This window comes from Gobio gobio, assembly GCF_949357685.1.
Source record: "Gobio gobio genome assembly, chromosome: 9".
Taxonomy (NCBI): domain Eukaryota; kingdom Metazoa; phylum Chordata; class Actinopteri; order Cypriniformes; family Gobionidae; genus Gobio; species Gobio gobio.
Window position 1 is genome coordinate 28,878,708 of NC_137115.1, and position 72,089 is coordinate 28,950,796.

General features: G+C 42.3%; 1 protein-coding gene across 2 annotated transcripts; it reads right to left on the reverse strand.

The window, feature by feature from the left end:
- Positions 1 to 6,994: 6,994 nt before the first annotated feature.
- Positions 6,995 to 27,332, reverse strand: LOC307131360 (uncharacterized protein). Of its 2 annotated transcripts, none has more exons than XM_079824965.1 (3): positions 26,933 to 27,278; positions 25,974 to 26,129; positions 6,995 to 10,065 (listed from the first exon to the last, which is right to left on the reverse strand). In XM_079824965.1, the coding sequence occupies exons 2-3, from the start codon at positions 26,056 to 26,058 to the stop codon at positions 8,912 to 8,914; spliced, it is 1,239 nt and encodes a 412-aa protein (XP_079681091.1). In that variant the 5' UTR covers positions 26,059 to 26,129; positions 26,933 to 27,278; the 3' UTR covers positions 6,995 to 8,911. The 2 variants fall into 2 exon arrangements, with proteins under 2 accessions (XP_079681091.1, XP_079681092.1); XM_079824966.1 differs by having other exon boundaries at positions 7,008 to 10,065; positions 27,253 to 27,332.
- Between the last annotated feature and the right edge of the window lie 44,757 nt (positions 27,333 to 72,089).

Genomic DNA, 72,089 nt, shown 5'->3' on the forward strand with positions numbered 1-72,089 from the left:
AGAGAAGACTTCAGAATTCAGGCTTGAAGGAGTGAAGAGATACTCTTGGCTCCAAAGTAGAAACATAATGCGATGTTGCCAGCGTACTTCCTTATATACCCACGAGGTGGGGCGGAGTTACGCATGCAAATTCCGCATGCCCATGGCATTGGCACTGCCATTGGGCGCTGTTGAATACTCGAAGATGATTGGCTTCTAAGCGAAACCCCCATTCGTTAGTCACTAACGTACGTCGTAGTGACTGAACGAAAGGGAACAGCAGGCTTACTGCTTCCTGCTTAGCTACTGTTCGGACGTTCCTGCTTACTGCTCCGCTGCTTACTTTGCTCTATCGCTTTTTATATTTGATCTCCTAATTTTAACTACAGCAAATCAGCACAGTGTTCAAACAATAAAGCTTGACATCAACGCTAAAACTAGAAACTCTTGGTGGCTGGAAAACAACAAAAAAGGGGATTTTTTATCCAACCAACCTCCCATCGACAGCAGCCATCAGCTTACATTCCGGAGAAGGGAAAACACAGCTGCCTACATTCAAAAGGATAAGAAAGAAAATGCCTCCTCTGTCTGAAGAATCTATAAGCTGCACAAACTGCCACAGACTTCTACAAAGGATTGCAGTTCTTGAAACAAAGTTACTTGCGGGACTACCAAACCAGACTGAACACACAACGGAGCCTCGTCATGGACGCCCTCAGCATACAGCCGGTGAGTCCAATTAATCTAGTGCTCCTAAACAGGCAAAAATGAGTGTAGAGAAAAAAAACTGTAACTGATCAACACACTAATTGATGGCACAGACAGGGAGCGAGACCCAAAGGCACTCGAGACAACAGATTGTCGCGAGTATCAACAATTGCCGCAGTAGCATCCTCTACCCCCCTACCACCGCCTATACATCTTGAGAACAGATTTGAAGTATTAATGAATATGGGTGAGGAATCCCCAAACGTGTTTAATGTGGGTGAGAAATTAGCCCGCCAGTAACACTGATGCTAACTGCCGCTCAAGGTCGTGCAGACAGCGGCACTCAGCTCAGAGTGCAGCCGAGCCCAGGACTCTGATAGTGGGTGACTCCATTATCAGAAACATTAGCATCAAGGATACAACTACGTGCTGCCTCCCACAAGCAACAGTTTCTGATGTAAACAGGGAACTTAAGAACATTCTGATGAAACATAAGACTGCAAATCGACTTATCATTCATGTGGGGAAGAATGATATTCAGAGAGAGCAGTCAGAACTCCTTAAGAGGGATTTCAATGAACTTTTTGAACAACTTAGAAGACTGAAAATGCAGTCGTTCATCAGTGGACACTTCCAGCAAGAGGAACAAATAGGTTCTCACGGTTGCTTGGACTTAATACATGGCTGCAAAAAAGCTGCAACATGAAGGGACTGAATTTCATCGACAACTTCAATCTTTTCTGGAGTCAGAGACAGCTGTTTAAACAGGATGGTCTCCACCCAAACAAACTCGGTGCAAGAGTGCTAAAGGACAATATCTACTTCTCCCTCCATCATCCTTCATCAGTGTGTGCCAATCCACGCAACCTGAATGGCACACACACACCTTTACAGAGTATGAATGACCACAGGACTTCATTCAGCATCTGAATCGACATGCAGCTGACACATCCCACAAGGGCAATGATAACACCACGCAGCCACAACAACCACTGCTCACGGACACACTCCCAGCTGAGCCCCGCCCTCAGAGCTCACCACAGACAGACTGTGATGGATTAGAACTGCTCCAAGATTCAGCACCCAAGGAAGACAGCCAGGACAACATATTACTGCCTCCAGTAACACCAGAAACAGCCCCCTTCACCAGACATGTTATTCCTCTCTCCAGCTTGTTACGACCCGCTCGTTTCGAGTTGCAACATAAAAGGGGGAATCGACAACAAGGTCTAATCAAAGAAAAGTTTTTTATTAAACTGTGCATAAAGACACCACAAACAGAGAACAACAACAAACAAAAGTCTAGGGGTGAACAATGAATGAATGAACTTATACAAAATATACATATATGCTACATGACTTAAGAAATACAAACAAATGAGAAAATCTGAAAGTGCTTACATCCAGCATGGAGACGCCTCTGGGAATGTCTTTCCCACAGAGAGCGTAACATCTAATGAGACACACACACACTTATATACACACACTCAAGTTAATTGTCAATTAGCAGGAGACCCAATCGGAAGCTCTCCCATTCTGCCCAATAGGAAGACTCAGGGTCGTCACAAGCTTCCCCGCTTCTGAGCTTCTGGTTTTGGGCTCAGACCTGAGTTTCAGTGGTCATGTCAAAGCAATAACTAAATCAGCTTACTATCATCTCAAAAATACATCAAGAATTAGATGCTTTGTTTCCGGACAAGACCTAGAGAAACTCGTTCATGCTTTTATCACCAGTAGGGTGGACTATTGAAATGGTCTTCTCACCGGCCTTCCCAAAAAGACCATTAGACAGCTGCAGCTCATACAGAACGCTGCTGCCAGGATTCTGAGCAGAACCAGAAAATATGACCATATCACACGAGTCCTCAGGTCTTTACACTGGCTTCCAGTTACATTTAGAATAGATTTTAAAGTATTATCACTGGTATAAAAATCCCTTAATGGCCTAGGACCTCAATATATCGCAGATATGCTGTTAGAATACAAACCCAACAGTTTACTCAGATCATCAGGATCATGTCAGTTAGAAATACCAAGGGTTCACTCAAAGCAAGGAGAGTCTGCTTTTAGCTATTATGCCAGCCGTAGCTGGAACCAGCTTCCTGAACAGATCAGATGTCCAACAGTATAGCCACTTTCAAATCCAGACTCAAAACACATTTGTTTAGCTGTGCGTTTACTGAATGAGCACTGTGCTTTGTCCGAACTGCTTGCACTTTATTTTATGTTTCAATTAAACCCTGTTTCATCTTTGCATCGTTTTACTCTTTTCATTATTTTACAACTGAATCGTTTTTATTTTAATTTTATTCTTATTATAACTGTTTTAATTATACTTTTTATTTTTTATTATTTTGTTATGGCTGTCTGGGTGGAAGAGGTTGAGAGACGGGAGAGCAATAAATCGAAATCCCTCTGGCGTGAGGACGATCCGTTTAGATCTGCTCTGACGGATAGATCTGTATAGCCTTGGTGGTGAGAGGAAGGACTGTGTAGATCCACTCTGACGGTCAAACAAAGTTTTGATGGGAATATTCAGTTTTGACAATTAATATTTGACAAAATTTGATAAAGAGACCCCTGTGATGTTAAATTCTTATAGCTAGGGGCTGTTACCGGGATATTCCCAAGAAACACGGGACTGAGAAGTCATCCTCCGTCACAGGTAAGTTGTCTTTGTATGATTTCCTGTGGTGGTAGGATTGATCCTATATAAGGTAGAGATAGCCCTGGTGGTCCAGTCCAGGAAGATTTGTCTGTAAGGGTAATGTTTAAATGCACAGTTACCTGACAAATATTTTTTGAGTACTCCCTCCAGTGTGAGGAAGACCCGTTTAGATCTGCTCTGACGGGTAAAACATTTTGAGATAGCCCTCCAGTTAGGCCAGGAAGATTTGTCTGCAAGGGTACTGTTTAAACGCACAGTTACCTGACAAATATTTTTAATGTAAACCTGACTCTCCATTGTCTTCCACTCCAGATAGGGGTTATACTATACATATTTTTTATTTTATTCACTTACGAATATTTTAATTCCATTTCTGTGTAAAGCATTTTGAATTGCCACTGTGTATGAAATGTGCTATACAAATAAACTTGCCTTGCCTTGCCTTGTTACATTTTAAAGAATACCTAAATCGGGGAAAAATACTCCTATGCTTCCTTCAGAGCTTTCGCTCAAATGCCCTGGAGATCAGCTGAATCAGTTGCGAAACCAAGACATACGCCGCACAATAATATTTTTTTTGTGTAGAATAATGTCTCCTGGAAACACTTTAAAGGGTTAGTTCACCCAAAAATGAAAAATCTGTCATTAATTACTCACCCTCATGTCGTTCAACACCCGTAAGACCTCCGTTCATATTCGGAACACAAATTAAGATATTTTTGTTGAAAGCTGATGGCTGAGAAAGGCTTCAGATAGGCCTCCATTGGCATTCAGTACATTAATACTCCCAAGACCCATAAAAGGCACTTAAAACGTCGTTACAAAGTCCATCTCACCACAGTGGCTCTACAATAATTTTACGATGCAACGACAATAGTGTTTGTGCGCAAAAAAAAATCTAAATAACACCTTTATCCAACTTGTTATTGTGTTCCGTGTGTGCCTCCACGACGCATGCGCGAGAATATGACGTAGCGCCAGCGTTCGGGAATCCATGAAATGCACACTTAAGCCCCATTTTGAGAACTACGCTGAGACCTAAAGCACGATCAATGTAGAATCCAACAGCTTAGACACGCGCGTCTTCCTCTGCTTGTAAACAAATCCCTTCTGGGTCATGTGTCCGAGCGCCGGATCTGCGTCATATTCTCGCGCATGCGTCGTGGAGGCACACACGGAAGGCAATAACAAGTTGGATAAAGGTGTTATTTTGATTTTTTTTTGCGCACAAAAACTATTGTCGTCGCATCGTAAAATTATTGTAGAGCCACTGTGGTGAGATGGACTTTGTAACGAAGTTTTAAGTGCCTTTTATGGGTCTTGGGAGTATTAATGTACTGAATGCCAATGGAGGCCTATCTGAAGCCTTTATCAGCCATCAGCTTTCAACAAAAATATCTTCATTTGTGTTCCGAATATGAACGGAGGTCTTACGGGTGTCGAACGACATGAGGGTAAGTAATTAATGACAGAATTTTCATTTTTGGGTGAACTAACCCTTTAATCATTGGCGTTTTCTATGGCCAGCATTACATTTACTATCAGGATTGGGGACTTTTCAAAACCTGTGACACAAAGTATTAATCTATGATGTGTCCATCTGAAATTATTTCTATCTGCCAGATGAAAAAAGAAAAGGAAAAAAGCAATGGCTTAGCAAACACCACTGAAGAAATATAAAAGACGTAGTTTACATTGAGCTAAAGTGATTCCCTTTTGTTTGGTTTTTTTTTTTAGGTGTGGATGAACGGTGGCTAGCTGTTGTTGGTATGGTGATTGGGTATTGAATGTGTTTTGCATTAATTTCTTGCTTGATGACAGCAGTTTGGAGCATGTCTGTGACTGGCAAGGCATACAAGATGACGGTGAATTTTAAGAGTTAAAATTAAAGCTGTTTGTTTATATTTGTTAATTTTGTTTATTCAACAAATAAATATAAGACGGCTCTGATAATATTATGCCATGCTATATAAATATTTCAGATTAACCAGCTACAATCCTCCAAAAAGCTGTTCCAAAAGCTGCCCAGAATGTTGCACCAACGTACCTATGCCTGGTACAAGTGGAAGTGGGATAAGGAGAACATCCTTGACATGCTGCCAATACGGCTCAGAAAGGTTTCTAAATAATTAATAAATATGAATTTTGTAATTAGCAAAAATAAGTTTTGCTGCTGTTCAAGCAGGTTTACTCAAACTCAAGGTTGGCTCAAACAGAGTATTTTATATATACTATATATATATAAATAATTTTTAACAGTGATATGTTTTCTGTTTCAAAGTATATTATGGCAGAAATATGTTCCAACCTGATGAACAAAGACTCAATGTTTATGACGGTTAACAGAGAATTCATCAAAGCCATCTTCGCAAACAGTCCAGGCCATTGCGCAAAGTATGGCTCATACCCCATGATGGATCTCAGCACAAACAAAATTGTTGATATCCAGCTCGTACAGGTAAATGGATTATAAAACACCACGTAGGCAGTATTTGCCAGGGAAACTCTTGTGATATTTTGAGAAATGCATTATATTTCAGACTTTAGAAGTCTGTATTTAAAGAAATGTTATGTCTTTTTATGATCCACAGAGCAATTAAGGGGGAAGCAGTCTGGAATTTCTCTAAATATCTGGTGTCAAAGTAGCTTCCCTGGTGACAGACCGACACACTCAGGTTCAAAAGTTTGTCCGGGAACAGAAACCAGGCATTGACCACTTTTATGATGTATGGCATTTATGCAAAGGTGGGATAATTTAGAAAATGCAGTTTGATTATTTGTAGCACAGCTAATCCTGTGCAACATTAACACCCACTGTAGAACAAATGTATTACATCTTTTTAAACTGTTCTCAGCGCTCAAGAAGGTGGATGCCATGTCAAAGGAGAAAGACTGCAACATGGTCAAAATGTGGCAAAAGAGCATCAATAATCACCTCTACTGGTCAGCATCCGGTTCATCCAATGGAGAGGAAACTGTGGCAAACTGGACATCTCTTCTTAACCACGTCCAGAATGTGCATGTCCATGAAAATCCACTCTTCCCCAAGTGCCTCCACCCTCCTTCCACTAACAAAAACAAGTGGCTGAAGCCTGGTACGCCACTATTCAATAGCAATTATGCTAATCCTGTAGTATACTCTCAGCTGCTAAGCACTCATATTTTATTGGTTATTCTCTGTCCTCCACTTGCAACAAATGCCATCTGCAAGCTAGAGAAGGTGCTAATGAACAAGCGTGTTCTTTGTGATGTGAAAAAGCTGAGCCCTCTCTACCAAACATCTGCCTTGGAGGGATTCCACAGTGTGATTCTGCGGTTCGCACCAAAAAACGTGGTCTTCCCATACTTAGGGATGCTCTGCAGGTAAATTGTATAATAATAATGTTGTAGCAACAGCCTTTTACTAACGATCAAGCCACACTGTCTACATGAGCAGCGTGTGCGTAGCGGAAGCTTTTCATTTCAAGTGCAGTGCATACTCCATGTTAACCGATTAGTTATTTGGGTAATATATATACAGTACATGAGGTCTGTCACAAATACATTATCGACTTGTTGCACAATATATATGGACATGATGGTCCAGATTTTACAGTAAGTTGTGACACATACAAACATGTCATTACTCAAAAACTGGTTGACAGCTGTCCAAAATGTCTATGAAATTTATTGAAAGTGTATTGAATAATTCTGTACACATTACCGAACAAGTACAATATATAAAGACTTTTTACATTTTAAATGGGAAGTTTAAAGCCTGTGTACTACCCATATTCATCCGGGTACTCCTGGTGAATACAGAGCACAACACAAAGAAGGTATGACAACCCTGTTGTGCTTTCCCAAGTATCCCCAGCACCAGGAAAAAACATCTGTAGAACATCTGTAGCGAGCACGACTGTAATGACAAAATTTTAAAAAGGCACATGATAATGGTCGTCTTCTGTCTGATAATTGCAAAAAAAAAAAAAAACTGAGTGGGTGCGTCACTGAGTGGGGAGAACCTGTTTGATGTTCTAATCGGAACGGGAGCGTTTTTTTGATCCGTGGCTATGCTGTCTCACAGTTACCCAGTTGCCCTGCTGACCCCAATTTTTTACAGATGCTGCTGCATGTACATGGAAGGGACAAACAAACAGGGAAGGCTGTAAAATAGGAGGAAGTGTCTGTATTCAGAAGCTTTCCAATATTTAAGCAACAGAAAATAAACGGGGTGGTCTTGTTATACTTGCAGGTGGTTGAATGGCAAGTAACCTTCTTTCAACTTGCTCGATTTCTCTACCAATGTACCAAGGCTCTGTATGGTATTTGGAGTCAAACCATATGGTAGTCAGTTGGCGACAAAACACCAAGTAATATGCCATGCATGTAGTCATATGCAAATCCAGAAACCATATTAAAATACATCAGGAGCATTAGAGGAGATGGACATTTTACACCATTTAAGCACATTCCAGAATCAACAGCTTGCTGGGCATCTTTAGTGTGTTTTTTTGTGTGATCTCAGCTCTGATTCCGTTGACTGCAAAGGATACACCCTTGCAAACCCATTACCCTTTTCTACAACTTCACCCTTTTGATAACCCCAGTTACAACCACGCACTCCCAGTCTTGCAAGGCCTGTGAGAGAAAGAGAAGTCTCTAGAGAGTAGCAGGGGTTGCTGAGTCTTCTGGACTGATCCAGGTCTCAGTCAAGGCCAGGATATTGAGAGTGGATTGAGTGGCAAAGGCTGGAATGAAGTCAGCTTTGTTGACAGCTGACTGACAATTCCATAGACCCACAGAAAAAAAGGAAGGAGCATTAGTGGAGGAGGGAATAGGACACAGATTAGAAGTGTTGTAATGCCTTCTGCTGTCCTTGCTTGGTGGAGTCGCAGGTCTTTACCTGAGTCCGTCTTCACATGAGGGCTGAATGCTTCTGCGCCAGCGCTATCAGACTTAATAAAATAATGCCTTTCACTACTTGAGTGAAAACAGCTGTGTACGCTCTTATAATTAGCATCACAAAGCCAAAAGGCTGTAAATGGCTCAAATCGAAACTATGGGTGAATAGGGCAGCTTAAGTGCAAAAAGCCAGCAATAACAATTGAGTGCAGCACAACGCAGCTGTTCTTTTAAACAGGGTTATTCAAATACAATTTAATATGACAGTAAAACTAAATTTTCATTTGTGAGCTCCCTTTGTTTTTCTGGCTGAAATGATAACACAATACTTGGACTGGAGGGAGCACTCAAAGCTCCTCGATGGTTGAAAAATTACAGAAATTATCATTCTTTCTAAGGAAATGTGAAGTAAACATATGATAATGTTTTAATGTGCATGCATTTGGACTAAAGCCCCAGAGTTTTGTGCTGTCCTGTGACTACAAATAAACAGAAACAGACGTCACTGAATAAGTATGTGTCCTCCATCTATTGTGAAATATTGGTAAAAAAACACTTTATTTCTGTATGCAACTGTGCAATCCTAATTCGAATTAATTATCATCAAGGTATCATTTTTATGTAAAATAAAATATGTACATTCCACACTGATGACATATAAAATCAGTTCTCTCAAACGTGAATACTCATGTGGTACTCCAGCACTTTTTTATACCTAAAACTTTTCCTACAGTGCACACATGTAAACGGCTTCTCTCCAGTGTGAACTCTCATGTGCCTGTTAAGGGTTCCTTTACGGTTGAAACGGTTTCCACACTGTTGGCAGGTGAAAGGTTTCTCTCCCGTGTGAATCCTCATGTGGTCTTCAAAATGTTGTTTTTTAGTGCAACTCTTTCCACACTGAGGGCATGTGTAGAGTTGCTCCCCAGAGTGAAGTCTCATGTGTCTGTTAAGGTTTCTTTTTTGAGTGAAACTCTTTCCACACTGAGAGCATGCGTAGGATTTCTCTCCAGTGTGACTTCTCATGTGTACTTGAAACTTTTCATGTTGATCAAAACTCTTTCCACACTGTTGGCAGGTGTAAGGCTTCTCTCCAGAGTGAACTCTCATGTGCCTGTCAAGGCTTCCTTTTCGGTTGAAACTTTTTCCACATTGTTGGCAGGTGAACGGCTTCTCTCCAGTGTGAATCCTTATGTGGTTTTCAAAGTGTTGTTTTTTAGTGAAACTCTTTCCACACTGAGGGCATGTGTAGGGTTGCTCTCCAGTGTGAATCCTCATGTGGTCTTCTTCCAAGGGTTGTTTTTTAGTGAAACTCTTTTCACTCTGAAGGCAGGTGTAAGGCTTCTCTTCAGTGTGAACTCTCATGTGCCTGTTAAGGCTTCCTTTTCGGTTGAAACTTTTTCCACATTGTTGGCAGGTGTAAGGCTTCTCTCCAGTGTGAATCCTTATGTGGTCAACAAAGTGTTGTTTTTGTGTGAAACTTATTCCACAGTGTTGGCAGGTGTAAGGTTTCTCTCCAGTGTGAATTCGCATGTGCCTGTCAAGGCTTCCTTTTTCAGCAAAAGTCTTTCCACACTGTTGGCATGTGTAAGGCTTCTCTCCAGTGTGAGTTCTGATGTGCCGGTCAAGGCTTGCTTTTAGAGCAAATCTCTTTCCACAGTGTTGGCAGACGAAAAGGCTCTCTCCAGTGTGCATTCTCATGTGGACTTTAAGGTTTCCTTTATAACTGAAACTCCTTCCACACGGAGTGCACATGTAAGGTTTCTCTCCAGAGTGAACTCTCATGTGTCTTTTAAGGCTTACACCTGGAGCAAAATTCTTCATGTCTAAGGCAAAAAGAGACAAATGCAAATTAACACCAGTTTAAGGGTACAAAGCAACAGACAACAAAACATTTAGACACCAACATACAACTAGATCCTATTCCCATGGGTATCGCACCGGGGGTGGGTGGTGGTGTGGAGTTGAGGGGCTAGCACACAAGTTTTCTGAAGCCAATTATGGAATTTACTGACATAATCTATATGTCAGTAAATATATTTTGTTGTAGTTTATTTGGAATAGGTAACAAAGGCACATTACAAAGGCCTTTTATATTTAAAAAAATATATATTTTATCAAAATATATATTTTATGTTTTTGAAAGAAGTATCATGTTAAAAAACAGTAATATTGTGACATTGAACATAATTCAGTATTCAATAAATACAAATAACTGAGTAAAATATTTGGGATTTTTAGAGTATAGGGTGAATTCGGGTTGATTGGGACACTTTTTTTCCCAGTCATTTTAATTGCAAAATTTTTCTGAATCATTTGAATTTGTAAACTATCCAATACACACAATACTCAAATATCATTTCGAGCTTCAGTTCATTTATGAGACGCGCCGTGCAATGCATGATCGCGCAAACGCTAAGGCTATTATCTGCTATATTTGTCTATTTATTAAATCCGCAATTGGCTGAGGAAACATTGATTAAAATTAAGATACAATTTATACCAGAAGAAATTCACTTTAAAGAAAGGCTTTCTACAAAACAACTTAATGAAGGGGTCCAAATCTTTCTGACAAACTCCATGTCTTCTGACTTGTCTAAACAGTCCTACGTCTATGTAAGTTAATCTACGTAATGTAAATTAAGTGGACAAAAAACTATAACAATTAATTGGATGATGCCACATGCATTAAAAACGAATTGATTACCGTAGATATCATAATAAGTGTGCAGACTATTTTCGTCGTGACTGGCGTGATGGGAGTAAATCACTCAGTGTCTTGTTTTTAATGTGCCGTGTCAAACATGTGATTTACGTCCTTGGCAGTTCAAACTTGCCAAGTTCCACTCAGGAGAACAAACTCCCGATGACGGGAGGACAAGTCCGGTACTCCGCTTATGGAACAGCAGCGTTCTTGATAGCGTCACTCAGCTCGCTCTCACTCCTGTAGGCCTATGTGTATTTTAGGCTACAACAAAATTAAATATGTCAAAATATGTCTCTGCCTATTTTTTCATTTAAAAAAAATCTTAAACATTAATAGCCCCACAAATGTGGTCCAGGCAAGGCATACCTTGATTATCTTCAATGTATATTAAGAACAAAACAAAATATAAAACACAACCCTGCCTCTTTTCGTTTACATAAAAAAATTAAACATAATATGTGGTTCAGGCAATAAGTGTGCATATGATTATCACTGACCGTAAAAAAATTTAATATGACATAAATCAGTCTCTTTTTGTTAAATATCAATAAATAAAGCAAACAATTCAGTCAAACATACAAAGTCAGCGCTAGTAGCCTACAACTCTGTGAACTTAAAAAGGGTTTTTCCTACATACTTATTTGATCAGTTATTGTGATTTATGAGTGATGTAGAACAGATGACTGCTGCACTTGCGTTAAAGCTGCAGTAGGGAGTTTTTAGAAAATGTTGACTTAGCCTGAAAATTTGAACAAGCACAACTCACAGGTCACTCCCCCTTGCTCTGTGCTGCGCTACAGCCCTCCCTCCACAGCTCCTCCCCCATCACAACGGAGCCTGCCGTGAACGCGCAGGCTAGTAACTAGGCTAGTAGAACGTAGCAGGGCCACCGATGACAGCGGATAAACAGTTATGGCACATTCACTGGACGAAACATCAACAATATGATTTACATTAACTATGGCCTGCCCATACTTTGACTACAGACTTGGTCCTCAAAACATTACGTATTTTGCAATACATGTAATGTAACTATATGACGTTGCACTATTTCTATAAGTAATAAATAGCTAGTAAGATAATATAACGGTAACTAACATTACAGTATGCAAGTAATTATTCTATCGATATGTAATGCTAAATAAGGTTTGCTAGTACATTATTTCAGCAACATGACAAGCCAGTGAATTAGTAGGTTTCAATAGTTGCTTTGCACAGTGCGTGACATTTTATCTGTATGTTATGCGGCTAGAGTTTGAGTCAATGGGCTCCGACGAGGAATTCACACCCACAGCGACTTCGAGGAGTCAACGGGCGGGGAGAAGAGGAAGCCGGGATACTTACTTGTCAAGCAGAAATGTGGCTAACTCTGCATCGGTTTTTAATCCTTTCAGGACACGTAGCCTAGCTCCCTCCACCTCGGAAAAGCCGCTCCGATATACCCTCGTTTTATTTCGGGCTCAATCTAATTCTTTCTTTTTGTCTTTTTTATCATCGTCATCTGTCTCTTTCTGTTTACCAGTCTTTATTTTATGAGCAGGTGCCACTCGAGGTATTGTTTGTCCGCCATAAGCAAAGCAAAGCAAAGGTAATCTTGGATTTGATTTTAAACGCCTGTACGCGCTCGCGCTGTGCATGAGAGGGGTATGATCAGCGCGCACACAAACTTGATTGACACTGCTAAGACACTCCTCCTGGCTCTGAATGGTTGTTTCTTACCGGGAGCGGTGTATTTCTGCAAATGGCAAAAGGACCACTGAGAGGAGCCAGAGGAGCTTGAATTTTTCAGATTATCTGTCTCATATTCTACTGTCAGGACATGACAGGTTTAACAAATATGTAAAAAATAAGTTTTTACAAAAGTTACCAACTGCAGCTTTAACTGAGTGACAGAGAGAACGATCAGAGAGCTCCTCCCCCGCTCGCACTCTCTCTGTCTTCAAAATAAGCATTCTTAGCTTTCTAATATTTCACATATTACGTTAATCAAAATCAAAAGGTTGGAAGACCGAATCCATGTTGCATGTGGCGCTATCAGACGATGTCTTCCTTTAATTACCGCTGGGTGTGAAATGCGCTCAAAAAACATTGACTGTTTCTCTGACCAGCTGACATAAAGCATACTTTCAATAAACAGGAAACAAATCCTATCCGGTTATGAAGTGTTTTCTGTGTGTTGACAAATCTTTTGCGATGTTGTAAAGACGGGATTCACACACAACGCGTCTGCTAATGTCATTTTAACGACTGGTTAGAACAACTGATCTATCCAACACTGAACTCACGAATCAGTTTAATCATTTACTCAGAACAACACCTGAAATGAGAACACAAGTGTGCTTACCCAATTTAGCAAGAGTGGATAGTAAGAATTAGCTTTAATCATCCACAGTCTTTCAGTCTATGTGGACAATGTGTAGTAAAATAAATAGCCTAAAATCATTTAGTTTAGACTGGAGTGAGGTGAACCCAGAACAAAGTTGTTGTTAGCTAGCTGATTGTATCTGGCAGAAAATTTAATATGGCAGAAAATTTGGCTATTTGTTCATTTTTTTAATACTATTTTTTAATATTGATATGATTATATACCAAAACAATTATCAGTAAATAGTGTAAAAATGAGGAACAAAAACAAACATCAAGGTATCAAAATAAGATAAGCAAAAGTTACAAACTTTCTTTGAATTTATTTCAAATTTATTGTCAGTATTGCGCTTGCAGATCACGTGGGTAGGGTATTTTTGGTTACCGTGTGTGTGTGTATGGATGACCATGTCTGTCAGCCACCACCGAAGACCATTTTTGACCCAGGAAAAACCGTGCTTAAATATCCTAAAAATATAAAGTTGTGAAACATCACTTTGCCCTCAGCCAAAATGATTTGCCAAGGAACAAATCATAGATTTGTGAGACCAAAGATCAGCCAATAGATCTACACAAGACAAATCATATCTCAGAGACATCGGAGCCAGCGGCAGACATCTGAAGGACTATCAGCGTTGAACACACGATGATCGCCTGAATTGCACAACTCGAAAACGCCAGAGAAATTTGCCAAATAGGCACTCTCTTTATAAATAAACCACAGATTTAATCTTTAAACAAGTACATTCTCGCCTGAAAAAGTCTAAAAACTACAATTTGTGACATTAACAGTAGTTAATGAGTAGTTAGGAGTGGGCGTGACGACGTTCTGAACAGACGCACTAGTTATGAGCTCCTGTTAATTCACAAAAAGTACTGCTGTTAATTGAGGTCAAAACTCAAAAACCTGTGTTTAACCGGTGTTTAACACTTATAGAAGTGTAAAACTACAGAAAAGACGCGAAATACGCAGGAAAAACTTCAGCCGCTTCATTGAAAGAGCCGCAACTGCGAGTTACAGTATCAGCAGCGGCCGTGAGAGAAAGAGAGAGAGAGAGCGCGCACCGCAGACACACAGCTGACCGCGATCACCAGCACGAACACAAGAACAAGAGAGAAATACATCAGCACAAGACAAATACAGTACGTTAAAGAGAAGATTAAGAAGATTTGTGTTATATTACTATTTGTTTTTATTAATAACAACGGACGCATTCAGCGGTTGCCATGGAGATCGTTTATCCTGCCGGTATTAAAGGAGATCAGAGAAAAGCGTTCAAACAGTCAATGTTATATGAACACCCTGAAGCACTATATGTTGATATGACTTCTCAAAATCAGAAGACAAATCTGATTTTCTATACAGAGAGGAGCCACATTTGGAAAAGTGCTATTAGTAACTATTTCCCTTACACTAAGATGAGGGGAATCTGTAAAGGTTGCCAGATCAATGTTTTTGACTCAGCTGAGCACTCCTCACAGATCCAAACCATCAATCTCTACAACAGTGGAATGGTCTTAATTCAAGGGAATGAAGCTAGTCTCCATGCATTCGAGAAATCATTTCCCCTTTTAATACAGACAGTCCGGGAGGAAAGTGCTTGCACCGAGGAGGAATCTGAAGAGGAGAACGAACTGATGCCCTACTCTCCAGTCAGCACATCTCCTGCTCCATTCGATGAACTGATGATCGAGCAGGACACACACACATCCTGTTATCTGCGCTGTCTTCCTGAGAAAATGGCTCTTCTAGAGATGGAGCTGTCAGAATTAAAACAGCTCATTCTTAGCCGTCCAGATGAGTCCACGATCAAAAATCTCAAGGCTGAAATTAAGGATTTGCACAACATCAACAAGAAAATGAAGACTGAAATGTCAAAAATGAAAGAGGACTCAGCGCAGAGAGAAAGAAAGTTAGAGCGAAACATCCAAGAGTTGAAAGAAAAGCTGGAAGAGCAGAATGCAGTGTGTTTTCAGCTTAAAAACAAGGAAAGTGAATCTGCCAACATCAGCACTGAGAGCGATCCCCAACTCCAGCATGAAGTGCCGTCACACAGCTCTACAGCTCCAGATCTCACTCACACACAGCCAGCCTCACACAGAACACCAGTAGTTGTTCTGATGGACTCCATTGGAAAACACAGAGCCATAGAAACTGTTCCCCAGACAGAGAGTCCTCGCTCTCCACTGCAGGAACACAGAACGTGCCCATCAGCTGCTCACTACAGAGGAACTCGGCAGCCCACAATGCATCATCATCCATTCAGGCACGAATGACCTCCACAGCCTAAAGGAAGGGACAGCCAAGGCTATGTATGAGATGGCAGAGAAAGCCTCACAGCGTTCCCCACTACACGTGTTTTGGTCTCCACTCTGCTCCCACGGCTCGACGTCCCTCCCTTGGTGATCAATCAGATCAATGAAGAGCTCCGTCACACCTGCTCCGGTCTGCCCAACGTCCACTTAGTCCTCCACAGCTCTATAAGACCATGGCACCTGCATGACGGTCTCCACCTGAACCAGGATGGAGTCAGGATTTTTGCTAAATCTATTAAGGATGTTGCCCTTGGACGCTTCCCAACAACTGGCTACAGAGGAACTAAAAGACAACAGATGAAACTGCAGCCGTTTGATCCATCTGGACCTTCTGGATCTCACTCCAGACCTCCACAAGACCTCCAGAGACGGCCCCTGACTTCAAGACCATCTCTCAGACAACAAGAGAGACAACTCTACGCCGAAGCCCCACCCCGGCACCGAGGCGGAGCTACGCCCAGGTAGTGTCTCAACAGCCCTCCTCATCAGCTCAGGAACTCTCCTCCAGTGATGTGGGGGAAATTAAACAACTGCTACATCTCCTCTGCAACAAAATGTTCAACTAACATGCACAAAATCAATTTATACCACAGCTGATGACATAATCTATATAATTGGTTAATTAACATTCACAACACATTGATTTTTACCATTGTGATTTATTTATCTATTTATTCATTCATTCTTTAATTCATTTTTGAATCCTTATTCATACTTAAGATTTATTTATAACTTAATGGGTTTTACTACTGTTATACTTGCCCTACTATTACCATTACCTGTTTTCCTTATTTTATTTTACTATCAATTTATTTTATTTTATTATTACTATTTTTATTTATTTATTGTAAGAGGTTTTTGGTTTTGCCTTCAGATAAACAGCGGTACTTTAATCTCTGATCATAAAAAATGTTAAATCTTAGCTTTTGGAATATCCAGGGTTTGTGCTCTAAAACATTTGGATTGAAAAGCACAAACACAGAATTATTGAATAGCATCACAAATGTTGACATATTGATCCTAATAGAAACCTGGTGTAGATCCGATGTGTCCACTCAAGTATCCTGCAGGTTACTCTGAGATCATACTGCCCTCCTGGAAACTCAACTCAGTACATCGTGGCAGAGATGTACTGATGGGCATCCTGCTTCGTCGATTTCAGGAAGGCTTTTGATTCCATTTGGCATAAAGGATTGTTTTATAAAATCATTCAAAGTGGTATTGGGGGAAAAAACATATTACTTAATTAAAAACATGTATAACAAAAATAGATGTGCACTAAAAATTGGTCAACGAAGAACAGAATATTTTTCCCAAAAGCGAGGGGTCATACAGGGCTGCTGCCTCAGCCCGACTCTATTTAACATTTATATTAAAGCTACACTGTGTGATATTTCCCCCCATCTAGCGGTTAAAAGGTATATGACCATCCAGTGAATATTAGTTTCTCTTCCTCTCAATTCCGATTTCGTTTTAACTCCTACGGTGGCCGATTTAGTCCAAGATTAATATGGCTTCCAGTTCGACCTAGTCCACATTCGACACGGTGCCATCGAGTGTTAAAACGCGAAAGGCGAAGCTTGAATTTACGGGTATGTCCCTCTTTGGCTAATGTACTTTCAAGATGGAGGGGCAACATGGCGACCCGCATTCGAACCCCTTACCCGTATGTATTTTCAATGGCATATTATAAACTTACGAGAATACTTTATTACTTGAAAGAAGTAAATATACATTAATGAGCACATATATTTTTGAAAGAACTAAGTGTTTTTAGCTAAGAATAAACTAAAAAGGTTACACAGTATAGCTTTAATGAACTGGCAGATCGACTGGACCAATCAGAGAGTCCAGGACTACAACTGTTCGACACAGAAGTCAAATATTTACTGTATGCAGACGACTTACTAATTCTGTCTAAAACACCAGAAGGTCTCCAGAACAACCTAAACATCTTAACTAAATACCGCCAGGACTGGTCCTTAGAAGTCAACTTCCAAAAGTCCAAGATCATGATATTCCAGAAGAAACCCAGAAATCTGGAACATAAACATTTATTTACAGTAAACAACACCACAATTCAACACACTTTACATTATAATTATCTTGGTCTGGTTTTAACACCCACTGGAAACTTTAAATTAGCAATTAAAACATTGCTTGCAAAAGCCCGCAGAGCCCTGCACGCCATACGTATGAAATTATTTAAAATAAACATCGCCATTAGAATCTGGACAAAGATCTTTGATAGTGCCATTCTGCCCATTGCACTGTATGGAAGTGAGGTCTGGGGTCCAGCGAGTAACTACAGCCACACAAACACAGAAAAGTCATCGTTGAGTAATGGTGTCAGAACTGATGAACAAAGTGTATACCCCTGCTCCTGTAAAATATGCAAAAATCAAAGAAATTATGAAAAATGAGAAGGAGACATATATGCAGCATTGGAAACTTCACACCAAAGAGCAAAGCCGTCTCCAATGTTATCTGGGTCTAAACAGAGAGTACAGTATGGCTAACTATCTTGTCTCAGTCAGAGCATTATTAACAAAGTACAGACTGAGTGACTACACACTGGCCATAGAGAGAGGGCGTTATAAGAAGACGTGGCTGCCTACAGAAGAGCGGATCTGTAGTGAGTGTAGATCAGGAGCAGTGGAGACGGAGGCACACTTCCTCCTCCACTGTGATAAATACACACCCCTACGAGACTCACTGTATAGACATATCCAACACATAATCCCTGACTTCCGGTCACTCCATGATCTTGAAAAACTGAAGATCTTACTCGGTGAAGGACCTGCTTCCCTTTACATAGCACAGCATATCTATAAATGCCACAAATTAAGATGTACTGAGTGAACACGTCCAGATTAATAATATTATTAATACATGTATATATAAATATAAATGTGAATGTGTTTTATGTATGTATTTGTTTTGCTTTGTGAAATGCTTTGGCAATATGTACCCATGTATGTCATGCCAATAAAGCACAATTTAATTGAATTGAATAGTATTTTTAAATTACGCAGGGTTTCTCGTCTGCTATATTGGTCAGTGCGAGATGCATTCTGGGATACCTGTCTCTCTGAAGTCCACACAAGGCCAATGTTTAGCAGTTTTTCCCATTAATTTGCGCTCTGTCTTACTTGCACTCTCTCTAGTGTGTGTGTGTGTGTGTGTTGTGCTGCCTCGCTAGTTCTAGCTTGAGTGCATATCATAATCGTGTAAAAAATCGATCTGTGTCACTTCAGAGTACTCGTCCATATGGTACTAATAGTTATAAATATTATATTTAACTAGCTACTGTCATGTTGTAATGCTTAATATTTGAAACAACCCAATACATTTTTTAAACATCTTACATTTAGGTATTTAAGATAAAGTTAGGATAACCTCCAACCAAAGAAGTTATTTGCAATGACTTTTAAGTACATTCTTTTCGTGAATATGAATACTTCTTCGATTTTATCTTAAGAAAAAGATAAGAACATTCTTAAGAAAAGTTTTTGGGAGTACAAAATATTCTTATCTTTTTCTTAAGTTAGAAAATAAGAAGAAATTGGCAGTTAAGAATAATTTTATTCTTAAGAATGTTTTGTGAATCCAGCCCCTGGTTTGGTTTCCCAGCATACTGACAAGTCTTGCAATAATGTACCACCTCACACCGTACCAAAACAAATGCTGTAAAACATGGTTGTACGCTTTCATCACCTCTAATGGTGCGTTCACACCGAACGTGATTCGGGCGAGTGATTTACATGTTAAGTCAATGCAGAGACGCGAAATGGCATTCTGCGGCGCGATTCGCGCAATTGACGCGAATTGAGCGCTTTGAATGCGTGAATTGCTCAAGTTGAAAAATCTGAACTTTGGCGGATATTTCGCGACGCGTTAACCAATCAGGAGCTTGCTCTAGTAGTGACAACAATGAGGAGAAAATCTGTATATTAATATCTGGTTCAGACAATATGATTATCACTGTGATAACATTAAATGACATGAAACACAACCCAGTCTCTTTTTGTTAAATGCAAGTTTATGTATGATCAATAATACAAAAGTATAAGTAATTTATAACAAGCTATACATGAAATAAAGCAAACAATGCAGTCAAACATTCAAAGTCAGTGCTAGTAGGCTAACGTTACAAATGCAACGTACTAGGGATGGGCAACAGTGGTCGAGTAATCGAGTACTCGAACGTGACAGCGATCATCGATCATGAGAACGATGATCGCCCTGAAAAAAAAATATATTTGTCTCTTTTTTTTATTGGTTATTGCGTCGTTTTGCGCGGTACCTGAGGTCTCATTGGCGTTATACAGCACGCCTCCAGACCGCGGCGAAATAAAGTGAAACTGAGGCGTGCACTGCAGTGATGTCTGGAATCACTGTGATCATTGAATGGTTAGTGCAAGATGTGCAGCGCCAATCTGTCACAGCCTACATAGCATTATAATGAGAACACGATGGAAATTAGAATGCTGTAAATTATCTGTGCTTAGTTCCCCGTGTATCAGCTGATCCACAGAGAAACTAGCGAGAACACTCAGACTAGCGCATGAAGTTCATGTGCGCATCCGCGTCCTTTTCTGCAGATGCACGATGTAAGATTACTTTTATGTTGTCTATCTGATTAATCTAATATAAGAAGCGTTTGGTTGAGCTTAATAAGCTAGCAAAGCGCTGCCGTTATACCGGCTGTTGTTCATTCTCTTCAGTTTCAGCTCAAACGCATATTTCATGCTCGACATGATGGTTTAGAGACGGTCGTATTCTTTTTAGATAGGCTATTTCTTTATCAGAATCATTGATATTAGTAATGCAGCACTGCTATACTGGTCTCATATTTTTTTTAACAGTAGACCTAGTTTATTTAAAGTTGTTTTTCGTTATGAGTTCAAAAACGCGCAGTGATGTCTGTAAACGCTTCGATCATGAATAATAAAATGAAGTGCATGATGTGCAGAGTCAATCTGTCAAAGCATTATAATGAGAACACGATTTTAATTAAATGTTGTTTCTGTGTGCTTTCGTTGTCCGTGTATCAGCGTTGTTAAGGGAAGAGCGCATTCAAAATGTTCAGTTTCAAACCTTCGCCTGTCAAATCTAGCACGCTGAAATTCACGTGCGCATTCACAACCTTTTGTGTTGATTTATGTCGTAATAGGTTCATAATAATCTTCAAATTAATATTGATATAGGGTGCGTTTGGTTGAGTTTATTAACCAGCTAGCTCTGCAGGGTGGTGTTATTTCACTGTTTCAGCTCAAAGGCAATGCTCGATATTACTGACTTGGTTATTTGAGACGGTCATTTTATAAATATGTTTCTTTTTCAAAGACATGTATGCATCATAATCTAGCAGTTATTTTTTGTTTTATATGTTCATGTTTTCATATACCTGTTTTCATGTCACTTGTATTTGTCAACAACCATTTTCATAACAGTTTTCATTATCTCAATGACGGACAAGCCCCGCCCCCTGCACATGCCCCGCCCCCGAGTACTCGTTTTTGAGACCTATCGATGATCGAAATGAGAAATTGACAAAAATGCCCATCCCTACAACGTACAGTTATAGCCTAAAAATATAAAGTAATGAAACTTATCTTTGCCCTCAGCCTAAACGATTTGCCAGGGAACAAATTATAGATCCATGAGACCAAAGATCGGCCGTTACAAGACGAATTATAGCTCGAGACACACCACAGAGACATCAGAGCCAGCGGCAGATGGCAGAAGGACTGGCCGAGGAAAGGTTGCCCTTGCCGGCTTTGACGAGCGCTGACCGCCGCTGTCGGCTGGAGCTCACAACTCCGAAAACGGCAGATAAAATGTTCAAATAGGCACTCTTTATATAAATAAACCACAGATTTGAGCTTTAAACAACTACATTATCAACTGAAAAAGAAATTAAAACTACGTTTTGTCACACATTAACAGTAGATTTTAACAAAAAAAAGACATGTAAACACAGCCCATGTCAGCCATTTCTCAACGAGACGAGCTGCTGGCGGAAGCCCCGCCCATGACGCGAATTCGCGTCTGTTGTGCAGTGAATGTCACGCGCGAGTAAACTCAAAATGTACACGCGTCCACCTTCGCGCGATTAGCGTCCGGTGTGAACGCCACATAAGTGTCCCGACAGCAAATGATCGTGCGCCAATGACAGTACCTGCTGATGAAAAATTGAAGGAACCACAAACTGATGAACAATATTCCACTCATCCTTAATAGTATTGATTTTTATGCCACTTCCGCATCAGTAGTCTATCTTTCACCAAAAATGAGACATTGTTAAGTGCAGGTTTGTCAGCCAATTTAAAGCATTTTACAAGTGAAACATCATTATTTTGTCCCTTAACACCTGCACATCTACCTGATCTTCCTCCTTACATACCCTTTAAAAACAAATGGTAGGTAGATACCGTCGACTTCATCTTTAGTCGGTTCAAAATACACACTGATTAACCACATTCACAAAAGCAATCTCTTTTGTTTGGGCCTGCTTCTTACTCTTCAGGGACAAACACTCTGCTATAACATGTCCTTTCTTACAGCAGTTCAAACATTCTCACATTTCTTTGGGCTGCTGAACCTTTTTCGGCACCCTCAAAGAACAATTTTCAACACTTGCTGAGTGAAAAACATTTCAGTGCGTGAGCCCAAATTCGTTCGCTAACACCGCTGTCTGAGGCAATGTCGTTACTTTTTGATCATTTAATTACTTTTAATACATTACCATCCTCTCTGGAAGACACTTTAAAATCGTACATCGCACATATGTATCTTCATCATGGCACTTGTTAGTGGGTGGGATATATATTAGGCAGCAAGTGAACATTTTGTCCTTAAAGTTGATGTGTTAGAACAGGAAAAATGGGTAAGCGTAAGGATTTGAGCAAGTTTGACAAGGGCCAAATTGTGATGGCTAGACGACTGGGTCAGAGCATCTCCAAAACTGCAGCTCTTGTGGGGTGTTCCCGGTCTGCGGTGGTCAGTATCTATCAAAAGTGCTCCAAGGAAGGAACAGTGGTGAACCGGCAACAGGGTCATGGGCGGCCAAGGCTCACTGATGCACGTGGGGACCGAAGGCTGGCCCGTGTGGTCCGATCAAACAAACGAGCTACTGTAGCTCAAAATTGCTTGAGAAGGTAATGCTGGTTCTGATAGAAAGGTTTCAGAATACACAGTGCATCACAGTTTGTTGCGTGTGGGGCTGCATAGCCGCAGACCAGTCAGGGTGCCCATGCTGACCCCTGTCCACCGCCGAAAGCGCCAACAGTGGGCACGTGAGCATCAGAACTGGACCACGGAGCAATGGAAGAAGGTGGCCTGGTCTGATAAATCACGTTTTCTTTTACATCACGTGGATGGCCGGGTGCGTGTGCGTTGCTTACCTGGGGAACACATGGCACCAGAATGCATTATGGGAAGAAGTGTGGAAGTATGAGGCAGTGTGATGCTTTGGCCAATGTTCTGCTGGGAAACCATGGGTCCATCCATGTGGATGTTACTTTGACACGTACCACCTATCTAGGGATGAAACGATTACCGGTTTCACGATAAACCACGATAAAATTTAGTGACGGTTAGTAATATCATATAAAATGTAATTATCATTAAAACCGCGTGTGATTATCACGATTGTGAAAACTTGCGGTAAATCTTGTCCAGTCAGTCTGATGCAGGCACAGCGCACCGCTGTTTTCTGAATGAGAAGAAATGGCAGAAGGCAGTGACAGCACTCGGGGGATTGTTCAGCATCTAAAAGGACCAAATCTGAGGTGTGGTCATATTTTGGCGTTTACAAAAGTCCTGAGGGAAACTTAATCGAAGATGGTCACCCTGTCTGCAGAACATGCCAGAAGAGAGTTGCTGTAAAGGCCCGGGTATACTTCACTTACCGTGCCCGGACGCGTCACGCGCGCAGCCCTGTCCGCGCGTCTTTCAAAGTATACTACACAACGGATGCACGCGGATGATCGCGTTCGACACATGCGCAGTAAAAAAGTGGCTATGCTCTACCAGACATCAGATGGCAGCATTGAGTCCTGTCATCAGCGGGACATTCGCTGGGCATGGTCGGAGAAGAACTGTAGTGCATCCACCATTGCAACATAGTTTGGAAGAAACACTGAAGAATAAAAAATTCTCAGTTTTTTTTCCAAGCGTGTTGTTTTTAAACCGGTCTTTGCACACTCTTATTCGACGGCTGAACACTGTGCTCAATACTGTGCGTATTGCCACCTAGTGGACTCTTCTGTACTGCTGGCGCATGCGCTGTTGCACGCGGACCGTCCGCGCGGTCTCAAAATTTGGGCTGCGCGCGGACGGGCTGTGCGGCCGGCCGTGAGCCCTCCGCATGACGAAAATTACGTCATGCGGGCGGTGCACGAACGCGGACGGCCGAAGTATACCCGGGCCTTAATAGTGGGAACATTTCAAAACTACGAACGCAAGGCAAGTGGACTTTGACCTCAATACCAAAACTACGTCTGGGAAATAATAACGTGAAGCGAACAAACAAATTCAGACAAGACTAAGGTGACATTAAGGGATAATCAGGGCTTGACATTAACAACCGCCATTTGCAGGTGTAACGTTATTTCGGCTGCACACTAGTCACTCTGGCAGTTGAACTTATTATGGTCTTCTCAAAAGCCATCTGTTATAATCGCGTTGCGCATTATAACCAATCACACGTGTTGCTATTGAGTTTATGAATGCAATGTCTCATAATCAGAGGCGTTCAGATTAGCCAGTTATGTTCAGAGCGCGCGCCGCTCTCACTCGCTGAAATATTCACTCAAAGCAGAGATAAACGTGCGATGTACACAAGAGATTCATTCATCATACAGTGTTTGACTGTTTTTGTTCTATTTCAGCAGCGAAAATAGTTTCAAACAAACACAGCAGAACCACAGCGCGTCTGATGTGACTGGCATAACGCTGGCGAATTTAGGGACTGTCTCTAAAGTTACATACAACATTGGTAACGTTATACACGTTTCTGACTTCAATAGCATTTGAAGAGAATGACAGTCATAAAACTGACTGTAAAGTGTTCATCTAGGTGTGAGGTATGATGCACACATTTTGATACTTAAAATAATCTGTCAAATCATATGGAAATATGGATATGCATTATTTCACTAGGAAACTGTTTGGCCTTTAAAGCTACACTATGTAACTTTTCCGTCCACTAGAGGTCTCCTGTTCAAAACAAAGGCGTAGTTTGATGACGCCACGTTTGAGCGCAGAATCTTGGGACATGTGGTCTTCACCTCACAGCCGGTGGAAAACAGTCAGGATAGGACTCGGGCAGAAATCATGTTCATGGATGCGATTATTAACATTACTGTAGTCTGAAGCAGAGCAGGACTGAGTGTTGTGGAGCTGAGCAAGGCCGCAGGAGCGATTGAAGATCGGGACTGTTATTATGGCATAGTCGCCGGCGGGACTTTTATTATGACACGGTTACCGGCGCCACTTCCTCTTTTCCAGTCATGAGTATGATGTAACGCAACTCTGTTTATCGTATTAGATATATCTGAGTGTGTTGAAAAGGAAGTTATGACGTTCGCTCGGCGGCTGCTATGACACTTGTTCACACTGCAGTGAGAGTAAAGTGTTTCACTGAATAAAACCGGAAACCGAGGGTGACGCAGATATGACGCAATCGACAGGCGACTCCCTTAAACGCACTTTAAAACTCCCTTAAAATCCCACAGAATCTAGCTTAAAAAAGTGCATAGAGCTGCTTTAGTTATTTGTTGTTTGTTGAATTTCAAATTTAAAACTTGTTGAAATGTTTTAAGTGTGTGCATCTGTTCTTTTTGAACACTTTCATCTCGTTTGAACAAAACCGTGATAATATTGATAACCGTGATAATTTGGGTCACTATAATCGTGATGTTAAATTTCCATACCGTTTCATCCCTACACCTATCTAAGCATTGTTGCAGACCATGTTCACCCTTTCATAGAAACAGTATTCCCTGGTGGCTGTGACTCTTTCAGCAGGATAATGCGCCCTCCCACAAAGCAAAAATGGTTCAGCAATGGTTTGAGGAGCATAACAGTTCGAGGTGTCGACTTGGCCTCCAAATTCCCCAGATCTCAATCCAATCAAGCATCTGCGGGATGTGCTGAACAAACAAGTCTGATCACAACATACAGGACTTAAAGGATCTGCTGCTAACATCTTTGTGCCAGATACCACAGCACACCTTCAGGGGTCTAGTGGAGTCCATGTCTCGACGGGACAGGGCTGTTTTGGCAGCAAAAGGGGGGCCAACACAATATTAGGTCATAATATTTGAGAATGAAACCAACCTGTTTGTTCTTCAGTTTCTTCATGTTTCACACTGAATGTTTCTTCAATCTCCATGTCTTCACTCTCCACTTTAATAAACATCATCTTTAAACTTTAGAATAATAGTGTGTCATGTGGATCTCAGTCGCTTCACCAGGAGTTTTTCTGTGTTTGTCCTGTTTAAGATGAGAATAATAAAAACATAAATTTAATAAATTGAAACATAACAATTGAAATAAAAGTTGAACTTAAAATAAAGGCGCATCACAAACATGTTAAATTAATTTCAGACTTTTTTGAAAATGAGCAAAATTAGGTTTTAAATTACTCCATTTAGTTTGATTAATATAACACTTTCCTAATAACAAAAACAAATCGATAATATATATTTTTCTTTTGGGAAAGTCATATTCATTTACATGTAGTAAAACAGATTAAAGAATAGGTTTCAGTTCATTTTAACACTTAGACATTGAGACATCTCATGTGTCTTTCTCAGGATATATTCTGTGAACAATGTTAAATGACGACTCTTTGGTTTTACTTGTTACACAATACCAACAAAGAAATCCCCCAAAATGTTCCCACTCAAATGAGGGAAACAAATGAACCCAAACTAATTTAGATGGAGGAGAAGAGATGTAAAGAGATCTAATCAATTGGTCACTGTGTCATTCATTAAATCAAGTTAGTCTAAAAACAAAAGAGGCTTTTAATTATAAGTCCTTTTGACACTGTTAACTTCTCTCACTTCTTTTTTAGAATAATACGTACATCACACACCCAAACAAAATATTCTATTAATAATATTAATAATTATTATTATAGTTGTTATATTAGAGTATTACTGAACTATGTCTTAAATTTAATGTATTGTCATGAATTCTATTTCAGCCCAAATTATATATCAGTCAGAGTAATGGACCTAAATGGGCCAAAAAACACAACAAATTAATAAAAGAATACAAATCATACATACCCATCATATATTAGTCAGTTAAGCTATTCGAAAATCGAGATAGAAATAGAAATGGAGCGCTTCGAATCACTGAATCATTTTCGGGAACAAATCGGTTCAATTGACTCGGAAGTCGAAAGCTCTGGTCACTCGCCAGAGACTGAATTCATGTTTGAGCTGATTCACGATAAAGAGCGAAATGAGACGCTCCTTCTGTTACTTATGAGTTTCATTATGTTACTTTTCTCACGCAGCTCTGTTAAATGTTAGATAAAGCAATGCAGTGTTACATTTAATACTGCATCATTCATTCTGCTTCGGTTTCCATCACCAACACAAACCTTTCTTCAGCCAAATCACAACAAATGCGGGAGCGCGGCGCAGCTTGATGATGTCACACATGGAGACCAAAATAAAAGTCCTGTTCACACACTGCTGTATACATGGATTTCTCGGTGACGTCATCACTGCTTGCGCACGCACCCGAGAGGCAGAAAGAAGAAACCTCTCGTGTCTGTAAGTCAAAATGCCAAGGAGTTGCTGCGTGGTTAATTGTACCAACAGAGCCAGTGCTGGGTGCCTGATGTTTAACATACCTAGGGGGAAGCATGCGTTTGCCAAAAAATTATTTTTGTTATTGCAGGTACATTTTGATAGGTAGACGTACCCTGCCATGCATTTGCAGTTAGCCGTGAGGATGTACCCAAGGGCCTTGTGGACATACAGCCAGGCATCATAAGGCTTGGCTTTGACTAGGGAGCACACCTGACCTCAACACGCAAAAATCCGGTGCAGCATCAAAGTATTTAACAAGCTGCACATGACCGCACATAGTTGTATGCATCGAGGGATTTGTACGCTCTAATACTTTCTCTAGTATACACACTTGGTGTCTGAATTAGATAATTGTATATATCAGGCGATTCAATTGCTGGCCATTTTTTGTCATCCACAATCCACAGATCGTCATGTATAGCGTAAGGATCTGGCAAGATCTCACCATTGCTGAGAGTAAGTTTTTTTAAATATATAATCGGCACGGTCGGAGGTACTAAGGCTTCCCACGTAATCCATTGTCAAATATTTTATTTACAGTTTAGTATTTTGTGTATATATGTGCAGTCATGAAATGTGGCACGTAAATAAAAACAAATTCGCGCTGTCCAGTAGATGCGGCTAGTACATTACTAGCCTAACATGATCATTCATACATGTATCACAGCAACACTGCAAAATTAAAGACAGACAAACAGATCCAACTAAAATCACGTTTTATTGAGTCAGCAGTTATATACAAACAATAAGGAAAGCTTCAATACTAGGTTGTTGCAGTAGCGGACCAGCTCAGCGATCTGTCTTTCTGCCTCCAGGATGCGCACGCACCCTGGAATGTTTGTAAACAGGAAACCCGTGTATAAAATCACAAAAGTGCATATAAATGTATATAGAAAAATGGCAATTCAGAGTTTAACGTATTGGTGGAATACATTTACTAACACACTGGTAAGTTAATAATTCAGTTCACATTGAGAGTAAATTAAATAAATAAAGCAATAACACAGTTAATTTTTTTCTTTGTTTTTTATATTTTATTTTATAATAATTTGAATAGTTATTTGATTTATCATTTATTCATTTGGTCATTTTATGTTTTAATATTTTATATTACTTATTATTTATTTTCTATTGTTGTTTAATCTTATGATTGTGTGGTTTTCCGTTGTTCTTCCCTTGGTAAATTAACACTTCTTGTAATTGTACTTTCTAGATGAAGTCTGAGCATTGAAACATACGCAACTAAGATTGTTCAATAAACTCTGCTCTTTTATCATCATCACTTCATGTCCTGCTTCTGCTCTTCTCTGGCTTTCTCAGTCAAACTCTCAGGCTGATAGAAGGCTGTTAATAGAGTCTTGAGACAAGACTTTCAGTTGAAAGGTTTGCTGGGTTGCACTAGAGCCCTGCGCGGGACTGTTTTCTTCATGCCGCTCCCGCCCGCACCCGCCGATTTTCTGACCATTACCGCCCGCTCCCGCAACGTAGGCCTATGTGTTACACTCCCGCCCGCTCCCGCAATATGCATGTCCACTCCCGCCCGCACCCGCAAAACTCTGAGAATTTATTCCCGCACAATAATAGAGATGCATTGATTTTGTGTCTTCTCCCGTCCCGCAGGAAAAAAAACACGTATTTGTATTGATATTATTAAAGAGATTCATGGGGTTGTTTGTTTCGTTTCCCTGGCCTGCACGTAAAAATAAAAAAAGACAAATACATTCAAATATAATTTCGTTTTTATCAAAAACTTTGCACATAAAAATAGACTGCTTTGCAAAACAGAAAAACACATTGAGAAACAAAAAACAGATCCCAATTCGTCGGTCAGTTCCGACGTACGTTGAACGTGACCGACTGAAAGGAAACCTGAGAAAACATGCTTCAACAGAACGTAATGTGAACACAAAATAGCAAACGGACATTTAGAAACAATTCCACTCACTAAACTTCTATGTATTGTTTGTCAAAAACACAAAACAGTCAACTTGACCTGCAGGGAGTGCTGAGCGTTTTTGGTGAGGTATGATCAAGTAGCTATGTATTTGCCAGCTGCGCAATATGTGGATACATATAACGTTATACCGCATGATTTTGCCTACCAAAACAATTGAGAAACTTCTCCAAATGTCAGACTTTCCTTGCTTAGCTTTTGTGCTGTAAATACCTCGTTTGAGGTTCTTTTCTACATCATCTATTGACATCTTCTCCATCATGTCGTTAGGCAACCTCCCTATCCCGCCGATTCCCGCTGTGTTTTTTTTAGCCGCCCATTCCCGCCCGCAGCAAAATTCAAACCGCCCGCTCCCGCGAGATTTGCGTTGGGTCCCACGGGACCCGGCGGGACTCAATCCCAATGCAGCCCTCTAGGTTGCACACACCAGACAAACTGATATCTTTTGACAAGGTCCGTGACCTAGACAAATTGGTGACTATGGGTCGCTGTTCCTTCGATGTTCGCTCGAGAACGCGCCTGACGCCCGTGCACACTATCCTGACTGACTGAGCATTAGTTAATCTTTGTTAACGCTAGTTTATACAAATACAGCTGTTCATGGTTTGTTCATGTTAGTTCACAGTGCATTAACTAATGTTAACAAGATTTTAATAATGCATTAGTAAATATTGAAATTAACATTAACAAAGATACATAAATGCTTTATAAGTGCAGCTCATTATTAGTTCATGTTAACTAATGTAGTTAAGTAACTAATGAACCTTATTGTAAAGTGTTACCTTTAATTTCATGAAAACACACTTTTTCAATAATTAGGCAGACTATGAGGCAAACTGATTTATTTATTTTTGCTCACACTAATGTGACATTTGAGACATGCCGCTCTGAAACGATGATATCCAGACACGGTGGAATTGGGGAAAGGGCCACTCGTAGTGTTGCACTCAAACTAGCTGTTGTCAGCCTATTCTCTTTTTGTTTTCGTTGCAGTCACTGTTGAAAATCCTGACTCGCAAAGATAGGTAGTGCTGAATGGCAAGAGAAACTTCGTTGCACGATCTGCGAGTTCTGGATATTCGTGTCTGGTTTGAATCCAGAAGGATCTCAGGTCTGTTTTGCGAAAAGCAAGCTGCAGGCTGCCGTCAGATGCAAATTCCACTAACTGTGTTTGCAAATTAATGGGCAGTACAACATCCACATCACTTGGGTCTACTGAAAATGGATCCACGCATTCCCAACTCTTTAGTCGTTGGGAAAATAATCAGATAAATTCTGTGTTAATCTGGTCAGGTGGTCCCAGACAATTCTCTGTATGTGGGTGCTGATGTGAGGGAATTCCTGCAGAACAGTAAGGATAGGAAACATGTAAAAAATGCTCCCCTGCACTCTCTTCTCCCACAATACAAACTTCCATTTGAATGCTTCAATTCTGTCAGCCATCAAGAAAACACTGTTGCTTCTCCACTGAAAGGATAGGTTTAGCTGGTTTAGCTGGTCAAAGATATCTGACATGTATGCCAGTTTCACAAGAAATTCAGCCTCCGTGTAATGCTTTGCCAGGGGAGACTGTTTCTCCTCCAGAAATGTGTGCACTTGCTTGTGCATTTCAAAAAGACGATTAAGAACTTTTCCTCGTGACAGCCACCAAATTTCACTATGATATAACAACTGGCAGTGGTCTGATTCCAGCTGGTCGCACAACATTGAAAACAAGCGGGAACTGAGAGCACTGTTCTTCACTAGATTAATTGTTTTGACAGCAATGGCCATCACCTCATTTAAGGGCACTGACATTTCTTTGGCTGCGAGGCTTTCACGGTGTAAAAAGCAGTGAACATATGTCGCCTCCAAAATTGGTTTGTCCAAAATTTTCCTCACAACCCCACCATACCTGGTTAAACAGCGGAATACCGGACACCGCTATTGAGCTAGCGGGATGCCACACGCTCCGGGCGGATAGAACATTAGATGGCTCCGGTAAGACCAGAGGTGGTGGATTGTGCATTTACATTAACAAAGCCTGGTGCACAAACTCTGCTATTGTTGGGAGTCATTGTTCAGCTAACCTCGAGTTTCTCATGGTTAAATGTAGACCGTTTTATCTACAGCGGGAGTTCACTTCCACCATTATAACTGCAGCCTATATTCCCCCGGTAGCTGATGCCAAGCTTGCTATGAAAGAACTTAATGCAGCCATCAGTAAACAACAGACTGATCACCCGGAAGCTGCTTTTATTGTTGCAGGTGACTTTAATCATTCAAACTTAAAGTCAGTGCTACCCAAGTTTCACCAGCATGTTTCCTGCCACACCAGAGGAAACAAAACCTTAGACCATGTTTACACAAACATGGCTGGCGCTTACGTTGCGACACCCCTCCCCCACCTGGGACAGTCAGATCACCTTTCTTTGTTCCTCATCCCCAAATATGCACCCCTCATCAACCGTGTGAAGCCATCAGTGAAGACCATCAAGGTGTGGCCTGCGGGGGTTGATTCCACACTCCAGGAAAGGTTTCTACACACAGACTGGAGTGTGTTTGCTTTTCAAGCCACCAGTGGGGCTCACATGGACATTGACTTCTACACCTCCTCTGTATTGGATCATATCAATACCACCATTGACAGTGTTACAACCCAGAAACAGATCACCACATACCCAAATCAGAAGCCATGGATGAACAGGGAAGTGCGACTCCTGCTGAAGTCACGCAATACTGCCTTCAGATCAGGAGATTCACAAGCCTACAGTACATCCAGAGCAAACCTGAAGAGGGGGATCAAAAAGGCCAAGTACTGCTACAAGCTAAAGATAGAGGGTCACTTTTCCAACTCTGACCCTCGACGCATGTGGCAGGGCATTCAGGCCATCAGTGACTACAAACCCCCCCACTCCACACCCGCAGCCACTGATGTCAACTTCCTGAACGAGCTAAATCACTTTTATGCTCGCTTTGAAAGAGACAACACAGAAACTGCCACCAAGCTCAAACCCTCAGCTGACCCACCAATCACACTCTCCACCACAGATGTCTGCAAGTCACTGAGCCGGATCAGCGCGCACAAGGCTGCTGGACCATCCCTGGTCGTGTTCTCAGGGCATGTGCAGAGCAGCTCACTGGGGTTTTTACAGACATTTTCAACCTGTCTCTTGCCCAAGCAGCTGTACCTTCATGCTTTAAACGCACTTCCATTGTGCCAGTGCCAAAACACTCTAACCCGAGGTGCCCTAATGACTACCGCCCTGTAGCACTCACACCCATCGTCATGAAGTGCTTTGAGCGGCTGGTCCTGGAACACCTAAAAGACTCTCTACCATCCACATTGGACTCACACCAGTTTGCCTACCGCAGCAATAGGAGCACAGAGGATGCCGTTTCCATGGCACTGCACTCTTTGCTCACTCACCTGGACAATAAAAACACTTACGCACGTATGCTGTTTGTTGACTTCAGCTCAGCATTCAACACTGTCATCCCAACCAAGTTAATAGCCAAACTTGGAGACCTGGGCATCAATACCTCAATGTGCAACTGGATTTTGGACTTCCTAACTGACAGACCCCAGAATGTTCGTTCAGGATTCACCTGCTCCACATCCATCACTCTTAACACTGGTGTACCACAGGGCTGTGTGCTAAGCCCGTTTCTCTACTCCCTCTTCACCGCCGACTGCAAGCCTGTGTATGGATCTAATTCTATCGTCAAGTTTGCGGACGACACAACGGTTATTGGTCTCATCAGCAACAACGATGAGACTGCCTATAGGGAGGAGATCCAGCACCTGGCCACATGGTGCACCGAAAATAACCTGCTCCTCAACACCACCAAAACGAAGGAGCTCATCGTGGACTTCAGGAAGGAGTCAAGAGGCACGCACGACACCATCCACATCAATGGAATGGCTGTTGAACGTGTCTCCAGTTTCAAGTTCCTGGGGATCCACATCTCGGCGGACATGTCGTGGACTACCAACACCTCCAGCCTGGTCAAGAAGGCTCACCAGCGCCTCTTCTTCCTGAGGACACTGAGAAAGAATCAGCTCTCCTCGGCTATCCTGGTGAACTTCTATCGCTGCGCAATAGAAAGCATCCTGACCAACTGTGTGGCAGTATGGTATGGGAGCTGCTCTGTTGTGGAGCGCAAGGCACTGCAGCGGGTGGTGAAAACTGCCCAGCGCATCACAGGGACTCCACTACCTGCCATCGAGCACATCCAGAGGAAACGCTGCCTGCATCGAGCTCGCAGCATCCTCAAGGACTCCTCTCACCCAGCCCACAGACTGTTTTCTCTCCTGCCCTCCGGCAGGCGTTTCAGGATCCACCGGACCAGGACCAGCAGACTAAAGAACAGTTTTTTCCCCAGAGCTGTCTCTTTACTGAACTCAAACCCCCGTTGATCCACTCCCCTCATATACTGATAACTCTCCTACCTCACATCCGCCTTCACTTTGTTATTTGCACTACCGACTGTTTATTACAGTAACAACTGTTTACTTATGCATTTTGCACTACCACACCGTAACTGGATTATGCTCATTTGCACTGCCGACTGTTATTTACAGTACCAACTGTTTACATTTGTATTTTGGTTAGACCTAAACTGCATTTCGTTGCCTTGTACTTGTACTTGTGTAATGACAATAAAGTTGAATCTAATCTAATCTAACTATGTTTGCCAGTCATTGCTGTAACAACAATAAGTTCTGGGGAATAATTAATTCAAATGGTATGAATATTCATGAGTTTATGAATATTATTTGCTTGTTGTACAGAAAAATTTACGTATAACGGAACTTTTAATCATTTAAAAGTAACCTTTATCCAAATTGATTTCTTCATCAATTATCAATATTACAAACCTTAAGAAATATTGATCTGTTTGATCAGGACAAACAATATCTCTTATGTTTGCACAATTTGTATTACTGAAGTAGTAATACATGAAAATCAAGCTTAAATGGGTAGCTTAGATCTTGCGCTTCAGTGACTTCGAGATTTGTGAGCAAAACAATACGGATTCAATTTAATGCAATTATTGAGTTTTAATAAAACACTATAGAATACAAAGCTACGAATCACACGGGGGTAAATATGCATATATATAGGAGAAACAAACGATATGGTACAAACAAGGAAAAATCAAACTTAACGAATAAAATCAAAGGGAAGAGAATGATGGAAAAAGAGAATCCACGAGGGAGAGAGAGAGAGATGAGAGAGAGAGAGAGAGAGAGAGAGAGAGAGAGAGAGACAGACAGTTCACCACAGCCCTTCAGACATTTATGATTTCGTGAATCAGGATTAATTTAAGACAACCTCGTACAAGCAGTTTAAGGTGAAATATAATACTTGCATTAGGCTCTCTCGTGTACGTGTCTGAGTTCGAATCGTCGTGGAAGTTCGCTACGGAGGTGAGTGTCCGGGAGAATAGCTGTGAAGTTCAGGAAAGTTGCTCCAGAAGTTTGCCGGTCTTTCTCTCTCTTGGCTTGGTGCCAACGGGGTCCTTCTCTCAAGGGGAGGGGGCGAAGGGCTTTCCTCGGGATGGCAGAATGCGTGGAGTTAATGATAAACTTCTGCTCTTATAGATGGAGTGGCCGAGCCCGACTTATGGAGAGATCCAATCACATCCGTGGAGAGAGAGAGCGCGCGTGTTTCATTGTTCTCTGAACTCCCTTCCTCTGAGTTAATCAATAGGGTGGAAATTCTAAGCCTCTATTTCTTTAGAAAGCTGGTATTTCTGAAATTATGCATCAAAATCTGATTTTTGAACCAAATTTGGGCATAATCAGATTTTTGCGGTAACAGAGATACTAAGAACGGTCATTCTGCGATTTGCGCGTACAGATATACGAGATTATCACAGTTACTGGCATACAGGTTTTGATTTACAACAGTAAACATCCTAGTTATTCTAATACATTGTATAAAGACATGAAATCAACGGAATATATATTTGAACATTATTAAGGCAGTTCTTTTAGTCCCCAAGTTTTAAGTAACACGTGTGTGTGCAAGAATTGTTTTCTTTCAGCGCTCTCCGTGTATGTGCGTTTGCTGAGTAAAGTCATGTGAATGCCTTTAGGCGGTACAATTCGATGCTCCATTCTTTAGACTCAGACAATCTGGCAGACATCGTGGTTGTTCATTAACTTCGATATCCCTTACACACACACACCCCATTGTCTATGTCTGATTTGATTAGGAGAGTCACGAGTTGGTGTGTAAAAGCCTCATCCGGTGACGTATGCATTCGGCCAAAATCTGATTGAATCGGGTCATTGTTGCTACAGTTATCCCCCTTTTTGTCGGATGATGTCCTAAGGTCATTATCGGACAACCCCCATCACAATGGTCGGATGGCAGGTGATTTGGGACGGTTGGGTAGCAGGTGTTCGTTATGGCTGAGGAGCCAGCTCGATGAGGTTCGCATCTGCTTCTGGCATGGTACCCTCCCTCCGGGGTTTCCATCGGAGACCTCCAGACACAGCTGTCGTGAGTTTGGCTGTAGAGGTTTTCATCTCGTTGAACTTCCTGTACAGGAGAAAGGCTATACCCAGGGTTAGGGTATTGCCGATGATCATGGAGATACATAGCGCAGTGTCAGCGGCGGTCCAGGTTTGGACAACAGGTGAGGTATTCAGGATAGGTAATCGAGACAATGCTTGGAGGGCTGTGTCGAGGGGAACAATGTCAATGAGCTGAGGCCCCCCTTTTTCAATCCACCGTTCTAGTTCTGGAGCTAGGGTGAAGTTGTGGTCCTTGGAAAAGGCTGGGATTTCTAGCTCTGACTGATACTCTTCACTTGGGAGGTGGTACAAAGCCAAATCGTCCAGTTGGAGGATGGCCCCTCGTGGTACTTGGATCCACATGCTCTGGTCCAGCAAGTTGATGCGGGTGGCGGTGTCATGCTGGTCGTAGATCAGCATAGCGGTACGCACCGGAGTGTTGACGTGCCACCTGTCACCTACGATCTCTGCCTGCGTCTCGGTGACTTGGGTACGAGGCGTGGCATCGGTAGGGCAGCGGGTGTTGCTGATCATCGGTTGCAGTCCGCAGATTCTTTCGGTGTTGTCTCTGAGGAAGGGCTTGCTAGGGCAGAGGTAGTGAATGTCTTTAGTCAGGGTACACATGTGCAGGTTTGGGGCCAAGTACAGCTGTGTATCGCTGTCGTGGTAGGCGACCACCTCAGGAGTGCGCACCTTAAGGTGTGTGTTACCCTTCCAAAAGCCCACATTGACAATGTCTTTGAGTCGGTAGATTCGGCTCGACACGATGATGGGTAAGTTAAGAAGGAAACCCATCTCCTTCTGCTCGGGGTCCACATAAAGGGGAATGGCGCTACCCAGAGAGTAGGCCAGGTGTACCTGCAGAGGGTCGGCGGGTGTGTTGATAGCAGACGCCAGCACACTTTGCACCAGGCTTAAGGGTATGAGGTATGGTGGTATTTTACCCATGACTAAGCTGTCGATGGAGGAGCTTACTTCCCGTAGCATGTCAGTCATTAAGGCTGTGACCAGCTGCATTTGAGCAAAGTCATTCTGGAAGACTGTAAACAGCTGTTTCATGGAGTTCACGGTCTGGTTCAACAGGACACTGTGGGTGTAAAGAATTACCACCGTTCCTCTTAATGTCTGGCCGAAGGTTTGAAAAGCTGCACTCTGTGTGGTGAGTTGCTCTTTTAGCTGTGGGAATTCCGTCTGAATTTCAGCCACATGCCGTCTTATCGTGGCTATGTTTACTGCGTTGACACTGGACATGCCAATGTTAAACAGAGTTCCAACGGCGGCGGCGGCTCCGAGCAACGCTCCCAGGAACCGTTTGGAGCGGCGGTTGTGTCCGCCTAACTCCGCTTGGGTGACTGTCATCTTCTCCAGTTGGTTGAGCATGTGCTTGACATCGGCCTCGGCATGGAGGAGAGAGTCTTCTGTCCATCGGGCACCGGCCCAGCTGTACTGGGCTACTGCTTTGGGGTAGTGTGCTCTGTAGACGTTGCGAGGGTCGAGTCGAATGTACACTTTCTGGGTGTGCGTCCGGCAATTGGTAATCAGGAGCCCCGGTTGTTCTCTCAATACAATGCCCGAGGTTGGGCCTGGTGTGATGAGGTCGGGTGGCGGCTGGCCTCTGGTTGACAGGATGCACAGGAGGATGATCCACAGCCGCATCCTATTACAGGCAGGAGAGTGAGAGAGGTAGGGAGGAGCAGGGGAGAGAGAAAAGGAACAGGTCAGCAAGGTTTGTCCCGGGTTGGATGGGACAGTCTTTTCGCTTCGGTGACGGCGGTTGAGTTTTAGCTTGCATTGGCCCCTCCCTGTCTTTCTATGCTAGTGGCCCCATGTCTCTTAATCTGGTTCCGGTGGACCCATTTGAGAACTGGTTCTCTGGATCCCCGGTTTAGCTGGATTTGGTACGCTACTGGGGAGAGTTTGTTCATAACCTCATGGGGTCCCGTCCAGTGAGGCAGAAATTTCTTCGACAGCCGCCGGGGGCCTGTCAAAGGTGGCGGGTTGAAGCTGTAAAACAAGACCTTGTCGCCCACATCCAGTTCCTGGTGTGATGCTTTCCGGTCGTAATATGCTTTCTGACCTTCAGCGCTTTTCTGCAGGTGTTGCTGGGCAAACGCGAAGGTTGCTTTTAAGTGTCTATGGAGCTCCTCGAGGTACTGGAATGTGGTGTACGCGGTGACAATATTGGAGTCTCCGGGTTGGTACAGCAAGTGAAGTGGCAGAGTCATCTGCCGCCCAGTCATGAGCTCGAAGGGGGACACCCTTGTCGATTCCTGCGGGGTAGCTCTGAGAGCCATCAGAACGAGGGGGAGTTTCATATCCCAGTCTTTCTGGTTAGCAGACACATACTTTTTCAACATGGCGACCACCGTTCGGTTCGATCTCTCGACCTGGCCGGACGAGATTGGATGGTGGCTGATGTGAAGTCTAGCCCGTACCCCTAGGCATTTCCAGATCTGTTGCATGATCTCGGCCGTGAAATGGGTGCCTCTGTCTGAGTTGACTTTCAGTGGCAATCCAAACCGGGAGAAGATGTGGTTCATCAGGAGGTATGCTGTGGTTTGGGCGGTGTCATTGGGTGCTGGCAGGCACTCTACCCATTTGGTAAACTGGCACACCACTGTGAGGAAGTACTTGTTGCCTCTTGCGGACCTGGGCAGGGGTCCCACCCAGTCGATTTGTAGGTCTGACCACGGGAACGTGATCCCTCTGCGTTGCAGTGGGGCTCTGTGGTTCGGGTTTGTTGGTTGGAACTGGCAGCAAACCAGGCATTCTCTGACATACTCTGCCACATCTTGTTGCATCCCGGGCCAATATGCCACCTGTTTCAGTGTGTCATACGTGGCTCTGGTGCCGTGGTGTCCAGCACATGGTGTGTCGTGGGCGTACATTAGCATGACCCCCCTTTGCGACCGTGGCACCACAAGCCGTGGCGTTGTGCTGTCATCGGGCGCAAACCACAGAATGTTGTCCTGTATACGCAACATGTGTCTGGAGCTATGTAGATGTGTGAGGCTTGAGTCATCAGTGAGCTCAGAGTCAGGGATAGGGTGGCTGGAGGGGTCAGAGAGGTGGTCAAGAATTGTCTTTATTGCAGTGTCAGAGGCTTGCATATCCTCGATGTCGTTGTTGGAAATCTGCGGAGTTAGCGATAGCTGCTGCGAGGCGGGCATTGTAGCCGGTGCCGGTCGCTTGCTGCGGGTTAGCACTGCAACGTTGGGGCTGGATGTGGGGTTTGGGGGTACCCACATGTCGCCGTGTAGTGCGCCCGTCTTGGCGAGGGCGTCTGTTTGGTCATTCAAGTCTTTGTCGAGACCTGGTAGCTTCGAGTGTGCTTTTACCTTCTTCCAGTACACTGTCAGGTCATGTGTCCTTGTGATGTTGTCACATTCCTGGAACAGGTGTTGGTGTTTGACTGGCTTGTTGTTAGCGGTCTTGAAACCATTCTGTTTCCAGCTTGGAAGGTGGCACACGAAACTGAGTCTGGCATAGTTAGAGTCTGAGCAGATGAGGAGTTCTCTGATGTCATTGGCTGATGCGATCTGTAGGGCTATGAGAATAGCTGCTATCTCTGCATATTGCGATGACTGGGGGCCCAACTTGAAGTCTTGTGGTGGGCACGGCTGATCGTTCACCCACAGCACTCCTGCACCTGCCTTTAGGACGCCGTCATGGTTGTAGGAGCACCCGTCGACGTAGGCCGTTGGCATGCCCTGGCACGCATTCGGTTCAAAGTATCTGTGACAGGTCAGTTGTTGTTGTTGGGGCTCTTGTGCATCCGCTGCAGCAGCAGGCGTGTTATCAGAGCAGTTTTGGCATGCAGCCAGGCCATTACCCAGTGCAGATTTGTGATTCTGTGCGTACCGTGCCTCAACATTGCGTCCCTGGAGGGCCATTAACCACGTGGCTATACGTGAATTAGTGACAACGCCATCTCGGATGCGTTGGCTGTTGAGGAACATTACGGGATGGTGGCAAGTCTCAATGATAACTTTCTGTGCCCCAATGTAGTTGGAGAATCGCTGAATGGCCCACACCATGCAGAACAGAGCTTTTTCACAGTCAGAGAACTTGCACTCTGGTGGGAGAAGCGTTTTGCTGGCATATGCGACCACCTTTTTGTCTTGGTCATGTCGTTGATATAGGCCAGCACTGAGACATTGGTCGGAAAACCCGGCTTCCAAGTAGAATTCCTTCTGTGGATCGGGGTAAGCAAGGCATGGAGCTGTGCATAAATGTCTTTTTAGTGCCGTCATGGCGTATTCTTGAGCGTCTGACCAGACGAAAGGACAGTCTTTCTTCAGCAGGGCTGTTAGAGGTCTAGCAATGTCTGAGTAGTTTTCGATGAACTGTCGAGAGTAATTGCATACCCCTAGAAAACTGCGCAGCTCAGAGACGTTTGTAGGAGGCTTGATGTTTTGAATGGCATGAATACGGTTTGACTGAGGTTCAATGCCTTGGGCTCCGATGAGCAGGCCCAAGTAGTTGACCTTGGTCCGGCACCACTGACCTTTGTGGAGGGCGATCTTGGCACCGGCTGCGGACAGTTGGTTCAAAACATAGTCTATTTCATTCAGGTGGTCGGCCACCGTTGTGCTCTTCATGAGAACATTGTCTACATAGATCAGGTTGCCTCTTACTCTGGTGTCTGGGCAGGCTTTGTTCAGAAAGATGTTGAACTCAGCTGGTGAGTTGGCATAGCCGAATGGACACCTGTTGAAGGTGTATTGTCGGTTGCCGAATGTGAATGCTAGCTTGTGTTGGTCTTCTGGGTGCACCGGAATGGTACAGAATCCAGAGGCCACATCAAGTGTAGAGAAGATTGTGGCTCCCCTGATTCGGGGTATTTCTTGTTCTAGTTGGGTCATAGGCCATCTTGACAACGGTACCTGTTGATTCAATTTCCGATAGTCGACCGTGGGTCTCCAGGCTCCGCTGGGTTTCAGCACAGGCCACAAGGGGCTTGAAAAGGTACTGTTGCAAGGACGGATGACACCTTTTTCAAGCATGGATTCGATGATCCCCTGCACTGGTTCGTGTGAGGCGATGGGAATCTTGTATTGCTTGACAAAAGTGGGAGGCGCATCAGGGTGCGTTGGGATGCGCACTGTGTGGAGGTTGGTGAGACCGCAGTCTAAAGAGTCTTTGGCAAAGGATTCTTTGAACTTATAAAGGACTTGTTTGAGTCTTTGACGGTCTGTCTCGCTCTGGAGCGCGTCAGCGTCTCGTAGAATTTGCTGCACTTGAGACTCAAAACCTGGGTACGGTTCCTCCGTATGTGTGTCATCAGTCAGGTTGGTCTTGGGAGGTGTGGCAGGGTCATCAGTCTCACCGACAGGCTGGTGGGAGACTGTGTATACTGCGAGGTAACTGTCCTCAGTCAGCTCCGTTCGGCACACCTGGTCTTTGGTCATTGGCATGACAGACGTGATGGCAATGAATTTGAAGGGAGCGGTGAACAGTGTGTTATCTGTGCTCCCTTCGGGTATCAGTGCAGGAGGAATGGGCCCAATGATGGGTAGTACAAGTTCAAAGTCATGAAAGTCATGGCTCACTAGCCATCCCAGCCGGTAGGCCTTGGGAATGTTGATGTCAGTTGCTGTGCAGTTGTTGAAGAGGATGTAGACTACACGAGATGACACTTCAGTGAGGGGTGTGGCTTCAAGTGTGAGTCCGAGTTCCACACATTCAGGTGAGGGTTGGAAGAAGCCCAGCGTGTGGTTTAAGGTTTGACCACATCGCATGTTGAGCCGAACAGCGACCCCTTTGGTGTATGCTGGTACCACCGTTCCCTGTTCGTTGACTAGGGTGCAGACCTCGGGGATGGTCTGTCCTGACATGAGGTTGTCATGGCTGATGGAAACATGTGGCTGTAAAGTCAATGGGGCCCATACCACTTTGTTAAACGTGTCCACATGAGCCCGGAGGCGAACCAAAATGTCTGCTCCGATGTAAACATTGTGGGGTGGGTCCGGAAGGACCAGGAAATAATGGGTCAGGCACCGGTGATTCCATGTCAAGCGCAGCGCACAGATTCCTCTGGCGGACACCATAGAGGAGGGGTGTGAGTTCAAAGGGAAACGGGTGCGCTTGCTGGCATAAGGTGGGTCTGGTGCGTTTTCCCTGAGTGCATTGAACAGTGAGAGACTAATGGCTGAGTTGTCTGCCCATAATGCTAGAATAGTGTTCGTTGTGGTGATACCATTCAGCTGCAGGTCAGTCATGACCTTGGGGCTGTAGGTATCAGAGTCTATGGTGAGCTGAAATGTGCAGAGTAGCGAACTTGAAGTTTGCTCTGGGTCTGAGACTGTGTTCTCACGGCTGGCTGCAGGAGTTCCAGTGACCTTTGTGACTTGACAGTCTGGTTCTGTTGGGGTTGCCGTGACCTCTGTGAGCTGACAGTCTTGCTCAGAAGACCTGTGTGTCTGGAGGGGAAGAGGTTCTCGCACTTGTGCCCAGAATTTCAGCTGTTTGAAGTCCAGTAAAGGTTCGAAACGGTCCAGCAGGTCTTTGCCGATGAGAAACGGATAAGTGTTCATAGGTGACACATAGACAGGATGTACAAGACTCATAGGCCCAACTGTCAGGTGAATGGGAGCTATGGTTTTGAGCTGCATTCAGCTTACACGTGTGAAGGTTAAGAGTGCGATTCTGTCTCTGTGCTTTAAATTTGAGTTTGTCAAACAGTTGAACGGATATCAACGTTAGGTCGGAGCCGGTGTCAACCAGGGCTTCGAGCCTCAGTTCCTTTTCCAAGGTGATGGTTAGGTAGAGTTTTCGAGCCATTCCCTTCTCGATCAGGTTCCCCAAGAGTCTGGGTGTTGGGGCCTGTGTGTTGATCGGTAGGCAGTCGGGATATGTCTCTTGTGTCTCACTGTGAGTGCAGATAACCAGGACAGCACTTTCATGTACCTTGGTGTGCGGAGTGACACTGTCTTGGTCAGGAAGTGTTGCTGTCAGCTGGAGTGAGTGGGTGTTGCTGACGTGTGGGGGTGCAACAGTTAGTTCGAGAGTCTGTGGTTGGGAAACCGTGTTCTGGGTGTTTGGTTCAGTTGCAGAAAGGTCAGGAAGGTTGATTTCAGGCGTCCGGTTCAGTCATGCGGTGTCTGATTTATCCTTCTTGTCTGTCTTGCGGGGTTTCTTTTGTAGAAACCATGCACTCGACCATGCTTTTCTTGTTAGCCGTGGGCTCAGACCCGCGTTTACCAGTACCACGTCGAGAGTGGTCCCTCCGTCGGTTTTCTGGGCTTGGCGTTCTGGGAGAGAGGGTTCGACTCCTTCTGGGTTGCCGGCCGGCTTCCCATGTGCCCCCCCCCCTTTTGGTTGTGGAGGGGGCGAGGCCGGTCCCAGGGTCCTCCAGAGCGATCGTTTTGGTACCTTGGATGGGCATTACCACGATCATGCTGCCCTCTGCTGGCTTGGAACGGTGTAGACTCTCTGTTGACGGGTCCGTAACTGTGGTTCTGTTGGGCGCCCTCTAGGGTCAGCTCTGGGCGATGCTCAGAAACAGGGCAAATGGTTGGGTGTTTTACAGTCTTTTCAGAAATAGCCTTTTGCTTGGTGTAAGCCTTGTGAGCTAAGTCTCTTAACTGTTGGGTGGACATGCTGCGTGGACAAACCAGAACTCCCAGATGGTGATTAATCGTGGGGTGGAGGTTTCGGAGGAACAGGGTTCTGAAGCTGAGGTCCTCCTCCATACCTGGTTCGTTTCGTGCGCCGAAGTAGGTATGTCGCAGTCGATTATAAAAGTTCTGTGGGGTTTCAAGTCGACCTTGCCTGAGGTCCACAGCAGCGATGAGCCCCTGGACTGATTCTGGATCAGAGTATTCACGAATTAAAGCTCGTCGTAGCTGGCCGTAGTCCGCTTTGACAGTCTCTGGTTGGCGGTCTAGAAAGCTACGCACGTCCCGGTTAGACGTGAGTTTGAGTAGGCACAATCTGTCCCAAGTGCTCGCGTTAGCGACAGTCTGCAGGTGAAAGTCTATGTCTTGCAAATAGGCATAAACATTGTGTCCTCCTGCAGGGTCTGGGCTGAAAGTAGGGATATTTCTGGCCAGCTTGTAAAGGTCCTTATGAGCTACGTGGCTGCTGGCCCTGACTTCCTGGAAGGGCATCCCTTCCTCCGCTGCTGGCGGGGGTTCGTGGAGGCTAGCAGGTGACAGTCTGAGCAGTGGGCTGTCACCCCCCTTTCCAGCTCTTGGTTCTTGGCTGAAAGGTGAGGACCAGCTGGTCGGGGGAAACTTGGTGTGGTGCGTTCCCCCTTCCCAGTCACTTTGCAGTTTATAGGAATGTTTCAGTTCTCTGTGAACAAGGTCAAGTTCAGCTTTGAGCTCATGTCTTTGCTGGACCAGCTCATTGATCTCGGCTCGGGCAGCCTGCAAGTGGTTTTCGGAGGCTTTGGCTTTAGCATCTCTGTCTTTGAGCGCAGTGTTGGCTCTCTCTAGGAGAGCTTCGCCTCGCCAGAGCTGTTCGTTGAGTTCTTCCCTGGTGTCTTTCTCCGACTGCTCTCTGCGGTCTTTGTCCAGACGCAGATCTTCCAGGGCCTTTTGAAGTCTTTTTACTTCTTTCTCTCGTTCTGTGTCCGTTTCACCCTTTTCCTCTGTGTCTAGAAGTAGCTGGTCTAGATGACGCTGGGTGAGGGCCTGGTTTCTCCGGGCCTCCTCGGCTTGGAGCTTTAGTGTTGCCGCTTCCTGTTCCAGGTCGGTGTGGCTCTTTTCTCTTAGCCGTGCCTGGGCGACAAGGTTGTGGGCGAGGCTCCCGAGGATCTTGGCCAGTTCTTTGTGAGAGTAACTCTGCGTCGGGTCGTGTGCCGTCAGCTTGTCTAGCTCTGTGTCCAGTTCCCCCTGGCTCAGCTGTTGCAGATCACTGGTGTCCTCAGATGGACCAGTGCTCATCATCGCTTCCAGCCATACCGCTAGGCGATCCCAAGGGACAGCGGGACTGGATGAACGGGACATACTGGTTCACTGTGGGCGAGAGAAACACAGCACACACACACACACAAAGAGGCCAATGCAAGTTTGTTCTAAGGTTTACGAGCTCTTGTACGGACTATGCCGTCGACAAGAATTTTGGCTAACTGATGTAGACAGTTAGACAGTTAGGCAATTAGGCGGGCCAATTTTTGGATTGGCCTGAAATAGAGGCTTTGACAGGCGGTAGCCCTGTGGGTCACCTGGTGACGCCGGCTGCTTGGTTGTCACTCTATTAATTTGCTTCCCTTGGGGTCTCTTGGTGAACTGAAAGAAACAAGATTACAACAGTCCGGACAGTGAAAGTAGGAAAGAGCACAGTGAAAACAAACACAAAATGAATTGGTCTGCAATAACAAGGAGAATAAGCGCGAACGCTGGGAGTGTTAGAGAAGCACTAAAGGGGTTAAGCCTGCTACCTTTCGTAAAAGTCTCTGATAGCATGTGTGGCTATCGGGGTAGGAAACCTAGGAAAAGGGGTGCGGTTTAGAGAGGAAAGGTGGGCCAAACGTTTAGGCTATACTCGGGGAGTATCTAATATTTGGCTTATAATGTGGATTTTATCACATTTAGTTTATCCGGGGCGATTTGAGGTCACTCAGGTGGAAACCAGTGGCGCAGTCGGCCTTCCGGGCGTTCCCAAACACCCAACTGCGGTGTCCTCGGTCCTTGTTACTCTGTCGCGTTACGCCCACTCAAACATTTTAGACTTTAAACACGACCTGACAGCACCCACCCGTCAACCGCCAGCCAGCACAGCAAAGTTGGCACGCTCCCCAGAACCCTCTTTTTCAAGAGTGGCTCCCTATTAAGCCCTGGTTTAGGTACGGGCACCAGACATTGCCTTGTGTGTGTCAGCTGAACTGTTTGACCGGCTTTGGAGTGTCAGATTGCTGATGTCGCCACTGCGTGCCGCAACGGCGGACAGAGGTAAAAGAAACCGAGATTCACACACAGATGGTGCAGGTCACGTCGGTTGGACAACCTTGCTCGTGGAGACCACGTTGAGACGATTCTCAGTTCACCACAGATGCTTGTGAGCCTTGCGATAAATACACAAAAGAGGGTAAACAGGCGAAATCAAAATTAATTAAGACTCTATTGTTTACCGGATCAAGTGATTTATGGTTGCAGGCGAAAAGGAAATGCAAAATTCTACATCGAGAGTGATTTAGAAAAAGGCAAAGGTTTCTATCAAATAATGATAAAACAAAAGGCAATTTTGATAATGTTGGTAACTATCAAAATGAACCTAACCCAAATGAGAGGAAGAAAATAATTTTTTTTTTTTAAATAATAATAAAAAAAATAATAATACAATTAAATTAAATAGAAAATTAAAATTAAACAAGACAAACTTAATTCAAATTAAATTCAAAACAAGTTTAAAATTTAAATTTAAATAAGCCTGTAGGGAGAATGTAAATAAAAGAAAGCAAGTCCAAATAATATCCTATAACAATTTAATGCTAAGTTGGAGTATCATTAATAACCAAAAAAAATTAATAATCAGCAAGGGAAACAGGAATAAGCACTTCACACAGAATTGGAAGAAAGTGGAAAAGAGAGAGAGAGCTGTAAGCTGACTTAGCAGGGTACGGCCACACGGTGGCGTCCTTCCTTCCAAGCGGACTGTCAGTAACTTTAAGAACCTAATTTCAATTTAAGTTAGAGGAAATTCATTTTTCCTTTTAAACCCAAATTCAAATAAGTGTTTTTAATCAGCGAGAATGAGACCTGGTTGCTGCCTAATGCTTCGTAAAATTGCATGAATGAAAACGTTCCTAACAATAATCATTAACAATTCACATGCTCGACTTAGGAAGGAAAATTAAGTCTGTCAAGACAAAATTAATAGCGGAGAGTAGAACTATCCGAAAATACCCACGAGATGGCGCAGTCGAGTCCACCCAGACTATTAGTAAACTATTAGTTAGGAGGAATGCCCACCAGATGGCGCTGTTGCGCCCGCTCGGGATAAAGTTATGAGGAAGTGTAATTCGAGAGCTGTGAGCTCGCGCCCTCTGGTATCAAGCACGCGGAGTTGCAACACACGCTCGTGGGGGTTGGACCAAAATTCAGATAATGGCCTCACACACCCGCAGAATTAACACAAATCACAATTGCTTTTCAGACCACGGCGGGTCTTTTTGTGCTATAATGGCACAAGAAACATGTGGCTACAGGAATTAACATCTGCTTTGCTTCACATTTAAAAGAACTCCAATAGACATTTATCAAGCTGGCTGACGGTCAGTCAGCATTTATGAATCATGTGTTAGGTCTTTGCTTTGGATAGCTACTCCAATGCGAAACCAGGAGTTTTATCATTTATCTTTAACGATTTAATATTATATTAGGCCTATTATTGGATAGGGGAGACTCGCCCTATTTCAATCTTCCGCTTGAAAGAAGATTTCGTCGTTCAAGTCAAGCGGGACAAAACAATATTACTCATGTACGGACTGAACAGAGATTTCTTTATCTCTGCAGGACATTTAAAGCTATGGTCTGCGATTTCAAAGATTGTTCATTATTAATAATCTCATTTAGATGCTGGTTATGGTTCTACAGTAAAATCCTAACAATATGAAGGGAAAAAAGAATGAAAAAAATCCATTCACTCTATTGGGTGTACACCCGCAGAGAAAATCATCCGGCCGGACAGCTTACATTGGTTAACTGCTCTCATCCAATCCCTGCTCCACTCGCGTTTCCCCCCGACCGCACCCCACCCCGCCCCCTCCTGCGACATGAAATTTTGCTGGCAAGTAGGCAGCGTCAACTCAGCAATGGAGAAAACACAACAAACAGACAGCGGCAAGCGGCCCCTGCTCGCCCCAACAGTCAAGGTTGGAATAAAGAGAAAGTCAATTGAGGAAAGAGCAGATATTTAAAATAAATGTGAAGAACGCCGGACTCAAAGCCGAATCAATATAGGGTCCACCGTTGCCCGTTGGAGGAAGCTTCAGAGAAACCTTTGGACTTAAAACCGACGCTGATTATTTGTTGAGCAGGTAAACATTTATTTATACTTTTATGGTGTGGTGTATTACATAAATAGCTTTTTATCAGCATGACAACATGATCATGCTGCCGGTCGGCATTGGAATGTTAGCCGTTTAGCATCGCCTATCACAGGTCAAAGTAATTATATTTCTTGAAGTGCTTGACTATTTCAATAGGCCTAACGTTAGCGGTTTTCTGTTCGAGCCGATAGAACATTGCATGTGTTGCTAATCTTGCGTGGGCGTGAACTCAAACGTGTGCCTTTGAGCTATCAACATCTCTGTTCCAATGTTTACTCCTGCTTGTAGATCAGAAATTTGTTATTTTAATATTATTTATATGTATAATTAAATCTATAATGTATTTGTGAAGTTTAAGTGCATGAGAAAGTTATATATACTGCATGAGCTTAAGTTTGCATGACATTTTACTGTCATATGGATGGAGAAGGACAGGGAGATATTTTGGTCATACAAGAATGTGTGTACATGTTCTGTATGAAGGACCTCACTGTATATGTAGCACCTGTTTCCGATGATGTAACAGTAGCTTATATTATCAACTGATGTAAGCATGAAGTATACATTCTATTTTAAACAGACCAACATGTTTCTTTACCTTGTAAGGAATTGCAAATCCTGTGGTCAGTGGTATATAATGCTCACTGTTAATGTACAACCTCAGAGAAACATACAGCTGGCACGATAACAACACGTTTCTCTCCTATGTCGAGACATATGACAATAAAAAGCTTTTTGACAAGGCAACTGGTGTTCCGGTCCTGTGATTCAATCATAACGGGGACAAAAGCTGAATTTTCAGATCTACAACTTGGCGTCACGAACAGGATCTGCATTTCAGACATTGGTCTCAATCAATTCATCAGGTAAGACATTTTCTTTTTCTTAAAGATTCAAAGTCTGCCTGATGATCTATATTGTTGAGACAGTGACTGAAACTGCTAAAAAGATCTGTGTTATTTTGAAATACCAGTTGTGTTGCCAATGAATATGTGTCAGACATAGTTACATTTTAAGTAATTTAATTGGATGTGATTTACTTGAGTTGTTCTGATCAGTGTACCTCCAAAATATTGAATGAAGCTGGGTTTTAAAGTGGATTCTTTTGTGCAAAAGACCATTTAGTCAAATTTTCGGGAGATTAATCCGTAATGCGATTTAGCAATTAGTTCGTTGTGACTGTAAGGTGGTCGGAACACGGCGAGACTGCAGTTTTGTTTTATTTTTAAATTTTGTTATTTTTGGAGCAGAGAAAAATCTCTAATGTGTCCTTCGGGCCTTAGAACCGTGCTTAGAAGAAGTACGGGGAGGTGCAACGAACTGTGAGATTAAAGCGGTTTAAAGTGGCGGGTCTGCGCTAAAGGGTGCGCAGCTTTAGAAAACCCTAAAACGTTTAAACACGCTAAAGGTATAAAGGTGCCTTGATGAATAAAAGTGGCTAGAATCGTTGGCCTTCTGATTTTGACTGTAAAGCTGTTCAATATTTGGGGAAGAAACTGATCTGAGTTCAACTGTAAATTTGTAAGAATTATAAGAATATTTAGGATTTAACTTTTGTTTTCTTTCTCTTCTTTCTTTGTTTTCTGAGTTGTCAGCTAGGGAGAAAGAGGGAGAGGGAGAGAGTGGAGGGCAGGACCCCCAGCAGTCACACACACAGTCACGCACACACCTAGACACACACTCATACACGCACACACAAAGCTATACATAGCCCTGCTGCTGAGAAGCACAGAGACACAGACCATCTGCAAAATGGCAGAGGGTGTTTATAATAGCAGAACAATATCTGCTTGGTACTTAGAAAAGAAGAACAAAAAACAAGCCAAGTTTTCAAAGAAAGGACTGGACATTGATGCCTCTTTGGATGAACAGTTTAGATGGTTCATGATCCAAAAAGACTCTGTTAAACTGAAAGCCTTTCCGATCCTTGCAGCTAACTGGATTGTGAAACAAGGAGGGATTTGTTGCAGTGCGGATGGGAGTCCAGTTCCACTTGTTGAAGCAATGAAGCCACAGATTGAAGCATATAACAAGTTGAATAAAATCATGTCTATTACATGTTCAGAAAAAGATACAACAATCATTAATGATTCATTTGATCCAGATTGGACAAATATAATAGCTGAGGCTGAAAGTAAATTTTTGCAAGCACCAGTAAACTCAGCAAAAACTGTAATGCCTCCTCCATACAATCCAATTTATCCAACTTTGCCTGAACAATGTAAAACTTCTTGTAAGCCAAATGGAGGGCCAGTTGACAAAATATTTATTGCATCTGCACAGGCCGCTCCAGTAATAACCAGATCCAAATCAACCCAGCCAAACAGAGACATGCTGCGAGTTATACCAGCACCTGCCTCTGATTGGGGTGATGAGACAAGAGAGGACGACATGATAACAATTGATAAGGTTGGTCCTGAATTTTCTTCACCTGCTATTAAAAGGGAAGAAGTACAATCTGAAATGATGATGGAGGAAAGACCATTCACACCAGGAGAACGTCAAGCCATTCTCACAGCCTTGCCTCCTCTGAAGAGACAAGATCCAAACACAGAGTTTTGGCGAGAATTAGATTCCTTGGTTGAAGCACATCAAATGACACTGAGAGACATACACACCATTGTGAAAGCTAAAATCCCAAGAGACAGATGGGAACGCTTGCCAGCATCAATAACAACAGCCCAATGGATAGACTTGTGGGTTGATGGCCAGGGACGACCCCTGGGTCTTTGGCAAGCCTTAGATGTGTTCCGAAAAGAAATCCAAGAGATCCTGGGCAGTGGTAAGATTCCTTTCACATCAGTAACATTGATTAAGCAAAAAGATGATGAATCTCCAGATGAATATGCCTTGCGTAAATGGAATGCTTATGAAAGATGGGCCCTCTGTGCTAAAAAAGAACCAGACAGAGATGATGTACAGTTTACTGACACACTTGTGGATGGTTTTAGCACAAAATACCAACAAGCCTTATCACTTGGAGTCAATCCAGGAGAAACGTTTGACCAAATTATGCAATGGGCTGGTCGTCTAGAGATGGCTATTAGATCAAACAAGGATGAAGGAAACAAACCAAATCGAAGAGGAGTGGCATTCGCTCAATCCAACATCGACGCAGATAGGATGTTGAAGTTCTGCCACAATTGTAGAAAGACTGGCCACATCGTAAAAGACTGCTGGGCTAAAGGAGGTGGAGCAGAAGGTAAAGGCCCATCATTTAAACAGGTAAATGCCAAAAACAATGATAAAACCTTTCGAGGAAAGACGTGGACTGAAGCACAAGTTCGTCAGCTCATTGAGGGAATTATACGTCCGCAATAGGAATTAGCGGCCCCCTGTAAGAGTAACAAAAGAGACAATCGACTTTTCATCCCTGCTTTGATAGGGGGCCATCAATGTGACTGTCTAATCGATACAGGAGCCTCACTCTCCATAACTGATTTGAACCTTCCTACAACACATGAAACCATAGAAGTTGAAGGAGTTGGAGGAGATATCATGATATTTCACAAAAGTATACCAGTTCCTCTGCAAATACATGAAGATGAAGTTCTATGGACACCTTTCTGGGTGGGGCCGAATTCACAAGGAAGCCTTATAGGTATGGACATTTTACCATTGTTAAACATGATCATATTTACTGACAGTCGTCAAATTACTACAACAGCTGGAATAATACCACATGAAGATCGCACATGTAATATAAGTTCTGTTGGTATAGCAAAACCAATTATCAGAGACTGGGGAAAAGACGGTGTGTGGGGTCTTCTGTGTAGCGTATATCCAGATGTTTGGGCTAAACACAAATTGGATTGTGGTAAAGCCAACATTGACCCTGTTATTATTGAGGGACCGATACATACCCCTCATAAACAATACCCCATTCGACCAGAAGCAAGACAAGCTGTTTTTGAGATTGTGGCAGACTTGGAAGCTGAGGGAATTGTTCGACGAACTTCTTCTACTACCAATAGCCCTGTCTGGCCTGTCAAAAAAAAGTCCGACAATTCATATAGATTAACCATAGATTACACACGACTTAACAGTGTAACGCCAAAACCACACCCTATTGTGGCTAACCCTGCTACCATTTTGAATGATATTCCAGGGAATGCAAAAATCTTCACGGTCTTGGATGTGCTGTCAGCTTTCTGGTCTATACCTATTGATGAAAAATCTCAAGAGAAATTGGCCTTCACTGTCGGCGCAAACCAGTATGTCTGGAACAGACTTCCGCAAGGTCTTAACCTTTCTCCAGTTGTATTTCATAGAGCCCTGGACCAATTCTTAACTGAGCGAAAAGCTGAAATTGAGAGTTCAGGAAGTGTTTGCCTCCAATATGTTGATGACTTGTTGATTGCAAGCCCAGATGAAAAAAGCCATCTATCTGCTCTAAATATTACTCTGCAAGCTCTAAGAAAAGGTGGATTTAAAGTTAACCCCGACAAAGCACAGCTGGCCAAAGCTAAAGTTATTTATTTAGGCCAAGAAATATCTGCTGAGGGAAGAAGAATGACAACAGAGCGTGTAGAGGCCTTGCAGCAACTTCCAAAACCTCTGACAGTTACAGGGATGCGGAAGGTGATGGGACTTTTTAACTATTGTCGTCAATATATCCCTGATTTTGCCAGCATCACTATTCCTCTCATTGACCTGTATAAAGGGGGAAAGCCTGGAGTGGAACAGCTGGAATGGACACCAGAAGCTGAGGAAGCATTTACTGCTATGAAAAAGAAACTGATTTCAGCCCCAGCCTTGGGTCTTCCTGATGGTCGTTTGCCATTTCATTTGTGGACCAGGGTGGGAGATGAGACCTACTCAGCAGTACTGTGTCAAAAACCAGGTGATCGATACAAACCAGTTGGATACTTTTCCACAAAGATTCCTGTCACCATGATAGGTCAACCACGATGTATACAAGCCCTTGATGGTGCCACGTGGGCAGTGAATGCTGTGGAAAATCTGATTGGTGCACAAACTGTCACACTGCACACTCCACACAGTATAGTAACGCTGTTGAACAACACAAACATCAAGACTATCACTGATGCGAGGAGAGCAAAATGGGAAGCAACTTTGCTGAACAAGGACTTGAGAGTGGAAATCATCAGAGACACTTCACTTAACCCAGCAACAATGATGCTGGAACCGCATGAGGGAATACCACATGAGTGTGAAAAACAGGTAGAAGAAGAAAGCCTTGGTCCAGTTAATCCAATCCCTCTTGAAAATCCAGATAATGAGTTATGGGTCGACGGATCCAGTTACTACATTGATGGAAAACGACATACTGGATGGGCTGTAGTAAAGGCTGATGGAACTGTTGTGAAGCAAGGAGCTCTTCCTGGGCAATTTTCAGCACAAGTAGCTGAGCTCATGGCGCTTACGGAAGCTCTTGAGCTATCGGAGGGAGGTCGAGTCAACATCTATACAGATAGTCGTTATGCTTTCGGAGTGGTCCATGACTACCTTGCCCTATGGAAAAGACGTGGACTCATCACCAGCAGTGGGAGCATAATACAACATGCTTCCATAATTCGTCGCTTAATTGCAGCATGTCAGTTACCACGAGAAGCAGCTGTGGTCAAAGTAAAAGCACATCAATCTGACAAGTCCAAGGAAAGCAAAGGAAATTCTGCAGCTGATGCGGCAGCCAGAGAAGCGGCTTTACTTTCCCCTACTCCTGTTACCTTGGTTCAAGAAAACAGAAAAGATAATCCTGAGCTGCATCTTCTGTCATATCACACAGAGACAGAAGAAGAGAAAGAACAATGGAAAAAAGCAGGAGCAAAAGAAGATGATCAAGGTATCTGGAGAATTCCAACAGGACAAGTGGTAATGCCTATCGGAACAAGGAAAGAACTAATGCAGCTTTATCATGGAAAAGTGCATGCTGGAGCAAAAGCAATGAAAGCTCAAATCAGCGAGACTTGGTGGTGGCCGCGAATGATGAGAGACATTGATGACTATTGTAGGAGATGTTTGATCTGCATAAAAGCAAATGTGGGAAAATCTGTAAAGGTGAGAATGTCACATGCACCCAGACCCACAGGGCCATGGACAAATCTTCAAATTGATTTCACAGGACCATTGTCACCCAGTGGAGGATACCGATACATTCTAGTAATCATAGATCGATTTACTAGATGGGTGGAAGCATTTCCAACAAAAACTTGCACTGCTGAAGCTGCAGCACGAGTAATGGTGGAGGAAGTTTTTCCACGCTGGGGCCTTCCATATGAAATTGATTCTGACAATGGAACTCACTTCACTGGGAAATTGATGAAGGAAGCAATGAAACTGATTGGGATCAAACAGAAGTTCCATATCCCCTACAGGCCAGAAAGTTCTGGTTTCGTAGAACGCATGAACCGCTCGTTAAAAACGGCACTTACCAAGGCTATTCTGCAGACTGGCCAAGGTTGGCACAAGTTATTGCCTGCTATTCTATGGAACTTAAGAGCAACTCCAAACAGAGTAACAGGACTAACCCCTTTTGAACTGATGACTGGAAGAGCAATGGTTCTACCTCCTGATGCTCCGCCCCCTGCGGGAACAGGAGGAGATTCCACTCTGTTCCAAGAAAAGTTAAAACGTTATCTCACTATGCTGGACAAAGCTACCAAAGGAAACAACCAGAGAGTGCGAGAAGCTCAGCAGCAGTGGGATGAAAAACACACCACTACTGATATTCCACACATTCCCGAGTTAGGCAGTTTTGTTATGGTCAAACGAATTGCTAGGAAAGGTTTAGAGGCTAGATGGGAAGGACCATATGAGATAATCTTAACTACAGATACGAGTGTTTGCCTTAAAGGGAAGGGTGTAGGGACAGATAGATGGTATCATTGGTCACAAGTTAAACCTTGTTTAGTGAATGAACAAAATGATAGCGATAGCTTATGGCCTGAAAATGAGCAATGTTCATCAGTTACTTTTAAAGACTGGGTAACAAGGAGTGGTGTTAATGATTTCTCTGCTTCCATTTCAGGAATCAATTCCATTGACATTGATTAGAGATGGTTGCAAGTTATTCTCGATACACAACGACGACGGTATGCTTGGTTTTAATTTTATTTGGTATTTACCAAGGAAGCGAAGCTTTATGGACTCCTCGAGTTCAAGGAATCACTCGGAATGCAACTCTGAAATCTGGTCAACATTTTACTCTACCCTTTATTTCCAAATGGGGATTATGGGATTGGGTGCCAAGTAATGACAAAGACCTGGCTAAATATCGAGAAGGCATCTATGGTGGATGTAACTATCACCATGAATGTTACAAAAGCAGAGTAATCTGGCCAGTTAAAGATGGGGGATATTCTAGTAGTGGTCAAAGACGAGAAATTTGTTCAAGAGAACAATGCGAAATTGTGGGATTGGACCTCATAACTTCTACTAATGTGGAAATTAACCTTATTTTGAATCGTACTCACATGCTTACAATATGGGATTCATTGACCCTAGGGTGTATTTATCCTATAGTGTTGCCATGTGAGGGATTCCTAAGGGATACTGCCTCAAGAACGACAAGATTCAAGGGAAATTATGTAAGAGTATGGCATTCAGAAGATGAAAATGAATATTGTGAAACTGAACTAGAAACTGGGGAAATTGGACGGTGTTTCTATCTTTCTGCCGAAAAGACGAACAAAGCTAAAACATGCCCGACTACAACTATTGCGCCAGCTCATGGTATTTTGTTAGCAAAAGAAACCAAAACCTTGATAAACGAAGCCCACATGGTGCGACAACGTATCAATTATAACTTGATGTCTCTGCTTACTGTTTTTGATCAGTCCTATTGTGGAAATTTCACACAAATAAGGAGTTGGTTGGAAAAGGAAGTAAAATATTATACCTCTAAAGATCCCCTGAGTAGTCGAAGTCGTAAACCTCGAAGTATATGGGGAGATATAGCGGGGGTATTTGGTTCTGTCAATTCAATTAGTAATACTGCTCAAATGAGTCAATTAAGTGAATACACTCAGTGGGTAGGGAAAATGACCGGGAAAGGACTTACTGAGGCTCTTCAAGGTTCTATACATATTATAGCAGCGGGTCAACATCTTAATAATGCTGCGAAGGAATTGGCAGACGCATTAGTAAAATCATCTAATTTTGAGACACACCGTGCGGCATGTTTATTTTTAGCTCAAAACTTAAAGGATCAATTGGTGGAGGATGTTCAAGTTATTCGAATGGGTCAAGTTCCTGAACGAATAGCTGAATCCTTGTTAGTGGTTTTTGGTAATCAACTTAATTTGACTTCTGCTAAACATATTCCATTAGTCAAAATCGCAATAGATGAGAAATCTTTGTCAGGTTCTGGAACATTACCTTTGATTATGGTATGGCCTCAGTATGGACAGCGCAATATAATAACAGTTAGGCAATTCCAATCAATGGGTATTAGACAAGGAAATTCAGTAATTAGATTAGGGAGAAATGGATATTGGGCTGAAGGGGAAACACCGATGATTTCTACCACAGACTGTTGTGTCGAGGAACATGAGTGGGTAATTTGCTCGTGTTCTACAATGTTTAGTCTATCCCTTAATGGATCTGCAGTTTGGGAGGTAGTTCCTTTAGATCAAGCCACAGGTGCATGGCAGGTGTCAGAAGCACAGTGGTGTATATTACATGATGGAATAAGTGAGAATATGATATATGGAGGGAAGTTGTGTCCAATTCCTCCTGATCCATTTTGCGTTGAAATTCTCTATCCTCTTCATTTAGGTGGAATCCATGTTCCACATGTGCAATTGCTGCAATTAGAACCACAGTGGTGGAATAATGATTTAGTGGAGGAAAGAAATTATGAACTCTTTGAGATGGTTAAAAGAGTTAAAGAAAGCGTAAAAGCAGCTCAAGAGGAGGGAATTCAAGCAATGGGACATGTTGTCGTTGCAAATGGAGTAGCCAAATTAATGTCTGAAAGGAAATTAACACAAATTCCAGGAAATCTATCATGGTCAGACTGGATAGTTCTAACTATGGTAGGAGTTCTTGTGTTTATGGTAGTAGTACACATCATCATATGTGTTACTAGAAAGAAAAGTACTAAACCTGTTAAATTGGTTATTTCTAACTATATGGATAAAGCCGAAAATGGAAAATACAGAGTAAAATAGGATATCTTATACATTGCACCACTTACAAAACACAACCCCACAAACAATCAACACCCGCTTACTGATTTACAACCCCAAGGGATAGGATTCTTTAAAATCAACGTTTCTTTTAGTTTGTTATTTTGAACCAGGAACTGAAGGAATTCAGGTATTTTTACCGAAGGAGTTCAGGAACTGGCGAAGACTCATTAATGTTTCCTTTCTTAGATGTATGGGGTACATTTTAAATACGTACACATAGACGTAAGTTACACACATAGTATGCGGGAACATATCATGGGTTGGGGTCATTTCATTTTATTTTGTTTTGTTTTGTTTGTTCTATTCCCGATTCCTCATGTTTCTACTTTTATGTCTTTCGTATGTCTTTTGTTTCTTGGTTTGCTTTTCTCTCCTTACTATCACTCCATTAGGTGGCGATGATGGTGTGGAACTGACGGCCGGTAGTTCCAATGGAGGGAGCTGTAGATCAGAAATTTGTTATTTTAATATTATTTATATGTATAATTAAATCTATAATGTATTTGTGAAGTTTAAGTGCATGAGAAAGTTATATATACTGCATGAGCTTAAGTTTGCATGACATTTTACTGTCATATGGATGGAGAAGGACAGGGAGATATTTTGGTCATACAAGAATGTGTGTACATGTTCTGTATGAAGGACCTCACTGTATATGTAGCACCTGTTTCCGATGATGTAACAGTAGCTTATATTATCAACTGATGTAAGCATGAAGTATACATTCTATTTTAAACAGACCAACATGTTTCTTTACCTTGTAAGGAATTGCAAATCCTGTGGTCAGTGGTATATAATGCTCACTGTTAATGTACAACCTCAGAGAAACATACAGCTGGCACGATAACAACACGTTTCTCTCCTATGTCGAGACATATGACAATAAAAAGCTTTTTGACAAGGCAACTGGTGTTCCGGTCCTGTGATTCAATCATAACGGGGACAAAAGCTGAATTTTCAGATCTACACTGCTTGACTGAGTGACGTTGTTCAGGTCGTTTCCCGGTGGGAGGGATCAGGTAGCACAGAGGGGAGGGGTGTGCGTGTGGAGGGGCGGGATGAGTTTTTTTTAAATTCTCGACTGATTTTCAACATCGTAGACTACAGCTTTAATATTGCCAATTTAGCATCTGTTAATATGCTTTAAACTGAGCTCGGCGTCGTGCCTTAGTGAGTGAGTTCGCTTGCGCGATTTGTCTCACAGTTCAAAGAAACGAACGAAAACGCGCGTGCATACTATTAATACCCAAAAATTACACATGAATATGAATATTAATATTGCTCACAAAAACAAAGTTTGAAACTGCTCGAATATATCTCCACCACTGTAACAACAATAAGTTCTGGGGAATAATTAATTCAAATGGTATGAATATTCATGAGTTTATGAATATTATTTGCTTGTTGTACAGAAAAATTAACGTATAACGGAACATTTAATCATTTAAAAGTAACCTTTATCCAAATTGATTTCTTCATCAATTATCAATATTACAAACCTTAAGAAATATTGATCTGTTTGATCAGGACAAACAATATCTCTTATGTTTGCACAATTTGTATTACTGAAGTAGTAATACATGAAAATCAAGCTTAAATGGGTAGCTTAGATCTTGCGCTTCAGTGACTTCGAGATTTGTGAGCAAAACAATACGGATTCAATTTAATGCAATTATTGAGTTTTAATAAAACACTATAGAATACAAAGCTACGAATCACACGGGGGTAAATATGCATATATATAGGACGATATGGTACAAACAAGGAAAAATCAAACTTAACGAATAAAATCAAAGGGAAGAGAATGATGGAAAAAGAGAATCCACGAGGGAGAGAGAGAGAGATGAGAGAGAGAGAGAGAGAGAGAGAGAGAGAGAGAGATAGAGAGAGAGAGAGACAGATAGTTCACCACAGCCCTTCAGACATTTATGATTTCGTGAATCAGGATTAATTTAAGACAACCTCGTACAAGCAGTTTAAGGTGAAATATAATACTTGCATTAGGCTCTCTCGTGTACGTGTCTGAGTTCGAATCGTCGTGGAAGTTCGCTACGGAGGTGAATGTCCGGGAGAATAGCTGTGAAGTTCAGGAAAGTTGCTCCAGAAGTTTGCCGGTCTTTCTCTCTCTTGGCTTGGTGCCAACGGGGTCCTTCTCTCAAGGGGAGGGGGCGAAGGGCTTTCCTCGGGATGGCAGATGATAAATTAATGATAAACTTCTGCTCTTATAGATGGAGTGGCCGAGCCCGACTTATGGAGAGATCCAATCACATCCGTGGAGAGAGAGAGCACTAGGGCTGTCAACGAATATTCTAAATTCGAATATATATTCGAATAGTTTTTAAAAAACGAATTTCAAAGGTGAAAATTAATATTCGAATAAATAAAAAAATGTGGGGAAAAAAACGCCCGCGGTAGTAGAGGCGTGGCTGTCTGCTTTGCGAGTGGGCGCTAGCGCGCCTGAAGCCTTGTGTAGCCCGTCTCCAGAGCGCGAGCCCACGCTGACTGCGCGCGCTCCTCCCCAAACGGACGAGGCGTTTATACTTGACACGCTCGCTGTTGTGCTTTTCTTTGAAACGACAGATGGCGACTCGGAGTAATTGTTCTATAAACTATCAGGAAAAGCGTCGAGAAGAAGTGGGCTAATGTACACAGGTGACGATATTTATTTTATTACACTTCACCGAAAACCACACTACAAAAGAATCATGTAAAACAGATCAAAATAAACCTTGATATTACTTGTGACATGAGAACAAAATGTATGTAGAAATGTAACGTTAACTTATACAACTCAATGTATGATATCTAAATGTTTCCTAATTTCACTAAACACTTTAGTGAGTTTTCACTTAGTTTCGTGAACTTTTCTTTATTAAACGGGCTTTTTTATGCTTTTGTAGGCTCGTTTTGTAAATATAAAGCAACTTATTTGTATGTGCAAACTGGACCAGCCTTACTTTGCATCGCCCGCCACAAGCTCTCTGTCTGCAACACGACAAGAGGCCATAACGGAGAAATTAATTTTGTTCATTTGTAAGGACATGAGAGCGATCAGTGTCGTGGATGGGGCAGGCTTCAGGGAGTTCTGTCAAGCAATGGAACCGAGGTACTGACTGAATAGATATTGCATGAATGAAGGATAAATGCTCTGCTTCCACTGGTTTGATTATTTACCGTTTCATGTCAAGGAAAAGTTCCATGTTTACCACAGCACAGCTCGCTCGGAGCGTTCAATAATATGCTGTAAAACTTATATTAATATTTGTTTCAATCACTGAATGAAGCCTGCTATTTTTGGGACAAGAGTCGCGACCTTAAATTGCTTGCACAAAACTCTTGATCAGTCTCAAAATGTGTTTGTTCATTTAAACCGTTATGCGCAGAGAGGGTGAGAGCGAGAGAGAGTGAGGTCTGCGGTCTTTAGCCATTAGTGATTTACTTGTTTTTGTGTAGGTTATACGTTGTCAAATATGTTTAAACTTAAATAGACTACCTATATAAGTAGTTATCAGACCTGCCAACCTTGAAGAAACTTTATGAGTACACCCTACCCATCACCCCCCCCCCCCCCCCCCCCACCGCGGCCCCCCAGCACACCCGACAGCCCACCGCCAATGTACGTTCTACCGTTGTCCACACACCAGTAAGTAATCTATGAGATACCTAACACTAAAATACATAATATACACAATATACTTTCACCAATTACGATTTATTAGTTACTCCATAACCAAATACAAGTAGACCATAAATGTTATACAGTTACTACACACCCATCATTGTGTTCAGGATATTATATACAAAAAAGGCTGATGATGGTTAAACGTCATACAAAAATAGAACCAAAGACAGATTAAACACAAATAGTAAGATTAATAACAAACTACCGTATTCAATAGCAAAAGTGTTTGTTTTCCAGTAGATGGCAGCAATCTTCCACTAAACTATGGCCCATTTCATATTTTCACTATGAATGAAACTGAGTAGTAGATATTTTATTTGAATTTGACATAAAATGTTGCTATTATATAAATAGACTATTATTACTAATTTATGTACATTTAATTTAATATTTAATCAAATTAAATATGAATTTTAATTAATAAATAAAAATGTATATAATTTAACACAACTACACAACTGTAGAGTAAAAACATTAATAAAAAACTGATATTCCATGCGTTTAAAAAAATCTGACAAGATTAAGGTAAAGTCACACTGTCTGGTGCCACTCTGGACAACCCAGCACAATTGTTAGCATAAAGTTTAAGGTAAAAATAATTGCCATTAATTTACTAGTATCTTAATACTATGCAATTAGATAAACTGTTCCTTCATTACATCACTTTACCTCTGTCTTTATCCACATTTTTCATCTTCCCTGCATCAGAGGGCTTTGGTCTTTTTGATACTGTAGGGTAGGCTATGGCAGACTATAATGCTAATTTATAATGGGTCATGTGAATTCGACCATCTGTCACAATCAGGTAACTTTTTGTCTACTGACGCGAGTTAAGCACCCTCAAACGAAAGCAATGCTTTCTACATTGAATGTGGCAAGACGCGACGCAACACAACACAACAGTTTATAAACATTTTATACCAGCAGGTCAAACAAAATCATACAAGAAACGAATTAAGGAGCTTGATATTACACAAACTCTATTCATTCATTAAAATTCGCTGAAAGTCAACCGAACAACTGTGCAACGTGCATGTTCACATTTTAATTATCCGACCATAACAACCCCAAAACTTGCCCGCTTGCCTTGCACATCTGGTAATAAACGATGGGCAAAGTTTTTCGACTATTTTTTTACCTTATTTTTTGCTCTGGATGTTATTGAGCTTGTAGAAGTTTAGCTCTTGCGTTCTTCTGAACATCTCGCGCTGCCATTGCCCAATGCCATTTTTATATCACTCCATAATCTGTCTATGTTTTAAATGCCTATTCCCCGAGTGGTAGACTACAACGACTGGCTGTTTTAAAATATCTACGAGAAGTAACTTAGCCTAGGCCTCCATACTGACAGCTGGGCTCATAGCTTGCAGGTTTGCTTAGTACACTGTAACAATATTTAAGAATGCATATATTTTTTCCCATTTGATTGGTTCAACCGCCACTCGCCCAAATTTATTTAAAATATAATTTTTCGTCAAGTCATCCGCGGCTGTAACCGCCAACAGCGCATCTCTGTGAGGCGGTTCAGCCATGGTATGCAAGCCTGCAGTTATCCGGCCTGCCTAGCTTGCTTGAGGCACTGAAATGAAACGAACGCGCGCGGCGCGGACTCGAAGCATTTGTCTAGGAGGGGCGGGCATGTAAGCGAGGTAATGAAGCGCTCTGATTGGCCGAAAGCTTTTCACTCCACTTTCACGCTGTGGCTCAGCAGCAGAATCAACGTCATAGATTGCACTGAAACCGGCGAAATGCGAGATGCAACAAAATGCGTACATAGAGAGCAGCGAATCGTACAAGCGTACCAAAGGGTCAAAATGCGTGCCGAGTACGAAAAATGCGTACATGTTGGCAGGTCTGAGTTATGTGTCTTTGTATTCATTTGTCCTGTTATTGACGTAATGCGCATCATTGATAAAATGCGCAACCAGATGTTCGAATAGTTTGAATATTCGTGCTTTTTTTAGAGGGAATATTCGAACGTTATTTTTGAACAATTTTGACAGCCCTAGAGAGCACGCGTGTTTCATTGTTCTCTGAACTCCCCTCCTCTGAGTTAATCAATAGGGTGGAAATTCTAAGCCTCTATTTCTTTAGAAAGCTGGTATTTCTGAAATTATGCATCAAAATCTGATTTTTGAACCAAATTTGTGCATAATCAGATTTTTGCGGTAACAGAGATACTAAGAACGGTCATTCTGCAATTTGCGCGTACAGATATACGAGATTATCACAGTTACTGGCATACAGGTTTTGATTTACAACAGTAAACATCCTAGTTATTCTAATACATTGTATAAAGACATGAAATCAACGGAATATATATTTGAACATTATTAAGGCAGTTCTTTTAGTCCCCAAGTTTTAAGTAACACGTGTGTGTGCAAGAATTGTCTTCTTTCAGCGCTCTCCGTGTATGTGCGTTTGCGGAGTAAAGTCATGTGAATGCCTTTAGGCGGTACAATTCGATGCTCCATTCTTTAGACTCAGACAATCTGGCAGACATCGTGGTTGTTCATTAACTTCGATATCCCTTACACACACACCCCATTGTCTATGTCTGATTTGATTAGGAGAGTCACGAGTTGGTGTGTAAAAGCCTCATCCGGTGACGTATGCATTCGGCAAAAATCTGATTGAATCGGGTCATTGTTGCTACATTGCGGCAACGAGGCAACGGAAACACTCATCCGCTGTTGTCCATGTTGGGAGCTCATTGCACATCAGTAGATCTGCGTGTGTTGCACTTTCCCAGTTGTATCGTACAAATGCAAGCAATAATGCCATCTTTGAAACATCTGTTGATTTGTCTATTTGAATGGCAAACAAGGGGCTTGCTCACATTTGTTCCAAAAGTTGCTTTTCGCTATCATCGCTCATGTCTATAATCCGCCTGGAGACAGTGTCGTTGGAGAGTGGGATTTCTTTTATTTTGTTTGCAGCACTTTCCCCTAGTACCTCATGGCACATGTAAACTGCACATGGGATAACTAGCTCTTCACCAATATTAAAAGGCTTTCCTGTAGCTCAAAAAGTAGAGCATGGCGCTAGCAACGCCAAGGTCATGGGTTCGATTCCCAGGGAAAGCAAGAACTGACAATGTAAAAATGTGTACCTTCAATGCAATGTAAGTCGCTTTGGATAAAAGCGTCTGCCAAATGCATAAATGTAAATGTAAATGTAAAAGATTTCTTAGCGCGGGCAATGTGGCCAGCTGCCAGATAACTTGCCTTCAGGGTGCTTTTTGAAGCTGTCGTGAGAGACACAATACTACTTTTCAGTCTTTTAAGTAGATTTCGCTTTCAAACAAAGTAATCCACAGTTTTATCCACACGTTTGATGTTTAGTCTGTAGGTGACATTCAAGTTTTGATGGCTTCATGGACTCCTTTGCCAAGACCTCACCACACTCAACGCACTGTGGTTTTTCGTCCAACGCAGTAAATACATATTTAATATAGTCTGAGTTGTACTTGCGTTGTTTACATTTTGCTGCTTTTGAAGTGGAAGGAGTTTCCGAATCTTCTGCTTGTTTTCTTTTAAAAAACGGATGCCTTTTCTCAAGCTAACAGGCCGTGGCTGCGTACAGTATAACACAGGGGTGTCCAAAGTCCGGCCCGCGGGCCAAATGCGGCCCGGGGATGAATTTCAAACGGCCCGCAGCGCGTCTAATAAAGTGTATTATATGTGGCCCGCCACGGATCATTTACAAATCATGCAGTTTCACGATGTCGCCGCAAGATGGCAGTACTAGACTTTAGGCCAGGGAAACAGCGCCCAAAGCGGAACGAAACAGCGCTACTGCTTGTGCTCTGCGCAACTCGCGAACTCTGACTCTGAACAAATGTGTTTACCTGTTGAGTGTCTCGATCACGCGCCCACTAAACAGCCTTCCGAAGCCCGTGAGAAGTGTTCGAGTTCAGCGCTGAGGTCTCCGGTACTGAATCTCTCTGTGATTTGATTTAATTTAAATCCAGTTAAATAGCGCTGACTTAATAAACAACACTAACGTGCAAATCAGCTGAGCCGATTCAAAATCATTTTCAAACAACAATTCGCATTTCGAATGTATCATGGATTTACTGTGGTAACACCTGTAACCGTGGTAATTTTTCAGAAATGTAGTTTAATATCTATTCAATTTGTAATGTAGACATGTATTAAATGAGTAATAAAGGCCAAATTGCAGACTATTTTTTTGTCATAAACTTGCAGTTTTGTGCTTTTGTATTTATGTCTACAGACTAAATACCATTCTATATATATATATATATATATATATATATATATATAATATATATATATATATATATATATATATATATATATATATATATATATATATGTGTATGTATTACTTTTTGTCTGGTGTGCACTGCAAAAAATGCTGTCATTTAGTATTTTTGTCCTGTTTCTAGTTTAAATATATCTAAAAATTCTTAAATCAAGATGTTACGAGATAAGTTAAATGACATTATATATTTTTTCTTGTTTTCTGGAAAATAAAATTTAATTGAAGTGAGTTTTTGTTTAAAACAAGCAAATATATCTGCCAATGGGGTAAGAATAATAATGTTTCTGTTTGGAATCTTTAAGGAAGATTTTGGAAGATTATTTTTCTAATCCATTGGCAGATAATTTAGTTTGTTTCAAGCAAAAACTCAATTCATTTTTATTTTTCCCCCCAGGAATCAAGAAAAAATATGTAATTTTCCTTAGTAAAAGCATCTTGATTTAAGAACTTTTTGATATTTGGACTGGAAAAAAGACAGAAATACCAAGTCAGAAAAGCATGATATATATATATATATATATATATATATATATATATATATATATATATATATATATATATATATATATATATATATATATATATATATAAATAATAGAAAAGGGACCGGCCCCCGGGTATGTCCACAACATCGAATCCGGCCCCCTTTAAAAAAAGTTTGGACACCCCTGGAACAGGTCTGGCATCGCACGCGATGCATTGCAATTGCGCTGTCGTTACCAAGCAACGGGGTAAACCGCTTACGTAAAGAGAGTAGGACCTTGTCCAATAGGAGCAGTTCGCGGCAGTGATAAATTATTGTGATAGGACAGTTTAGAAACAGCATTAGAAAGTTACGGCAATAATGATTCAACATACGGCATTCAAAAATATGAAAACACAGAGAAAGTCTCGCGACCCCCTATAGAATGATCCGTGACCCACTAGTGGGTTAGGGTTAGACCCACTGCTTGAGAAACACTGCATTAGCTAACAGGTATTGAAGCAACAATAACAAAAGAAAAAAAGAGGCAGGACAGCACTACATGCATGCAGGACAGCTGTATTTGCCAACTGTGGAAGGTTTGCCCATACAGTCCCATTGGTACCACCTTCCACATTCTGTACATTCAAAAGGAACAGGAGGACTAGCTGGAGATGGAAGATTTGCAGGACAAGGAGGTGTTACATGTATGCCCTGTCTGCCGTGTTCATTGTGTTTTCAGTTCAGTCCCTGTGACCTAGTTTCTCCCCAGTCTGTATAATTAGTTATGTCTATCACCTGTGTCCTGTTAATCACCTCGTTATCCCTGTGTATTTAGTTCTCAGTGTTTCTTCAGTGTTTGTCCGTCGTCGTTCATGTTACTGGTGTTCCTGAGTGGTCCCTGTGAGTAAATTGATTAAAGATTCCTGTTCCAAGGTCTCCTTTGCCTTCGTGAGTTTTGATACAACCAGATTTGTAACAGATCGACGGACCCAAAACAGTTTTTTTTGGTGGCGTTTTCTCTTCTTTTCTTTGAGTTTTTCCCCGTTCCCCATGGCCCTCCCCGCTGTGAAGCTGCTATGCCTGGAGCAGAAGGACCGTCCGCTGGAAGCGTACACACGGGACTTCCTGGACCTTTTTCCATGCCAGCCTGAGCGAGCGGTCGAAGGCACACGTTCCAGCGGGTGGTCCCGAAGAGGATTTCGCCGCATTTGTGGAGTGGGTACTGGTAAATAACAACTCGCCCTTTACCATCGGCCCCGCTGAGGAGGACAGCGTTACCAGTCCCACTCCACCACCGCCAGAGACCAGCCATCCACCACCGACTACGACCGGCACAAGGAAGTTGCCTGTGCCCGCTGCAGACTGTGGAGACGAGCCCGAACCCAGGCAGAGGTTGAGAGGAGTCATCGCCCCGGAGCCCGGACCACAGCAAGGGTCTGACCAAGTGCGTGAGCCGGCAACATCTTGCGTCGTGGAGGGAGTCTTCGTGGAGCTTGAGGGCTGGGAAGGTAGCCCTGCCCACCACCCTGCCGCGGTGGAGACAACGAGGACCTCTGGCGGCTACATCGAGGAACTTAAGGACATTTTTGAGGTGGACCTGATTGACTTTTTTGGAGAGGTTTTTCCTGTGCCCCCTGTCTCTCCAGAGACCCCTGCATCTCCAGAGTCTTCTGAACTCCCACCCAGCCTCCCTCTCCCACCTCCTCAGTCACCCAGTTCCTCAGCCCTGGCTACACTGCAGTCCTTCAGCCTCTCTGCTCCGCCCACATGCAGTGTGTACTCGCCTCGGGGCTTCAGTCCTGCAGTTCCACCTAACTCTGAGGATCCCCTGTCGTCACCGCCGGTCTCTTCACCCTACACTCCACCGCGGCCCGTCGACACTACGGCTTCGCCATGGCTCCTCCCTCCCTCTGCTCCACCGGACACCTTCGGCCATATGGCTTCCCCGGGCTCCCTCGTCTCTCCGGCTACGCCTTGGTCAGTCGTCGACCTGCCTACACCTTCGGCTTCGTCTGGCTCCTCTTTCCCCTCTGCTCCGCCTTCGTCCTCGGTCCCACCGGCTCAGCCTCTGTCCTGTGGTCATCCGGCTCCACCTCGGACGCTCGTCGCCGCGGCTCCACCTCGGTCTCCTGGGCCTCCGGTCTCGCGCGGGCTCATCGACCCAGCTGCTCCTCCAGTGTCTCCATCGGTGGCTGCTTCCTCGTCAGTCGTCCCCAGGGTGCCTTCCACTGAGTTGTCGAAACCATGGTTCCTCCCTCCTCCGACTCCGCCCTGGGGCCTCAAACTACATTACTGCCCAAACTACTTCTCAATAGGATGTCTACTTCATAGATATTTTGAAAAGTATGAAAATATAACGTTCAGATCACTCAAACCATATATGGAAATCGAAGAGTCTACATGTCATCTAGTGGAAAACGTTGGTACTGCGCACAAAATTATTTTTTATTTTTTTTGAGATATCAACCTAAAATTTGGTACAGAATTTGTTCAGATATTTAGCTTTGATTTTCTTGAGGTTTTAGAATTGAACATGTTTTGTAAAATGTATATTTTATATAAAAATATATATATGTTATATATTTTCATGTTCATAAACTTCTATAACTTGTTTTAAACTTTACTTTTACGACTTATACAGTGATGGCCAATTTCAAAACACTGCTTCATTAAGTTGTTAATAGTTGAAGAGCTCTGAGATACAACAAAGTGTTTTGTATTTTGTGTCTGTACAGTTGCTTTTGAACAGCTGTCCTATATGGGTCAAATTGACCCACAAACAGCAAGAGTGTATAAAATTTTGATATGCACATTTCACAACACATTATCATGTTGAAACTTTGCATGCATGTTAATGACCCTAAATGAGAAAAGGGTACACAATTTCAAGAAAAACAATGTAGGTTAGATAGTATTTCAGATAGACTGAAAAAAGAAATTATAGCTCATTTTTACCATTTGTGACATACAAAAAATATTTCTGTATTGAAAAAATGGGGAAAAGCTAATTTTTTTAGCTTCATAGGTTAGTAAAAAACTAAAATAACAAAATATAACCAAGAAATGTTATTATTTTGGGTCTCTACAATTGCCTTAGAACATTAAAATTTGCGGGTCAAATTGACCCGTGAACATCACGAACGTAACAGTAAATGTGTGTGTATATGTCAAAACACATCAGCGTGTTGAAACTTTGCATGCATGTTCATGACCCTAAATGAGAAAAAGTCACAAAATTTAAAGAAAAAAAACATAGGTTAACTGATATTTCTGACAACTTAAAAATCAAAACGGGTCAAATTGACCCGCAACATAACACAAGGGTTAAAGATTCCTGTTCCAAGTTCTCCTTTGCCTTCGTGAGTTTTGATACAACCAGATTTGTAACAGGAGGACTGGTTGGAGGAGCAGGAGGACTGATAGGGGTTGATGGGGTCTATTTCTTTGGAATGTGAGGCTCAGGCTCCACATAATTTATTAAGTCATCCACGTTGAATTTCATATTTCGTTGAAACCACATCAACCTTTTTTTCTTCAACGTTAACAATAGTAAATGGACCTAGCATGTCTGGGTCCATTTTTCCACCCTTTCTGTTCTCCTGTTTCACATTCCTCACCAACACTTTATCCCCAGCCATGAAGTTGCCCTCCTGCCCTCTTTCCAGCTTTTGTTTCCGTACTTTCTCCTGACTATTTGCCATGTTCTGTTTTACTGCTTCCATTGTCTCTCTCCTATCCGCTTGTAAACTTGTGATGTAAGGAACGCAGTTTCTGGGTCCAAGTCTCAACTCATTTCACTTGAGAATGCCATCGATGGCCTTTTATGAGCGCTATATTATTCATATTAAACATCAAACATTTAAAGTTAAACATTTTAAATACTTACAGTCTACACAACAGTCTCTGTGCTCACAGCGTCACAGATATTAATATTTTATCGATTTCTAAAAGATGAATCACTGTCTGGCCATCTGTAATTTTGGCATGGAGATAAAGGTTATGATTATAATTTTTTTTGTAGTATTACACCATATTGTGTGTGTATATTAGCACCGTTTGTTGTTTTTCTTGTGGTATGGGATAGAGCGTTTGGACCCGGTAGCGCTGCCGTGTGACGTCAGACTTAACAACCGAATTGCTCAACCCATCAGAGAGTTGCTCACTTGCAACCAAGACATTCACAATGAGTATTCACATCTTTCAAGATCAAGTGTCATTAGAAAAACAAAATGCACAAATCACTAACCTCATAATCCTTTGGTACCTGACATGGATACCGTGCCTCTCTCAAAAACATTAAATAATATGGGGAAAATTTTGCTGTTGTTTTTTGTTCTTAGTGCAAACATTGTTACATTTAGATGCAGGTGCCATGTTAAAGGGTTTTCTCCAATCATTTTTGTCAGGCTTCTGGACAAAATTAAAATAAATCATGAAAATCATAACTAAAGAAAATCATGAAATGTTAAAAAAACTACTGAATATGTGCCTGTATGTAAATTACCTTTGAATTGTGCCATTTATTCTTTCAACAAGGCCATTTGTCTGGGGATGATAAGGAGAACACTGACTCCTGGTAATGCCTAGTGTCTCACACAGGCTTAAATTGACCTATGGGGGAGTGCTTCGATGCTCCAAATTTGTACAAAAAATACAAAAAAAAAAAAAAAATTCTAGGATGCACCCCATGACCTCCTCTGCTCTTTTTGTTTTAAGAGGATAGGCTTCAGACCACTTTGTAAAATAGTCTACCATGACACATATATATTGGTGGCCATTTTCAGTTGGAGTTAACTTGCCTATCAGATCCATCCCAATTAATTCCAGTGGTTCTGTGACCTGAAATGAGAATCAATGTTTTAAACATTCAGGACTAAGGCTATTACATATGAAAAGTTTGTAATATTCGTAATTTTATACATACAACTATAGGATTGTAAACCGTTTTCTCCTATAGTGATCAGGACACTGAGCTATCTGAAAAAAGGGAGGTGGGCCATGACCATTTTAATTGAGTTAGTGTAGTAAAAAAAACTAATATGGTATTTTTAACGATTAACTTACCCACTTGCGGATGTCCTGTTCCATGCCAGGCCAGTAAAATCTAAGAATTATGGCATTGTGAGTTTTCTCCACTCCAAAATGTCCACCAAGAGGACCTGAATGGAATTCCATAAAAATATTGTGCGCCTCCTCGGATGCGAGGACAACTTTAGCTAAACGCTGACTCTTGTCCTTTTTTCTCCTGCAGATATAAATTAGCTCTCCATCTAATATAATCATGTTATATTATTAATTACAGGTCACATGGAATAAATGTCACATGGAATAAATGTTGATGCCGTTGAAATTCTGCAGCAGAGCGATGACATCTCAGATCATTACCTAGTATCATGTATACTTAATTTAGCTAAGGCTGCAAAGCAGTCCCCTCGCTTCAAATATGGCAAGACTATCACCGCTGCCACTAAAGATTGCTTTGTAAATAATCTTCCTCATCAGTTTAATCTCCTCAGCATCCCAGATAGCCTAGAACAACTCGATGTTGCAACAGAAACTATTGACTCTCTCTTTTCCAGCACTTTAGACACAGTTGCTCCTCTGCGCTTAAAGAAGATTAAAGAAAATAGTCCAACGCTGTGGTACAACGAGCACACTCGGGCCCTTGAAACAGCAGCCAGAAAAATGAAGCGCAGCTGGAAGAAAACAAAACTGGAGGTTTTTCACAATTCGTGAAAAGACAGCATGATTGCATACAGAAAGGCTGTAAAAACTGCTAGATCTCCTTATTTCTTGACTCTATTAGAAGAAAACAAACACAACCATAGGTTTTTATTCGATACAGTGGCTAAATTAACCAAAAATAAAGCTTCATCTTCTGATGTTTGTAAACAGTAATGCAGTAATGACTTTATGAACTTCTTTACGTGTAAGATTGATAATATTAGGAAAAACATTATAACCATGCAGCTGTCTACTACAGTATCACATCAGACAGAGCATTGTAGTGTCACTGAGGAAAAATTACACTCATTCACTGCTATAGAAGAAGAAGAATTGGCTAAACTCATTAAATCATCAAAATCAACAACATGTATGCTCGACCCTATACCGACTAAGCTACTAAAAGAGATGCTTCCAGAGGTCATAGACAGTGCTTTAAGTGGCCCAAAAGAGGTGCCGGTACTCTATTATTATTATTATTATTATTATTATTTGCCGATTCCCCTCCTCCCCTGAGGTAACAACAACTATATTGAAGGGGTTTTATATACAGCAGTCCACAGACGACCTTATACAAAATAATAAATCCTTTTATTAGTTTGTGGACTTGCTTGAGCTAGAAATAGCTACTCAACATAAATAAAATGTGCAAAAGGGTATTGAAAAATGTTTGAACAAAACGTACATAAAATAAATTATAAAACATAATAACATAACCATAGAACAGTAGAACATAAACATGTTGAAGTCTTGAAGATGGTTAATTTCTTTACCCCTGTAAAATATACAAAAGCAGATTCAGCAAAATACAATCACAGTACACCAAATGAAAAATGAGAAATACTG

Excerpts from the sequence above, each read along its gene's own strand:
- LOC307131360 (XM_079824965.1), bottom strand. The coding sequence starts at position 26,058 with ATGATGTTTATTAAAGTGGAGAGTGAAGACATGGAGATTGAAGAAACA. Across the intron at positions 10,066-25,973 it reads AGAAACTGAAGAACAAACAG|ACATGAAGAATTTTGCTCCA; the intron begins GTTGGTTTCATT and ends TTTTTGCCTTAG.